Raw genomic sequence first — 60,677 nt, 5'->3', positions numbered from 1 at the left:
AAAAGCCAATAAGTATTAAGTTCTATAGTCATGTATATTACGTAGTTGTATAGTAGCATTGGAACTACCGATTTGTCATTGGCTAGCCTAACAAAGGGAAGAAGGGAAAAATGGTAATTGTAGCATTTTTGTTATACTGTATGTTGCTTATTTGCAAAGTGAGACTTTATATTGGCGGTAAAGTTTGTAAAGTACACCATGAGGAACAAACAGACTCTCCTTAAGATTTTATGTAAAAAAACAAACAAAAAAAGAAAGATTTGTTTAGTCCACGCTTACACAACATTAATGATTAATGTCCTTAATTAGTGTGCAGATTTTCTAAGGGAGCAGCATTTTGGCAAGGCAGTGTTGAAAGTCGGGAGATATCTTAGAACAGAATGGTACAATAAATGTAAAGCAAGCAAACTTTAAATATCTGGATAGAGTCATTGAAACATTTTTTCTTTGCACTGGTTTATACTGTATGTGGAGACACACTACAGTAAACCCGATAATTTCATAAACAAAAGTTGTGCGTTGTACTCTGATTTTACTTGTAGTTGTAGTTGAGCATGTTTTCTTTTTTTCCTATATGTTTGCTTAACCCAATTTAAATACTTTCTGGTTAACAACTGATACAGGACAGGAAGATACAAGTTACAGGAAGTGTCTAATTGACGTAATTGCAACAGAAGGAGGTATGTGAAAGAATATGAACAAATTTGTGGTTGCACAGTTTTCTGAATTCAAGTGTTTGTGTACCTATTGACAAAGATATTTACTGTTGGATCATTTTATTGATTAAATAATGCAAATATACCTTATGTCTTTGCGTTGTACTACAGTATGTATGTTTAATCAAGTTATCTTCATCTTTTATTAACACTTCTATGAATAATTACCTTTACAGTCTAAAACAGACGAGCACACTGAACAACATTGTGGATTCACAAACTTTTTCCCAGCACTCCAGAATGACAGGCCTGGCCTCTAATCAGACACACAGATACTGTAAATGGAAAGAAAGTGTTCAACAACAGTGCACTTTGTGTCCCTTCTACAAGCCATGGCTGATGGAAGAAGGCAAAGTGAAATTAATGGTGTTGAAGGCTTTTTGAATCTCGGGGTTTCGTTCAATTTCAAACCAAAAAAGGAAGATCCTAGAAGCTATTCTTTAGGCTACCTCTCCCTAGACTATGAGCAGGTTGCTGACAGTGATACCCTGTGATGGGACTTGCTTTCTTGGTTGCCAAGTCAGTGGGTTCAGCAGAGCGATGCTGTGGGCTGCAGGGCGATGTCAACCAGCTGCTGGATCATAGTGGAGTGCGCATCATGGAAACGCAGGCCGTCCACCTCCAGCCCCAAATTCCCAGCAGCTCCACTGCGAACATCATATTGCTCCAGTATCTCCAGGAGCTTCTCTTCCTGCACAAGTGAGGCACAACCTTTTGTAGGTTATCAGTGTGAAATAGAGGCTGACCGTTCCTACCGAGTCACTAGGACACTAGGACACCACATCATTAGAACATCACATTACAGTGCTCCTGGTACTCAATTCTTCTGGTCTCCTAGGAGGGTTCTGTTTGCAGGTTTACAATTTTTCCCTTCTTGGTTCAAGATGATTTGAGCTGACATTTACAGTTTGTGTAATTTTACCACCTTAATCAAATTTTCAGATTTAAATCCTTTAACAATAAACGAGGTTTACATTCTGATTGCAGATCAAAGTTTTACAAGACAGATTCTCCAGAAAACACCATGTAAATATCATCATATTATTAACTATGACTACAGTAGTTAACTGATAGATATCACTTCAAACACTGTTCTTAACATATTCTAATTTAGTTTGTTTTTAAAAGTGAAAGTCATGTACGGTCTATAAAACGGGGAATTAAAAGGTTGAACCTATGTCTTTAAAATCTGGCAATTGCCACTTTGCCACTAAAATGCATATCCAAAAGAAGGAATGAAGTGGAGGAATAGAAATAGATGCTAATCTAGTAATCAATGGAACATGAAAGACTCCCATTGGATAGCTGTTTGCTCCATATCAAACCACAAAAGCAGATAAATGTAATGAATAAAACCAGACACAGTGCTGTAATTCAATGTCCCTGGGCAAAGCCAGCTTGAACTCTGTTTGCTGATTAATTACAATTAGGGGATGGAGGCTGCTTTGTTTCTGTACTGTAAGTCGCTGTGAAGTTGTACTGGTCTCTCTTACCTAAAATCAGACTACCATTAACGTACTGCCATATTTCTTTTGGCTTTACACTATCTAGAAGCCTGTGCTACCTTATGTAAAACCCTGTACGGTAGTGAATTAAACTGCTATGTCATGTGGTTCTTAACCATGTTTCCCAGTTCACATGTTTAGAAATCTTCCTTTGTCTGCAAGTTACCTTCCTGACAGAGGGCAGCGCAGAGGCCCATGAGCTGTGCTGGGTGTGTTGGGGGAACCCCACAGCCTTCCTGCGGTAGCGATCATGCACAGGACAGCAGCTAAGGATGTACAGAGCACAGGCCACTGCATAGCCACCCCAGTTAGACACTCCTGGAAAAAGGGGAAAACAAGAACTTTCGTCTTCGAAAGTACACAAAGCACCTGTGAATTTCCTGTTTTGTGGAACCTAATTTCCTAATGTTCAAGCTCATGAGTCTGAGAATGAAGCTATTGCATTTTATTGGGCAAGCTGATGTGTAAAGAAGAAACTAAATTTCAGTTCCTGTAAATTTTCTGGTGGTAAAATGATACAAACATGAGAAACTAGCCCCTCACTTTTTTTCTATCTTGTCTACAGGTGATAATTTAAGTTGTTTCACGGAGTGAAACTAATTCTCATCCATCCATTATCAATAACAACATAATCTCATACAGGCTTGAAGTGAGCTAGAAACTAACCCAGCAGACAATGGGCACAAGGCCAAACACTCCTTGCCTGGAACACCAGTCGATTGCTAAGCCCACAGACTAGGTGAGGGGGAGGGGAATTTGGAAACAATAACTCACCTAGACAGCATGTCTCTGGACTGTGTGAGGAAACTGGAGCACCTAGTTAAATTTGACATGAACATGCCAACTCTTCACAGAATTGAACCCGGGGCTCCAAAAATTGGGTAGGAACAGCACTTACCACCTCACCACTATGCTTCCAAACAGGCATCTCATTTCTCTAAAGTCATTTTTGAATGAGAGACTATGCATGTGTAGAAAACAACAATTACTATGTATTTCTGGAGTTAGAAAAAAGTAGGACATATTTTGCACTGGGGCAAAATGTTTAGAGAATTATCTGTTATCTTCAGATTCTGGTTTTATCTGCTGGTTTTGTAGCTTGATGTTAAATAGTCCAGTAAAGGCAGTTTTACAAATGAGAGGTAGCCCTTCAGCCTCCAGACTTCTCAGGAACCTTATTTTATTCTTATGTCTTTGTAATGGGATCTATTCCAGGCTTTGCAACAGTAAATAGAGGTAGTGGTTACCCTCAAATCAGCATAATTTTGTCTTTGCAGTCATTTTAATTGTGGGTATGGAGATCACTGTTTACATCTCCGTGACTGAGACCTCTAATTCAAATTTACTGCAAGCCAAATTTTTTTTACAAATACTGAAAGTCTCAAACAGGAAGCTGTCTTAGTCTTGGAAAATGACTGCAAACAAGCTCTAACAGACCAGCTGGAGTAGGACCCCTGTAAAGAGTGGTGGCTCTGTGGCTAAGGATCTGTGTCTGATGCTGGTTCAAATCCTGTGGCTGATTGAGAAATCCTACTCCATTGGGTCCTGATTTTTTTACAAAGCTGCCTCAAAGCATTGAGCAACACAAAATGCATTTCTCAACATTGTTTCCCACCATGTTTCCACTCATTCAGTATTTTTAGCAACTACTTGTGCTGCAACAGCGGAGCTGATGGCAAGATGGCAACAAATACTACTTACTTGTTAACTCGGTAGACAGATCACGTTGGCATGTTTCTGCAGTGAGATGTCTGCTGCACAACCTGTACTTATTTGCTTGAACATCACATTCCATTAGTCATTACAGTAACGAGCGAGCAGGAAGGGCAGCTTTTCGTCACAATTTGTGGGAACTCGAATGCGAATTTGTGACAACGGGGTGACTTACAGGACTTTCACAAAGTTGCGCTTAATTTGAAATTTGTATTTTTTTTTCTAGAATGTCAATTCATTTATTTTGAAACTGAGATTTAATAACCGGTCTGAGAAATTGGGACCGCAATTCCCCTTCAAGTAATGTCTGTTTGGAGCCACACTGTGGCATTTCGAAGCCATGACCATGTGTAGTGTACTGGAACACCTGTCCTACTTTACACAGGTGAGTTGAAATTCAGTAAATTAATTTGAAGGAGCACAGATGTCCACCAAAGGTGATTTTGAGACAATTCCTCAATTCAGTTTTAAGACATTTCCATGGAACAGTCTCACAGTCAGATTTCAGTTATACTATGAATAATCAAAAAGCATTTCAGTCTTGCTTCTGTCCTAAGGCCTCTGTACTCTGTTAGCACTGGACATAGAATCCTATTAGTACTTGTCTCACTGTCACTGACTGAATGTAACAACCTGCAGTGACTAACAATGTACTGTTCATGTAATGTGTAATGTGCAGAAGATCTTTTGACCTGTTTCAGATCCCTCAGGCTGCACTGAGTGTGGGCTGGGAAAGTGTCACCTGTATGGTACCACTGATGAATGTTATTCTGGTTTAAGCAAGTTTTCATGAGCTTCATTTCCTCCAGTTGTAGATGGAGGAACACAGCACACACAGGAACTCACAACTTCATCACAATTATTCTGATGGGTAAACGATGGGTCCTTTAACAAGATATCCATCCATCCATTTTCAAACCACATCTTCTCATTCAGGGTTGCAGGGGAGCAGCAGCCTACTCTGGCAGGCAATAGGGCACAAGGCAGGGTACACTATATCCTGGACCCGATGCCAGTCTATTGTAGAACACACGCAGACACAGTAATTGCGCACACTCACAGCTAGGGTCAATTTCCCAGGAGTCAATTAACCTCCAGGTATGTTTTCAAAATGCGGGAAGAAACCGGAGTTCCTGAAGGTAACCCATGCGAACATGGAGAGAGCATACAAACTCCACACAGACAGCATCTCAGGTCTGGAATTAAACCCAGGGCTCCAGCACTGCAAGGTAGCACTGCTGCCCACTGTACCAAGATGCCTCCTTACCTGAGAGGCCCATAGTTGCTGATTACATTTTTAAAGTTTAATTCTTTTAAAAATGATCTTATTGATTAATAGGAGACATTTGTCAAGGGAAATTAAAGACTGCTTAAAATAATTATGCTGCTTCTCTTCCCATACCTGTGGTGGTGATTCCTGGGATGGACCTGGCAGTTGTGAACAGAGTGTCAATGGGATCCACCAGGTGTTGAATATTCACTTTCCTGGCGTTGTTGTAGTTCCCATCTGCAGCCATGCTGGCACGCTCTATTGCCACCAAGTGGTCATACCTGAGGAGGGCAATGAAATACCTTTCCATTCTAGTCAGGACAGGTTTAATCCCATTCAGCCGTATTGCAACAGCTTTCTGGCAGGCAGTTTTAATTGATTTATAAATACGCCTGTCAGTTCTGAGGCAAAACCAATTTTTTTCTTACTGAAAAGACCAAATGCATCCTTTGACATGATCCTGCGACCTCTAGTGAAGCTACAAGCAATGAAATTACACATATAGAAAAACACACTTGTTCAATGACAACCAAAGAAGACAGCACCACAAAGACCTTTTTCCTTTCTCTGAAATATGCTCAACTGCACAATGACCAATACAATTGGATTTATTTTATTATCTTACCTGTGAAATGATAGAGCCCTTTATTTTGTTGTGTGCACAATGGCACAATAAAGCTGTAAGGACGGGGAAGGGTTACTTAGATATTGTACATGTCATAACAGTAATCACCTGTGTGTAAAGGCGTCTGATCTTTTTTTCTCAGACTCGCCAGTTAAGCAATCTACACACAAGGCACTGCAGTCCTGGCAGCTGTTGTCATCAAAGTTTACAAAAAACAGTGGTGAATTTTCAGTTCAGGTTGCTTCGGTTTAGCCCGTTTCAAGTTCTTACTTCAGCTGGCTAATTTTCTATCAGGGACCTTCTTATCTAGACCTTAGGCAATAGATGCAATGATTCTTGTAGGCCCCCTGAAGACTTCAAATGAAAAGTTCTGTATAACTGCAAAGTTTAGTTAACTCTCATATTTATTTGTTGTACTGATAGTTAAATACAGAAGAGGAGTTTTTAACTCTCGCTTACATACTGTATGTGTCTCTACCCAGACCTTCAATTTGCGTAGTTCTTTTGCATCCCTCCTTCACCCCATCTTAGCCCTTGTAGCAACTCCCCAGCTCACTGTGCGTAATACTAAAAGGGAGAGGGGGAGAGGTTGGGCAGCATATCCTCTCAGATAGGCAGCCAATCCCTCAGCATGCTCAGATTTCAGACATATTTGTCTCTCTGTTGCATTCCTTAGGATCTAACAGAACTACTGAAACCACCTGAAGCTCATATGGTAATTGTTTGTAAACCATCTAGAATTTGAATGATTTTTTGTCAACTAAAAAAGTACAAAATCTTGTCTGCTACCTAGGAGCCGAAGTCTCCCCTTCCTGACAAAGGAAGCCGAAGACGGATGTGGGGCTGGTGGCCTGGAGGCTGCGGACTGGCACTTCACTGTTCAAAACACCTGGGAGGAAGAACAGGGCAGAGCTGCAAGCTCACATCCTGGGGCCACTGATATGAATCGAAACACCAAGGATGTAAGCAGAGAAGCCCAAGACTTGTTGTGGCTATCTTCTGTTTAGTACCATTTCCTGTTTTCAAAGATACTCACTGTCTGACACATGCCTATCTCTTGAGGCCTCTTTGAGATTAAAAATGACAAACTGTGTAGTTGTTGTGCTCCTACACATTTCTATGACATAAATACATAAAAAAGAATGAATAGAAATTCAGAAAGTCCTGGATTTATTGTACAGTATTTAAGGCTAATTAAGTACAGACGGTGACATTTCAGCCCCAGAGTTCTTACCAGAATTCTCAATCTGATGTAGACATTTACCAGAAAACAAGGTTTTGGACTAATTTAGAGAGTCTTACTGTTAGCCACAAATTATTTAGATCTGATGAAAGATCTTTTCGAATCAATCTGGGAGCACATGAGACCATGCATTAAGATAGTACAGCAATCTGTTCTCTATTAGTATCATTTTTCATGCTCTTAACCACATCATGTACGGGGCTGCATGTTATGTTTCCTAAGTAAAATTAGTGCTGTCTCAAGTGGTCTCCTATTAAAACATGTAAAAATGTGTGTCCTGTTTAAATTCTTCCTTCCTATAGTTAACAGCAGTATAAATTCTAAGTTCCCAATCCTTTCAATTAGCCTTTGGGATATACCCAGTGCTTTCCTCTTATGTACGAGCCGAACAGCTCTGTTTTTCATTCTGCGTATTTGAAAAGCCTGCATTTTTTCACTGTGTCTGGGGATGTGTGATCGATACTGGTGTCTGGTAGGTGATAAGGTAATTTTAGATCACAGCTGTGTGTCAGATTCGAGAGAGCGGCTGACAATACCTTGATCAACAGCGTCATGTATAATTCTTTTGCTGAAGTCAAAGGCCCGGTTGTCAGTTACTATGACGACCTGCTTGTTTAAAACCTGCAGCATGGTTGCCATGGCAAGAGCCCCAGGAAGCCCGTCGGTCTCCTCAGGGGGATTCCGGTTGTAGAGGGTTGGAAAGCCAGTGGTAATGAGGACTGAGTTTGCGTGAGACAGGGATAGGCAGGCCTTGAGGAGCTCATTTGGAAGGAACAAAGCTCTATTTCCTCTCTGACCTGGAAAATAACAAGCAAGGAGATGGAGATTGTTTGAGATAGCCCCCTTCATGCTGTCCTGAATAGGTAAGGGGTGTCATCTTATCTAGTATTTTTTGAACTGTTGGAGGAAACCCATGTGGGCCCCAGCTCTGCAAGGCAGCAATGCTAACCAGCATGCCACCTGGCTTTCATCTTAACCTCTACTTTTTCCTTTGAAGCTTGCATGCTGCTGCTGCTCCCCTCTCAAAAAGTTAAATGTTATAACACCTGTAGCCCCTTCTCTTCTGAGTGATCGTAGACAGAACAAGCTGTTGGGTATATACTGTAAGTGCTATGGGCATATGGAAACAAGTTTCAATCCATTCCTGTTGAACTTTTCTAAGTGCAGAGCCAATCTATATGTATGTACAGTGTATGTCCACCCACACGAGGTGCGATTGTCCATCTGTCTATAGCACTAGTATCTGGGACATACATATAGGCTCTTTGCATGACTGTCTCGAACCTTGCATGAGGCTGATCAGCTTGGATGAAGCAATGTTTCTATATAGGTTCATGCTTTCTTGTAGGTCGAGCTCAACGCATAATATCTCTCTGTCAAGGCTACTGCCATGGGGAAAAGCTCTGTGTGTTCTCTGGCCAATAGCCGATCTGTTTTCCTTACGAACAGGGGGACTGCCTTCGCACCTGGTTCAGTCCTGATAAGTGTCTCCAGGGCTCTGATCCGCTGGACTGCTGAGGCTGAGACCAGGCTGTAGTGCAGGGGCTCCCGGGCAACGCGGAAGGCAAGAGGGGTGTCAGCAGCACTGGGCCTGGGAGCAGAGGCCCTCTCTTCACAGTCACTGAGGAACATGCAGCCGGGGGAGTGAGTGAAGGCCAAGGGGGACTCTGCCTCAGGAGAAAGACATAACCGAGGACAAATAACTCACATTTTCCAAAGGGACTAAACACACATTTCATAGTTCTGATATATAAGATTTTATTACAAGAATTTCTTAGAAATATATTAAGGATTCATTGCTTCATGACACCTGGACATGTTACTATTCTGCTTGTTCAAGGCAGTGTAAAAGTTTTGGGTAAGTGCTCTAAATAAAAAAAGGTTTTCAGCTGTCTTTGATATTTGAAATATGTATTACACTTTCCTTTCGAGTAACAACATCTAAAAACTGTAGACTTTATAAATGATTCTCTGAGTCAGCAGCTATATCACTTTGTAACTCACAACTGGCAACTCCCTGGAGCTCAGCAGGTGTGAGCCTGGTCAGTACCTGGATGGGAGACCTCCTGGGAAAAATCAAGGTTGCTGCTGGAAGAGGTGTTAGTGGGGCCAGTAAGGGGTGCTCACCCTGTGGTCCATGAGGATCCTAATACCCCAGTATAGTGACAGGGACACTATACTATAAAAAGGCAACATCCTTTGGATGAGATCCAACTGAGGTCCTGACTCTGTGTGGTCATTAAAAATCCCAGGGTGTTTCTATAAAAGAGTAGGGGTGTAACCCTGGTGTCCTGGCCAAATTTCCCATTGGCCTTTACCAGTCATGGCCTCCTAATAATCCCCATCTTCAAACTGGCTTCATCACTCTGTTCTCCTCCCCACCAATAGCTGGTGTGTGCTGAGCATGCTGGCACACTATGGGTGCCGTCGCATCATCCAGGTGGGGCCTGCACATTGGTGGTGGTGGAGGGGAGTACCCATTACCTGTAAAAGCACTTTGAGTGTCCAGAAAGGTGCTATATAAGTGTAAGCAATTATTTTTATGAACAATTCATAACCATTTTATTAATCATATTACAATGCTGAGGGTTTTGCAGAAACAGCAAAAGGGTTACAACTTTGTTTTTTTCAATTATGAAATTTATAAATGATGCCTCATTCCTGACCAGTTCTAGTGCAAGTGTTCACATTACTCCTGTCCTGGAGTCCTTGCACTGGCTTCCGGTCAAATTCTGTGTAGACTTTAAAATCCTCATGCTCACCTATAAGGCTCTACATGGCTTGGCACCTCAGTGCCTGTCTGAACTTTTATCGCCCTACTCCCCACCTCGCAGCCTCCGCTCTTCAAATTCTGCCCTCCTTACTGTCCCCCAAGCCCGTCTACATTGTATGGGTGACAGGGCCTTTTCCTTTATGCCCCCAAGCTCTGGAACTCTTTGCCCAAGGATGTCAGAGAGTCACCTTCTCTAAACTCCTTCAAATCCAGACTCAAAACCCTCTTCTTCAGAAAAGCCTTTACTTAACTGGTTCCATTCTTCACCCCTCTGCTCTTCTTAGTACCACCATCCATGGTCTCCTCTATATATTGTAATTGTGTCTTATCTTGTGTATTCTCCTTGTTTATTGTTGTATTCTTCTTATTTATTGTTGTCATCCTGTAAAGCGCTTTGAGAAGCCACCTTTAAAGGCACTATATAAAATAAAGTTTATTATTATTATTATGGTTTCAAAAGAGAATCTGGTTGCTGACAGGGGAGTATCTAAATATCATATGCATTGGTGTTATGTAATCACTTACAATGTGCTCCTAAAGGCGCTCAATATGCAAGTGGAGGATAATGCCACACTAAAATAAAAGTGAAACACACAGCCCCCCTTCAGCTCCCTTCCAGCCATTTGCAGTTGAGGAATTCAATCTTTCTGTTCTTTTTAGCATGGGGTCTCAGCCTGTTCTTTTTTGCAGCCAAGGTGCTACGTCAGATCCTCACTAATGCCTTCAATATATATGATGAAGTATATCTTGGGCCTTCTTCTGGTCTTTGAGGTGTGAGGTGCATAATACAGTACTTTCCCACTCTAACAGGTAAAAAAGTATGCACTCCAATGAACATTCCTTAGAACTGTTCTATGGGATTCCTGAGGCTTAAAACACGGCGAAAGCATGTTTTAATCTGAGGAAACCAAACCAAAAGGCAAGGACAAACAACACAAACGTGAAAAGTCTCCACATATTTGCCTCTGTAAGTTTTCAGGGAAGAATTTAGAAGAATTTTGTACTGGGAGTGTAAGAATGAAGACCCCCGTACTCACTACAGCTCCGCACAGCCTCTACTCCTGTCACCCCACAGGCCCAGAACACGGGCACGTCCCCGGGCTGCAGCTCCACTGCGTCCCCATAGTCTGGCCGGCTCAAGTCCTCGACCCCAATCAGGCCTGGGGAAAGGGAAGAGAAAAAGAGAGCAGCTCCCGAAACAGAGCAGTATACAAGCAGCATCCTCTCTTTCAATGAAATTTTACATAGGCGTCCCCTACACAAGAAGCTTAGAAGATTCCCTGAGATGCTCTGGGAAATGGGTGAATAAGATCCTCATGTGACTACACTACTAACATTCAAACAAGGAAGATGGGTTGCCTGACTTTCTCTCGTTTATAACCCTTCATTGTTGTGTGCCCAGGCATGCCAGAATGGAAGAGGAAGTTTTTGGTGACCTGGGTATCCGATGTGAACTGGAGCTCCATGGACGTCACTGGCGGGGTGTGTAGCCTGAGTTGCCGCGTCCAGCATTCCCTCTGGCACCGGCCTCATGGTCACCACCAGGGGGCACTGGAATCTGCCCACCCCACAGCAAGGCACTGAGGTCTGCACAGACACATTTTCACATTCATAGACTGCATCTCTTCCTTGCTTTGGTTTAGTTTCAATATAATGAAGCTGAAATTATTGTTGATTTGGAAATCAGAATATCACAAGGAGGGAAAAAAACAAATGATGCCACCTCAGATCAGCTCAGAAATTGACCAAAGGAAGCTACAGATACTGGAACTTTAAGGACCAAGTCTATTTATATCTACAATTCAAAAGGCTCCACTCAAATTTTTGCTTCACTGAGTGATAGAAAGCACAGAAATGTGCATCAGATATGTAAGGATGTGTAAAATAAATTTCTGTGCACACAAATCACTTAAAATTACTTCTAATATGACATAGTCTCATTGTGAACACAGATGATGTCAGTCAAAAAGAGAGAATTGTCTCCAACTGCCTGTAAATTGTTAAACAAATGCTTATTACATTTTGTCCAGGTTTCTGCAGAGTACAGTAGGACCTCTGGTGTTCAGGTGTATTAGTGAGAATACAGTATATGATCAGTAACATCACATACACATTCAGTACCTATTAATCTAATTCAGTCACAGTGCCCTGGAGTATGTCCTATTTCATTGGACAGAAGGCAGGATACGCCCTGGATGGGATACCAGTCCATTGCAGGGAGCAAACTGACACAAACACAATGAAGGGAAATTGTATATTGATTCTATGTATGTATATATGTTTTTAATGCAAACACATCAGAGTTGTTTTTTTTACAGAAGCCACTTAACCTACTAGCATGTCTTTGGACTGTTTGAACTCCACACAGATACTGAAGCAACCAGAAATCAAACCACTGTACCATCTTGCCACCCATCATCAGTAACAACTGTTTCATAATAATTGAATGTTTTTTTTTTATTTAGACTTAAATAAGACTGGCTGGAATTGATGGAATTGTGTTCTCCTGCATGAGAGAAAAACTGATTCAGTATTATTTTTGCAGCTGTTCTTCAATTTGAAGCCTCAGCTCATCAAGTTGAAACAAAAAACAAAAGGAAAAAAAGTGAAGAATGTTCTGATTTTGTGCAGATTTACAACTGGCAGTTCTGGTGCTCAGAAGACGTCCCTTTTAGCTTGCCTTGTACATGCTGACGTTACGGTCCTGTTCCACATTCCGGACTGGGATTCCTGCCTGCCGCAAGGTTTGCTCAAAGCTGAAGCTGCAGCCCAAGTAGAAAGTCACCATATCCTCAAACTCTTCTGAGTGTGACATCAGACTCGGAATACTGCCAGCAAAGTTCCCATTTTCAAACATGCAATACTCAGGGCAGTCTGTTCTGGAAAAGTAAAGGTTTTCTTTCATGGGACAGATTGGGCTGGAACCCAGTTCATATGTAATCAACGACTGATTATTAAGACATTTTTGCATATGCTTTTTATAAGTAAAAAAATACTTTTGTTTACTCATTTCTAGAATTTTATTGTCTGATTTTGTTCTCAAAATTCATAAAGTTTATCTTACAGATGATGTTGGGTAAAACATAATAGGGTTGATTCTGACTTTGAGGCGTTCAGGCATAGTCCAAAAAATGGTAGCTTTACACCATAGGCTCCTCACAGACACTAAATGTTCACACCAACAGCTCTTCTCGTACTGAACAGGATTACTACTGCTGCATCACATCATCAGTAGGGTATGAGTGTCGTGTCTAGGTTACCCTACCTAGTCCTTCCCACCATGAATGAGGGGCATTCTGATAATGCCTGGACAGTCCGTGTACTTACAGGAATTTCAAAGTTAAAAATATCATTAGTAATACTGTTCAGAAACTGCTTTGTCTTTTACTGAAATTTATAAATGACACTGTTACAGATATAAAGCCAAAGGTATCCTCTCCCCCGTTAATGTTAAACATTTTCTGCCTTTTACAGAAGGAAAACAACCTTAAACCTTGTCAAACTTTAACCCACGTAGTTTAGTTATAACCTTAGGAAATTTAAATTCCTTCCTAGAGTGAAATTTAAACTAGAGATTCCAGTTTTTAGCAAAGTATTGTAACTCAGCATTTGCCTATGATTTTATTCTGGGGTGTACTTACTGTATATATAACAAAATAGCAAGGTTGCGCATTATTTTAAAAACAATAAAAATAAGGAATCTGTGGTATCTTCATGTGCTTAATGATTTCCATGCTGAAATTACTGTGCTGTTGCTGCCTTTTCTGCACCTTGGGCAGTGTACCTGTAAAACACATACCTAATATCAGAATCTTCTGCCAGTTTCGGGCAGGTCCACTCTCCTGGCGGGCTCCGGTACAGTAGAGGCAAGGGGCCGTTGTTGGCATGGCTGAAAGCTTCAAAATCATCGGCCAACGTCTTGTGCAGAATCACAATATTGGCTTGCTTGTATCCTTCAATGACAAGTTTCAATCGGAGTCCTGCTTTTACAACAAACGACCTCTGAAAATATGTCATAACCAATCTGACCAAAGAAGGAGCGTTTGAATATAAAGCGATAAAACAAGGGGAGGGAGTAAAAAAATGTTACCAGCAGAAATCTCCCCCAAAATAAAGAAGGCGGCTCCGCGTTACCTGCAGCTATCCCAGAAGTGTTCTTGATTCCATGGTTTTTGCTTCGGATGAGTGCACGGATAGCTGCCGGGTGGGAATGTTGCAGGGATTTGGCGCACAACATTGTTGCAGTCTTCGTGGAAGAAAGAAAAGGTAAGTTTGCAATGGGGTCAAAAAACCCCAAACGCGATAACCTTTTCTCCTGCCTGCTGAAAAACATGCTTAGATTGGGAAATCACAGCAAGCTCACTTGAAATTCAAAATGTTCTGTAGTCCCTTACCGTACTCTGGAACCAGGACAGCAGCGATCTTAGTTCTCTTAGCAATATCGAATACCTTTCTTGATTGACAACGGCAGGACAATGCGCGATCCAGGTAAAGTGCAGTGGTTTCTAAAGAGGATTTGTGTATTAAAAGTCTCAGAAGTTAAAGGCACACTTTATTGAAGCTGTGGGAGTAATGTATTAACTTATCTGTTTCGGAATGACTGGTTCAGGAGTTACTCTATTGCCCTGAGAATATGCTGCATCTACAGTACCTATAGATGACTGTAATGCAATCCGTGTGTTTTTGTGCAGTCATTTGCCTTTCAGTGTTGTTTTATGCATGCTGCAGTAAGGTCAATGGTAGTGTCACTGGTATATTATTCCTTGGTAATGGAGGTGTACAGATGACTTGTCTGGAGCTGCCACCTGGCTCCCTGATCACCCTGACACCTTCAGACAGGGCAGATTTTTCTCCTGAATGAAAATCCAAGTCGAACAATAATTGTTTCCTAAATAGTAGAAGGAAGAAGTAGAAAGCAGAAAGAAGAAATGTAACGTTTTCTTCATGTACATTGTGTCAAGAGTTTCTCTATGGCTGAAACATTGTTTTCCTCCTTTCTTTTTCTTTTTTCAGTAGGGAAGCTATCTTCACTTGTTCCTTTGCAGGCAACATATACTGATGCAGCACCCCACTAGAATCTATATGCACATATACTTTTATTATATGTATTTATAAATACGTATACTGTAGTTATAAGGGAACAAGTAATTGGTTTATTCCATGCTGAAAAGAGAAGAGAGAAAACACATAGTTTCTGCTGTGAATCCCTCTTCAGGTGTGAGAAAGAGGGCAGGCAGCAAAGATTAAATAGCATAGAAGAACAAAAGCTGGGAGAGGGGAGGAGGCAGGAGGGGCAGAGAGGCAGAGAGGCCACTCAGAAAGTGCAAAGTGGAGAGGGGTGAAGAAAGGTGTGAAGTCAAAAACCTGCATGAGAATAGAGAAGATTACACAAAAATAAATCAGTAATTAAGAGAAGGAGGAAGGTGTGAACCGAGTTTCAGGGTGAGTTTAGTTTCTGTAGTCTTTCTGCTATGGGAGTTGAGAAACCCTTCTTTGAAAACAGAGACAGGGAGATCAGTGTGATCATGGCCGTAAGAGGTGAAATGAGAAACTATGGGCTTGGAGAAATCTTTAATCTTCACAGCCCTAACAATGTTCTCTGAAGCGGTCTCCTAGTCTCCTCCGGTTTCCCCAATGTACATACAGTAGCTGGGCATTTTTTGCAGGAGATACAGTAAATGAGGTTGCTGGAGGTACATGATGCTGGATGATCCAGAAATGACCTGAGGGGTCCTGAATGAGAGTGTTGTTAGATATGTATTTGCAGGTGATGAGGAAAGTTCTGTTGCAGGGGAAGGTTCCTGGTGGGGCTGATGGCCGAGTACGGTCAAGGGAGCTGTGAACCAGAAGTTTATGTAGATTGGATGGTCGGCGGTAAGAGATGATTGGGTGGTCAGAAAAAAGGGTACAGATGGAGGGATTGTCCTGTAAAATGGAGTAGTTGTTAATAATGGTCCTGGGGATAGAAAGTGTGTTAGAGTGGTAGGGAAGCACCAAAGGAATGCGGTTGTGAGACCGGGACTTCTCTGTTGAGTTGATGAGCTGAGGGCTGTTTTTGGCCCACGTGAGGGCCCTATCTATAACATTGGTGGGGTATCCTCTGTTGATGAAAAATGAATGCATTTTGAGTGCTTGGTTCTGGAAATCGATGTCGTCACTGCAGAGTCAACGTAACCTGAGGAACTGTGAAAAAGGGAGAGTGTTTTTTGTGTGAGTGCGGTGAAAAGAGCTGTACAGGAGATAGCTGTGTGAAAATGTGGGTTTGTAATAGACCGAGGTAGAGAGTCGTGGATGGTTAATAGATAAATTTACGTCTAGAAACGGATGGTGGAAGATGTTAACTGAATATTTAAGGGACGGGTGAGAGTTAATAAAATTGATGCAGGAAGTTCTTTAGCTGGTCATTAGAGCATGTAGCAGCACCGATGCAGTCATTGATGTATCGCTTGTAGAGTTCATTGACAAAGCCAGTATAGGAAGCAAAGAAGTGTTCTTCTACCCAGACGACAAATAGGTAGGTCCCATCCTGGTGCCCATGGGGACTCCACTAACCTGCTGATAAAAAAGGTTATTGAAAGAGAACACATTGAGTGTGAAAACAAATTCCGCAAGATGCACTAGAGTGTGGGTGGGTGGATTGAGCTCTGCGCGTTTGTCTAACATGTGCTTGAGGGCTGTAAGACCATCATTGTGGGGAATGACGGTGTAGAGAGACGTGATATCCATGGTAAAAGTGTAGCATTCTGGACCCTGAAATTGGAAATCATTGAAAATTTGGAGGGCATGGTTGGTGTCCTTTATATATAAGGGAAGCATTTCAACCAGCGGTCTCATAAGGCTGTTGAGAAAAGAAGAGATGAGTGTGGTCGGACAATTGCATGATGAGACAATGGGGCGTCCAGGGGTGTCGGGTTTGTGGGTTTTGGGAAGGAGATAGAATTGGGATACCTGGGGATGTTCGATGATGAGACAGTTCACCTGCTGGGGGAGCTCCTGGTTGCTAATAAAAGACTTCTGGTAGTCAGTGGTAGGATCCTGTTGGACAGGACAATAGGCAGAAGTATGAGTTAATTTTTTGGAGGCTTCCTTAATGTAAAGGTCTTTTTGCCACAAACCGCTGGTTTGATAACAATATCATCCCTATTGCAGAGAGGAGCGCCAGAATTTCTGATGTTAGACCTGTGTTTCCTAGGTGTGGGAAGGGTCTTGAGAACTTGAATGCTGCATTGGTTAATAATCAACAGGTGTAAAACGGCCTGAAGGGGGATTCCAAGAGTTCCGTTTAGGATTAATATTGTGAATGGCATCAGTGACTGGGTTGTTGTCCGCGACTGGTGAGGAGCAGTTGTCAGCAAAATGAGCTTTGAGCTGAATCTTGCGGTAGAAAGGGTTGAGGTCGACTTGGGTTTGAGGGATGTCCAGCTTCTTGGGACTTTATAATATATTTATAATACATGTATTTATTATAATATATTTATTTTAACAACATTTTTCATGTAAAATACACATTTTCTTAAAAACTGTTTATGTTGTGCCAGCAGACAAAATAAATTGTGCTGGCTAGATACAGAAAAGTTTATAGCACTACTCAACTGAAAGAATCCCAAAACTCTACTGAAATGCGCACCCTTACTACACAGTAGATGAGGTAGAGGTAAGCAGGCCCTAAGAGAGCCATGTGGCCCAGGCCTCACCTCAGCCAAGGGTGCGTGGTCCTCCACTTTAACCATTTGGCTGTGTTTCTCGACTTAAGTCCAATTTGGAACTTTTACCACATACTGTGATTCTGGACTAAAGTCCTCAGCTGTGAAAAAACACCCCCCCTTTCAGTGCTGAATCTACCTTTCTTTAGAAGTTTCAAAATGCCCACCTTAATCTTCCCATCGTGCCATTCTGTATATTAAAATATTTTTTACCCTTCTTCCCAAACAATGAGGGGACCTCACAATGTGAAATGGCCCAGGCCTCATCTGAGCTCATGGAGGGCCTGGAGGTAAGAAATTACTTCAATGATGGAATTAAGGGCACAACAGACTGAGCAAACCCAAAGTGGAATTCAGTCGTGATGCCAGGGTTAATATCCCTACTCTTATGAACAGTGTCAGGGGATCTTTAATGACTAAGTAGGAAGGACATAAACTTTTTGTATGCACAGCATAATAAAACAAAACTAGTAAAATCTACGTGTTTCCTTGGAAATTTTGCAAGAATAGTACAGTAATTATTTTCCCACCAGGTCTTAGGGACGGGTGAGGCAGCTTTTCCCCGTAGACCAGAAGATGGCACTGTGGGAGCCCAGTTTCGACTTGAGAGTCCACAACCCCTGGGTCGACCCTGAATGCGGTTTTGCCACATAGCGTCAGTTTGTGTGTGAAAAAAACGATAGGGTTAAAATATAATCAGTATTGCCTCTTTCTAAGAAAAATTAAAAACAAACAAAATAAAATAAAATAAACAAGTATTGCCTCTTTCTGTGCTGCTGCTGTAGTGCTTCCTGCGCCACCTGGGATTCACAGGTCATAGGAGAGGTGCGTTTACTAAATACTTAAGTTAATTGTTTTTATTATGTATTTAAAATGTTATTTACAGTACAGTATTTTAGTGATGGTTTGTAACTGTTTAAAGTGAAAACAGTTGTCACCCCTCCCACTTTGCGACTCAAATAAGAACGGAAGTTCTACTACTATAATTTGCATTGATAAAACGTGTGTAAGCTATAAAATCAATAAGAAATTAACGAAATAAATAAGAAATGAATCATGACCAAAATGTCAAAAAATACGGTGCAGTTATTGATGCTATAAATAAATAATGTCTCCACCGATCCTTAAACGTGGATTGACATTTGTTTAATTGAAGTGGCACTTATACAGTATATAACTGCATTTGTCGTGTGTGAATGGTGAATAAGTATGACTAATAAAAGGATACACAAGATGTATAACATCTTACAGAAATGGTTCAGGTGGGTAGCTGCGTCAGGTTAGCCAGTTTACGTTCCATAGTCCAGATAAAACTGGACTACACGAACAGATTAATACCAGCATCTCCCGAGTGATTGGGTATAAATAACCAATTATCACTTGGGCCGGAAGGGTCTAAAATACTGGGACTACCTGGGTTCCCCTATCCTTGCAGGGTTGTTGCTGAGAGATGCGTGGCTCATTGAGCTGAGACTTGTGCAAGGAGCAGTGTGGCCTGTCGCATGCAAGATGATAGTTCAAGTAAGTATCTGCATCAGCATGCGTAGGCTGCAAAGGAACAAGTAAAGGTATATTCCATGCTGAAAAGAAACACAACATTTTGTCTGTGGAGCCTTCTTTGGGCATGAAAGATGATGACTGGTTCAGTGATGACTGGGTGTGCTGAAGAGAGCTTACATGGACCACATGCCCCCCTTGCTGGTGAAGGGGTGTTGATTGAGATGGTTAACAAATTAACGATACAATAAATGCATATTGCCTGACTCCGGTGATTATGCAAATAAAGAATGCAATGTTAAAATGTTGTTTGATAGCTTTAAATGTTTTCAGCAACAAAGCCCACACTCTGACCATTAAAAATAAAAAAAATGTATCTTTTTAACAGGAGAATGCACAATGCCCAATATCATATAATTTTATTTCAAGCTGGTTGATATTGTGGGTGGCACGGATTCATTTCTGTTTAAAAAGCATGTTTGAAGTTACTATTTCTAAGTTTGTTGAAATGTAACATTTCTAAATGTTCTCTGTCAAAAAGTATGTTCATAACCTTTTACTGAGCCATCCAGCTAAAGGAAAATAAGACTTTGAAACAAAAAAAGTATATACATTGTTTTTCTTTTTTTCAAAATTTATTGAATGATCTTGTTCAAATACATTGATTGCATCAGCCAAAGCTACAGTAGATACAAAGTATTGGTGCCACCAGTAAAGAAATTGCAATGGGCTAAGTAAAATATAGTAGCAAATACAATATATTTACACCACATATTTTCACACTTTACAATTTTCTATCCTTCTTTTTACTTCTATTTCCCCAAGTGGAACAAACCTCATATAGCTTTTCTGAATTCAGCTCAACGTTATGCTTAATTGTTTTGTTGTTATTCTAAATCCTCTAAGTATGAGCCATACACCAAGTGGAATCTACTAGAAAATGATTAATAGTTACTTCTTCTATAATATTTCATATTGCATAATGTGCATATCACCATTAAAAAGTGAGTCTTTAAAGCTAAAATACAGGAAAAGAAAAACTGTTAGCTTAATATGTCTTTCCAGTTCTTTTTTAGGAAGACAAATACCTGTCAGTATGTTTAACTTTTGAAGTTCATATCTGCTGAATTCTGTTCTGTGTATTTATGATGACTGTGTTCCTTCGGCAGTAGACCTGGAATAATGGTATGACGTTTTGCAAATCAGGTGTACTGTTAGATATGATGTTTGCTAAACACATTAATACATACTGTAGTAAATGAATCTTTGTGAGCAAATAAAACATGAGTATATAAGCATCTGTTTATATACGCTAGAAATGTCCTTACATAAATACACAAGTTTCCAGTAAACAGGTACAAGACAATGCAAAAGGAAGTGTAAATGTCCAACATTATTTACTTTCAGCGGAAGCATTCTTGTTTAATTCACCTTCCTCTGACGTGTGACTGCTTACAGAAGTTGTGGGCTTTTCTGCGCCTTCAAAAAACTTCATCTTTTCTGAGTGCATTGTGTCTCTTAGCTTTTTGATTGCAGACGCTGTCCCTTCAGTTATCAGTTCAGTGGACCCCTCAGCAGTTTGATGTTGCTCAGTTCTCTGGGTTATAACAACTGTCTCCTTCTCGTTACCAGATTTTTCCTTTACTATATGCTTCTCCACAGACATGTGTGTTTTAGGGGGTTCTGTAATACTTTTGGCTGATTGATTGGTTGTCCAAGGTGCCGAACCTGCTTTTACAGTCACTTTTTGTATGGGCAGAGTCTGCACTGTGCTTGTTTCAGTGGTACTTATTTCTTGTTTTCTTGAAGTGATATCTTCTGCAGTTTTAGACAATGGGTTAAGCCATGCGGGCACTTTTGATGTGTCTTGTAATGATGAAATGACAGTGGCAGAGGGAGGAGAAGTGGCAGTGTCCATTTTCTCTGGTAAATGTGGTTCCAAAAGGATCAATTCAGTTCTTGCTGTGGAAGTAATAATATGGCTTGGGGATTTCAACACACTGCCAGCAGTCATAACAGTAGGCTCTGAATATTTCACCCTGCATTTTGTAGGAGAGGCACCGGAGGGGGCTATTTGTTCATTAGTCATTTCAGAGCTAACATCAGCATAAGCATCAGATGATTTCAAAGAAGAAGTCAAACTTGTATCTCCCTCAGTATCACCTGTATCCCCACAGGGCTGGATGACCTGGTCGTCAGGATCTTTGGCAGTTTTTGAGGGTGACGAAATCCCAAGTTTTGGAAACTTAAACCAACTACCTTTATCAGTCTTTGCTGAAGTTTCTATTCCTATGGTTTCTGCTTTTTCTGGAGTTACAAGTGGCTTTTCTGTTGCTCCGCTGATAAGGGAAGTGTTTTCTGTCTTACTGTCTTCGTGTGAGGAATCACCAAAACCCAGCTTGGGAAACCTAAACCTAGATTTCCCAAACCTCTCCTTTTTATGTGGAATGTCTGTTTCCTTGGTTTCAGAGGTGGCTTCAATGCATTCTTTAGCACCAAGGTCACCAGTTTGTAGGTTTGGGAGAATGACATCAGCAGAAATCTGTTCTTTTTGATCGACTGTAAGAACACTACTGCCCTCATTGTCGCCCTTATTCACCCTCGAGTGAAAAATATCTGCTTGAGGAGATACCAATTGATCTTCAGCGTCCAATGAAGGGACATGGAATTCTAGATCGAATCCCTTAAGTAAATCTCCAAATGTAGGCAGATGAATTCTAGATGTTTTTGGTGTTGATGGAGATTTAAGATCTACTTCAGGCCCTTTAACATCAAGATCTGGCTTTGAAATGGAAACATCAGCTTGTGCTTTTGGTTGTTGAATGTCTATCTCTGGGCCTTTGACTCTGGGAAGAGATATATCCATGTCTGACATTTTGACTTTGGGCATTTGAAATTTGCTGTCTGGCTTCTCAACGTCTACACGTGGTGCTTCAATGTCCACACCTACTTTTCCTGATGGAGCATCTATGTCAGGTATCGAAATGTCGGTACTGACTTCTGGTGCTTCTGCTTTAACTTTTGGAGTTGAAAATCCAAATTTTGGCATTTTAAAAGACGGCATTTTAAATTTCCCATGAGAGCCCTCAATGTCAATGTCTTTATCTTTTACTTCTGCTTCAATCTTTGGACCTTTGATATCCACCTCTGGCCCTTTGATTTCTACTGCTCCTTCGGGAAGAGAAATATCTCCTTTTGGGAGGTTGACATCAATCTCAGCCTCTGGGACTTTCATATCTGCCTTTGAAATTCCAAACTTGGGCAATGATTTTTTTGGCTTCTTTAGTTTCACGTCAAGACCCTTTCCATCGATTTCTGGAATTTCTATTTTGCCTTCCACTGAGGGTGCCTCAATGTCTACTTCAGGAACCTTTGCTTGTATTTTAGCCTCTGGAAGCCTAATATCAACATCTGGCTTGGGTGCGTTAATATCCAGTCCTGTTCCTTTAACCTTTGGAAGTGAAATTCCAAACTTTGGCAGTTTGAATTTGCTTCCTTCACCTTCTATTTCAGGTACTTTCCCTTTCAGGTCCACATCTAGATCTGGACCTTCAATGTCCATACTGGGGCCCTTGAGATCAACAGCAGGTTTTTCTCCTGACACTGTTAGCTGGGGTTTGGGAATCTTGACGTCAGCTGTAGTGCTGATTTCAGGGCTTTTAACATCCAGGTCTGCTTTTGGAAGAGAAATGTCCACTGTGGGTAAGGTTATGTCTCCTTGTATTTTAGGGGCTTTGATGTCCGGTGTGGAAATCCCAAAAGATGGCCATTTCATGTGAGGAAGCTGGAATTTTCCTCTCCCACCTTTGGCTTCAATTTCAGGAACATCAACCTTCCCTTCCAAAGCTGGAGCTTTAAATTCTACTTCAGGCCCCTTGACGTCAAGATCTGGCTTTGACACAGAAACACCAGCCTGTGCTTTTGGTAGTTGAATGTCTATCTCTGGGCCTTTGACTCTGGGGAGAGATATATCCATGTCTGGCATTTTGACTTTGGGCATTTGAAATTTGCTGTCTGGCTTCTCAACGTCTACACGTGGTGCTTCAATGTCCACACCTACTTTTCCTGATGGAACATCTATGTCAGGTATCGAGATGTCGGCACTGACTTCTGGTGCGTCTGCTTTAACTTTTGGAGATGAAAATCCAAATTTGGGCATTTTAAAGGACGGCATTTTAAATTTCCCATGAGAGCCTTCAATATCAATGTCCTGGTCTTTCACTTCTGCTTCAATCTTTGGACCTTTGATATCCACCTTTGTCCCTTTGATTTCTACTGCTCCTTCGGACAGAGTAATGTCTCCCTTTGGGAGACTAACATCAGTCTCAGCCTCTGGGGCTTTCATATCTGCCTTTGAAATTCCAAACTTGGGCAGAGATATTTTCGGCTTTGTTAATTTCACATCAAGACCCTTTCCATCGATTTCTGGCATTTCTATTTTGCCTTCCACTGAGGGTGCCACCACGTCTACTTCAGGAACCTTTGCTTGTATTTTAGCCTCTGGAAGCGTAATATCAACATCTGGCTTGGGTGCGTTAATATCCAGTCCTGTTCCTTTGACCTTTGGAAGGGAAATCCCAAACTTTGGCAGTTTGAATTTGCTTCCTTCACCTTCTATTTCAAGTCCTTTCCCTTTCAGGTCCACATCTAGATCTGGACCTTCAATGTCCACACTGGGGCCCTTGAGATAAACAGCAGGTTTTTCTCCTGACACTGTTAGCTGGGGTTTGGGAATCTTGACATCAGCTGTAGTGCTGATTTCAGGGCTTTTAACATCCAGGTCTGCTTTTGGAAGAGAAATGTCCACTGTGGGTAAGGTTATGTCTCCTTGTATTTTAGGGGCTTTGATGTCCGGTTTGGAAATCCCAAAAGATGGTAATTTCATGTGAGGAAGCTGGAATTTTCCTCTCCCACCTTTGGCTTCAATTTCAGGAACATCAACCTTCCCTTCCAAAGCTGGAGCTTTAAATTCTACTTCAGGCCCCTTGACGTCAAGATCTGGCTTTGACACAGAAACACCAGCCTGTGCTTCTGGTAGTTGAATGTCTATCTCTGGGCCTTTGACTCTGGGGAGAGATATATCCATGTCTGGCATTTTGACTTTGGGCATTTGAAATTTGCTGTCTGGCTTCTCAACGTCTACACGTGGTGCTTCAATGTCCACACCTACTTTTCCTGATGGAACATCTATGTCAGGCATCGAGATGTCGGTAGTGACTTCTGGTGCTTCTGCTTTAACTTTTGGAGATGAAAATCCAAATTTGGGCATTTTAAAGGACGGCATTTTAAATTTCCCATGAGAGCCTTCAATGTCAATGTCCTTGTCTTTCACTTCTGCCTCAATCTTTGGACCTTTGATATCCACCTTTGGCCCTTTGATTTCTATTGCTCCTTCAGGCAGAGTAATGTCTCCCTTTGGGAGACTGACATCAATCTCAGCCTCTGGGGCTTTCATATCTGCCTTTGAAATTCCAAACTTGGGCAGAGATATTTTCGGCTTTGTTAATTTCACATCAAGACCCTTTCCATCGATTTCTGGCACTTCTATTTTGCCTTCCACTGAGGGTGCCTCCAGGTCTACTTCAGGAACATTTGCTTGTATTTTAGCCTCTGGAAGCGTAATATCAACATCTGGCTTGGGTGCACCAATATCCAGTCCAGTTCCTTTGACCTTTGGAAGGGAAATCCCAAACTTTGGTAGTTTGAATTTGCTTCCTTCACCTTCTATTTCAAGTCCTTTCCCTTTCAGGTCCACATCTAGATCTGGACCTTCAATGTCCATACTGGGGCCCTTGAGATCAACAGCAGGTTTTTCTCCTGACACTGTTAGCTGGGTTTTGGGAATCTTCACGTCAGCTGTAGTGCTGATTTCAGGGCTTTTAACATCCAGGTCTGCTTTTGGAAGAGAAATGTCCACTGTGGGTAAAGTTATGTCTCCTTGTATTTTAGGGGCTTTGATGTCCGGTGTGGAAATCCCAAAAGATGGTAATTTCATGTGAGGAAGCTGGAATTTTCCTCTCCCACCTTTGGCTTCAATTTCTGGAATATCAACCTTCCCTTCCAAAGCTGGAGCTTTTAATTCTACTTCAGGCCCCTTGACGTCAAGATCTGGCTTTGACACAGAAACACCAGTCTGTGCTTTAGGTAGTTGAATGTCTATCTCTGGGCCTTTGACTCTGGGGAGAGATATATCCATGTCTGGCATTTTGACTTTGGGCATTTGAAATTTGCTGTCTGGTTTCTCAACGTCTACACGTGGTGCTTCAATGTCCACACCTACTTTTCCTGATGGAACATCTATGTCAGGCATCGAGATGTCGGTAGTGACTTCTGGTGCTTCTGCTTTAACTTTTGGAGATGAAAATCCAAATTTGGGCATTTTAAAGGACGGCATTTTAAATTTCCCATGAGAGCCTTCAATGTCAATATCCTTATCTTTCACTTCTGCCTTAATCTTTGGACCTTTGATCTCCACCTTTGTCCCTTTGATTTCTACTGCTCCTTCGGGCAGAGTAATGTCTCCCTTTGGGAGACTGACATCAGTCTCAGCCTCTGGGGCTTTCATATCTGCCTTTGAAATTCCAAACTTGGGCAAAGATATTTTCGGCTTTGTTAATTTCACATCAAGACCCTTTCCATCGATTTCTGGCATTTCTATTTTGCCTTCCACTGAGGGTGCCACCACGTCTACTTCAGGAACCTCTGCTTGTATTTTAGCCTCTGGAAGCGTAATATCAACATCTGGCTTGGGTGCGTTAATATCCAGTCCTGTTCCTTTGACCTTTGGAAGGGAAATCCCAAACTTTGGTAGTTTGAATTTGCTTCCTTCACCTTCTATTTCAAGTCCTTTCCCTTTCAGGTCCACATCTAGATCTGGACCTTCAATGTCCATACTGGGGCCCTTGAGATCAACAGCAGGTTTTTCTCCTGACACTGTTAGCTGGGTTTTGGGAATCTTCACGTCAGCTGTAGTGCTGATTTCAGGGCTTTTAACATCCAGGTCTGCTTTTGGAAGAGAAATGTCCACTGTGGGTAAGGTTATGTCTCCTTGTATTTTAGGGGCTTTGATGTCCGGTGTGGAAATCCCAAAAGATGGTAATTTCATGTGAGGAAGCTGGAATTTTCCTCTCCCACCTTTGGCTTCAATTTCTGGAATATCAACCTTCCCTTCCAAAGCTGGAGCTTTAAATTCTACTTCAGGCCCCTTGACGTCAAGATCTGGCTTTGACACAGAAACACCAGTCTGTGCTTTAGGTAGTTGAATGTCTATCTCTGGGCCTTTGACTCTGGGGAGAGATATATCCATGTCTGGCATTTTGACTTTGGGCATTTGAAATTTGCTGTCTGGTTTCTCAACGTCTACACGTGGTGCTTCAATGTCCACACCTACTTTTCCTGATGGAACATCTATGTCAGGCATCGAGATGTCGGTAGTGACTTCTGGTGCTTCTGCTTTAACTTTTGGAGATGAAAATCCAAATTTGGGCATTTTAAAGGACGGCATTTTAAATTTCCCATGAGAGCCTTCAATATCAATCTCCTTATCTTTCACTTCTGCCTTAATCTTTGGACCTTTGATATCCACCTTTGGCCCTTTGATTTCTATTGCTCCTTCAGGCAGAGTAATGTCTCCCTTTGGGAGACTGACATCAATCTCAGCCTCTGGGGCTTTCATATCTGCCTTTGAGATTCCAAACTTGGGCAGATATATTTTTGGCTTTGTTAATTTCACATCAAGACCCTTTCCATCGATTTCTGGCATTTCTATTTTGCCTTCCACTGAGGGTGCCTCCACATCTACTTCAGGAACCTTTGCTTGTATTTTAGCCTCTGGAAGTGTAATATCAACATCTGGCTTGGGTACACTAATATCCAATCCTGTACCTTTGACCTTTGGAAGGGAAATCCCGAACTTTGGCATTTTGAATTTGCTTCCTTCACCTTCTGTTTCAGATCCTTTCCCTTTCAGGTCCACATCTAGATCTGGACCTTCAATGTCCACACTGGGGCCCTTGAGATCAACAGCAGGTTTTTCTCCTGACACTGTTAGCTGGGGTTTGGGAATCTTGACGTCAGCTGTAGTGCTGATTTCAGGGCTTTTAACATCCAGGTCTGCTTTTGGAAGAGAAATGTCCACTGTGGGTAAGGTTATGTCTCCTTGTATTTTAGGGGCTTTGATGTCCGGTTTGGAAATCCCAAAAGATGGTAATTTCATGTGAGGAAGCTGGAATTTTCCTCTCCCACCTTTGGCTTCAATTTCAGGAACATCAACCTTCCCTTCCAAAGCTGGAGCTTTAAATTCTACTTCAGGCCCCTTGACGTCAAGATCTGGCTTTGACACAGAAACACCAGCCTGTGCTTTTGGTAGTTGAATGTCTATCTCTGGGCCTTTGACTCTGGGGAGAGATATATCCATGTCTGGCATTTTGACTTTGGGCATTTGAAATTTGCTGTCTGGCTTCTCAACGTCTACACGTGGTGCTTCAATGTTCACACCTACTTTTCCTGATGGAACATCTATGTCAGGCATCGAGATGTCGGTAGTGACTTCTGGTGCTTCTGCTTTAACTTTTGGAGATGAAAATCCAAATTTGGGCATTTTAAAGGACGGCATTTTAAATTTCCCATGAGAGCCTTCAATGTCAATGTCCTGGTCTTTCACTTCTGCCTCAATCTTTGGACCTTTGATATCCACCTTTGGCCCTTTGATTTCTACTGCTCCTTCAGGCAGAGTAATGTCTCCCTTTGGGAGACTGACATCAATCTCAGCCTCTGGGGCTTTCATATCTGCCTTTGAAATTCCAAACTTGGGCAGAGATATTTTCGACTTTGTTAATTTCACATCAAGACCCTTTCCATCGATTTCTGGCACTTCTATTTTGCCTTCCACTGAGGGTGCCTCCACGTCTACTTCAGGAACCTTTGCTTGTATTTTAGCCTCTGGAAGCGTAATATCAACATCTGGCTTGGGTGCACCAATATCCAGTTCAGTTCCTTTGACCTTTGGAAGGGAAATCCCAAACTTTGGTAGTTTGAATTTGCTTCCTTCACCTTCTATTTCAAGTCCTTTCCCTTTCAGGTCCACATCTAGATCTGGACCTTCAATGTCCACACTGGGGCCCTTGAGATCAACAGCAGGTTTTTCTCCTGACACTGTTAGCTGGGGTTTGGGAATCTTGACGTCAGCTGTAGTGCTAATTTCAGGGCTTTTAACATCCAGGTCTGCTTTTGGAAGAGAAATGTCCACTGTGGGTAAGGTTATGTCTCCTTGTATTTTAGGGGCTTTGATGTCCGGTGTGGAAATCCCAAAAGATGGCAATTTCATGTGAGGAAGCTGAAATTTTCCTCTCCCACCTTTGGCTTCAATTTCTGGAACATCAACCTTCCCTTCCAAAGCTGGAGCTTTAAATTCTACTTCAGGCCCCTTGACGTCAAGATCTGGCTTTGACATAGAAACACCAGCCTGTGCTTTTGGTAGTTGAATGTCTATCTCTGGGCCTTTGACTCTGGGGAGAGATATATCCATGTCTGGCATTTTGACTTTGGGCATTTGAAATTTGCTGTCTGGCTTCTCAACGTCTACACGTGGTGCTTCAATGTCCACACCTACTTTTCCTGATGGAACATCTATGTCAGGCATCGAGATGTCGGTAGTGACTTCTGGTGCTTCTGCTTTAACTTTTGGAGATGAAAATCCAAATTTGGGCATTTTAAAGGACGGCATTTTAAATTTCCCATGAGAGCCTTCAATGTCAATGTCCTGGTCTTTCACTTCTGCCTCAATCTTTGGACCTTTGATATCCACCTTTGGCCCTTTGATTTCTACTGCTCCTTCAGGCAGAGTAATGTCTCCTTTTGGGAGACTGACATCAATCTCAGCCTCTGGGGCTTTCATATCTGCCTTTGAAATTCCAAACTTGGGCAGAGATATTTTCGGCTTTGTTAATTTCACATCAAGACCCTTTCCATCGATTTCTGGCACTTCTATTTTGCCTTCCACTGAGGGTGCCTCCAGGTCTACTTCAGGAACCTTTGCTTGTATTTTAGCCTCTGGAAGCGTAATATCAACATCTGGCTTGGGTGCACCAATATCCAGTCCTGTTCCTTTGACCTTTGGAAGGGAAATCCCAAACTTTGGTAGTTTGAATTTGCTTCTTTCACCTTCTATTTCAAGTCCTTTCCCTTTCAGGTCCACATCTAGATCTGGACCTTCAATGTCCATACTGGGGCCCTTGAGATCAACAGCAGGTTTTTCTCCTGACACTGTTAGCTGGGGTTTGGGAATCTTGACGTCAGCTGTAGTGCTGATTTCAGGGCTTTTAACATCCAGGTCTGCTTTTGGAAGAGAAATGTCCACTGTGGGTAAGGTTATGTCTCCTTGTATTTTAGGGGCTTTGATGTCCGGTGTGGAAATCCCAAAAGATGGCAATTTCATGTGAGGAAACTGAAATTTTCCTCTCCCACCTTTGGCTTCAATTTCTGGAACATCAACCTTCCCTTCCAAAGCTGGAGCTTTAAATTCTACTTCAGGCCCCTTGACGTCAAGATCTGGCTTTGACATAGAAACACCAGCCTGTGCTTTTGGTAGTTGAATGTCTATCTCTGGGCCTTTGACTCTGGGGAGAGATATATCCATGTCTGGCATTTTGACTTTGGGCATTTGAAATTTGCTGTCTGGCTTCTCAACGTCTACACGTGGTGCTTCAATGTCCACACCTACTTTTCCTGATGGAACATCTATGTCAGGCATCGAGATGTCGGTAGTGACTTCTGGTTTTTCTGCTTTAACTTTTGGAGATGAAAATCCAAATTTGGGCATTTTAAAGGACGGCATTTTAAATTTCCCATGAGAGCCTTCAATGTCAATGTCCTGGTCTTTCACTTCTGCCTCAATCTTTGGACCTTTGATATCCACCTTTGGCCCTTTGATTTCTACTGCTCCTTCGGGCAGAGTAATGTCTCCTTTTGGTAGACTGACATCAATCTCAGCCTCTGGGGCTTTCATATCTGCCTTTGAGATTCCAAACTTGGGCAGAGATATTTTTGGCTTTGTTAATTTCACATCAAGACCCTTTCCATCGATTTCTGGCACTTCTATTTTGCCTTCCACTGAGGGTGCCTCCAGATCTACTTCAGGAACATTTGCTTGTATTTTAGCCTCTGGAAGCGTAATATCAACATCTGGCTTGGGTACACTAATATCCAATCCTGTACCTTTGACCTTTGGAAGGGAAATCCCGAACTTTGGCATTTTGAATTTGCTTCCTTCACCTTCTGTTTCAGATCCTTTCCCTTTCAGGTCCACATCTAGATCTGGACCTTCAATGTCCACACTGGGGCCCTTGAGATGAGCAGCAGGTTTTTCTCCTGACACTGTTAGCTGGGGTTTGGGAATCTTGACGTCAGCTGTAGTGCTGATTTCAGGGCTTTTAACATCCAGGTCTGCTTTTGGAAGAGAAATGTCCACTGTGGGTAAGGTTATGTCTCCTTGTATTTTAGGGGCTTTGATGTCCGGTGTGGAAATCCCAAAAGATGGTAATTTCATGTGAGGAAGCTGGAATTTTCCTCTCCCACCTTTGGCTTCAATTTCTGGAACATCAACCTTCCCTTCCAAAGCTGGAGCTTTAAATTCTACTTCAGGCCCCTTGACGTCAAGATCTGGCTTTGACACAGAAACACCAGCCTGTGCTTTTGGTAGTTGAATGTCTATCTCTGGGCCTTTGACTCTGGGGAGAGATATATCCATGTCTGGCATTTTGACTTTGGGCATTTGAAATTTGCTGTCTGGCTTCTCAACGTCTACACGTGGTGCTTCAATGTCCACACCTACTTTTCCTGATGGAACATCTATGTCAGGCATCGAGATGTCGGTAGTGACTTCTGGTGCTTCTGCTTTAACTTTTGGAGATGAAAATCCAAATTTGGGCATTTTAAAGGACGGCATTTTAAATTTCCCATGAGAGCCTTCAATGTCAATGTCCTGGTCTTTCACTTCTGCCTCAATCTTTGGACCTTTGATATCCACCTTTGGCCCTTTGATTTCTACTGCTCCTTCAGGCAGAGTAATGTCTCCTTTTGGGAGACTGACATCAATCTCAGCCTCTGGGGCTTTCATATCTGCCTTTGAAATTCCAAACTTGGGCAGAGATATTTTCGGCTTTGTTAATTTCACATCAAGACCCTTTCCATCGATTTCTGGCACTTCTATTTTGCCTTCCACTGAGGGTGCCTCCAGGTCTACTTCAGGAACCTTTGCTTGTATTTTAGCCTCTGGAAGCGTAATATCAACATCTGGCTTGGGTGCACCAATATCCAGTCCTGTTCCTTTGACCTTTGGAAGGGAAATCCCAAACTTTGGTAGTTTGAATTTGCTTCTTTCACCTTCTATTTCAAGTCCTTTCCCTTTCAGGTCCACATCTAGATCTGGACCTTCAATGTCCATACTGGGGCCCTTGAGATCAACAGCAGGTTTTTCTCCTGACACTGTTAGCTGGGGTTTGGGAATCTTGACGTCAGCTGTAGTGCTGATTTCAGGGCTTTTAACATCCAGGTCTGCTTTTGGAAGAGAAATGTCCACTGTGGGTAAGGTTATGTCTCCTTGTATTTTAGGGGCTTTGATGTCCGGTGTGGAAATCCCAAAAGATGGCAATTTCATGTGAGGAAACTGAAATTTTCCTCTCCCACCTTTGGCTTCAATTTCTGGAACATCAACCTTCCCTTCCAAAGCTGGAGCTTTAAATTCTACTTCAGGCCCCTTGACGTCAAGATCTGGCTTTGACATAGAAACACCAGCCTGTGCTTTTGGTAGTTGAATGTCTATCTCTGGGCCTTTGACTCTGGGGAGAGATATATCCATGTCTGGCATTTTGACTTTGGGCATTTGAAATTTGCTGTCTGGCTTCTCAACGTCTACACGTGGTGCTTCAATGTCCACACCTACTTTTCCTGATGGAACATCTATGTCAGGCATCGAGATGTCGGTAGTGACTTCTGGTTTTTCTGCTTTAACTTTTGGAGATGAAAATCCAAATTTGGGCATTTTAAAGGACGGCATTTTAAATTTCCCATGAGAGCCTTCAATGTCAATGTCCTGGTCTTTCACTTCTGCCTCAATCTTTGGACCTTTGATATCCACCTTTGGCCCTTTGATTTCTACTGCTCCTTCGGGCAGAGTAATGTCTCCTTTTGGTAGACTGACATCAATCTCAGCCTCTGGGGCTTTCATATCTGCCTTTGAGATTCCAAACTTGGGCAGAGATATTTTTGGCTTTGTTAATTTCACATCAAGACCCTTTCCATCGATTTCTGGCACTTCTATTTTGCCTTCCACTGAGGGTGCCTCCAGGTCTACTTCAGGAACATTTGCTTGTATTTTAGCCTCTGGAAGCGTAACATCAACATCTGGCTTGGGTACACTAATATCCAATCCTGTACCTTTGACCTTTGGAAGGGAAATCCCGAACTTTGGCATTTTGAATTTGCTTCCTTCACCTTCTGTTTCAGATCCTTTCCCTTTCAGGTCCACATCTAGATCTGGACCTTCAATGTCCACACTGGGGCCCTTGAGATGAGCAGCAGGTTTTTCTCCTGACACTGTTAGCTGGGGTTTGGGAATCTTGACGTCAGCTGTAGTGCTGATTTCAGGGCTTTTAACATCCAGGTCTGCTTTTGGAAGAGAAATGTCCACTGTGGGTAAGGTTATGTCTCCTTGTATTTTAGGGGCTTTGATGTCCGGTGTGGAAATCCCAAAAGATGGTAATTTCATGTGAGGAAGCTGAAATTTTCCTCTCCCACCTTTGGCTTCAATTTCAGGAACATCAACCTTCCCTTCCAAAGCTGGAGCTTTAAATTCTACTTCAGGCCCCTTGACGTCAAGATCTGGCTTTGACACAGAAACACCAGCCTGTGCTTTTGGTAGTTGAATGTCTATCTCTGGGCCTTTGACTCTGGGGAGAGATATATCCATGTCTGGCATTTTGACTTTGGGCATTTGAAATTTGCTGTCTGGCTTCTCAACGTCTACACGTGGTGCTTCAATGTCCACACCTACTTTTCCTGATGGAACATCTATGTCAGGCATCGAGATGTCGGTAGTGACTTCTGGTGCTTCTGCTTTAACTTTTGGAGATGAAAATCCAAATTTGGGCATTTTAAAGGACGGCATTTTAAATTTCCCATGAGAGCCTTCAATGTCAATGTCCTGGTCTTTCACTTCTGCCTCAATCTTTGGACCTTTGATATCCACCTTTGGCCCTTTGATTTCTACTGCTCCTTCAGGCAGAGTAATGTCTCCTTTTGGGAGACTGACATCAATCTCAGCCTCTGGGGCTTTCATATCTGCCTTTGAAATTCCAAACTTGGGCAGAGATATTTTCGGCTTTGTTAATTTCACATCAAGACCCTTTCCATCGATTTCTGGCACTTCTATTTTGCCTTCCACTGAGGGTGCCTCCAGGTCTACTTCAGGAACATTTGCTTGTATTTTAGCCTCTGGAAGCGTAATATCAACATCTGGCTTGGGTACACTAATATCCAATCCTGTACCTTTGACCTTTGGAAGGGAAATCCCGAACTTTGGCATTTTGAATTTGCTTCCTTCACCTTCTGTTTCAGATCCTTTCCCTTTCAGGTCCACATCTAGATCTGGACCTTCAATGTCCACACTGGGGCCCTTGAGATCAGCAGCAGGTTTTTCTCCTGACACTGTTAGCTGGGGTTTGGGAATCTTGACGTCAGCTGTAGTGCTGATTTCAGGGCTTTTAACATCCAGGTCTGCTTTTGGAAGAGAAATGTCCACTGTGGGTAAGGTTATGTCTCCTTGTATTTTAGGGGCTTTGATGTCCGGTGTGGAAATCCCAAAAGATGGTAATTTCATGTGAGGAAGCTGGAATTTTCCTCTCCCACCTTTGGCTTCAATTTCTGGAACATCAACCTTCCCTTCCAAAGCTGGAGCTTTAAATTCTACTTCAGGCCCCTTGATGTCAAGATCTGGCTTTGACACAGAAACACCAGCCTGTGCTTTTGGTAGTTGAATGTCTATCTCTGGGCCTTTGACTCTGGGGAGAGATATATCCATGTCTGGCATTTTGACTTTGGGCATTTGAAATTTGCTGTCTGGCTTCTCAACGTCTACACGTGGTGCTTCAATGTCCACACCTACTTTTCCTGATGGAACATCTATGTCAGGCATCGAGATGTCGGTAGTGACTTCTGGTGCTTCTGCTTTAACTTTTGGAGATGAAAATCCAAATTTGGGCATTTTAAAGGACGGCATTTTAAATTTCCCATGAGAGCCTTCAATGTCAATGTCCTGGTCTTTCACTTCTGCCTCAATCTTTGGACCTTTGATATCCACCTTTGGCCCTTTGATTTCTACTGCTCCTTCAGGCAGAGTAGTGTCTCCCTTTGGGAGACTGACATCAATCTCAGCCTCTGGGGCTTTCATATCTGCCTTTGAAATTCCAAACTTGGGCAGAGATATTTTCGGCTTTGTTAATTTCACATCAAGACCCTTTCCATCGATTTCTGGCACTTCTATTTTGCCTTCCACTGAGGGTGCCTCCAGGTCTACTTCAGGAACATTTGCTTGTATTTTAGCCTCTGGAAGCGTAATATCAACATCTGGCTTGGGTACACTAATATCCAATCCTGTACCTTTGACCTTTGGAAGGGAAATCCCGAACTTTGGCATTTTGAATTTGCTTCCTTCACCTTCTGTTTCAGATCCTTTCCCTTTCAGGTCCACATCTAGATCTGGACCTTCAATGTCCACACTGGGGCCCTTGAGATCAACAGCAGGTTTTTCTCCTGACACTGTTAGCTGGGGTTTGGGAATCTTGACGTCAGCTGTAGTGCTGATTTCAGGGCTTTTAACATCCAGGTCTGCTTTTGGAAGAGAAATGTCCACTGTGGGTAAGGTTATGTCTCCTTGTATTTTAGGGGCTTTGATGTCCGGTGTGGAAATCCCAAGAGATGGTAATTTCATGTGAGGAAGCTGGAATTTTCCTCTCCCACCTTTGGCTTCAATTTCTGGAACATCAACCTTCCCTTCCAAAGCTGGAGCTTTAAATTCTACTTCAGGCCCCTTGACGTCAAGATCTGGCTTTGACACAGAAACACCAGCCTGTGCTTTTGGTAGTTGAATGTCTATCTCTGGGCCTTTGACTCTGGGGAGAGATATATCCATGTCTGGCATTTTGACTTTGGGCATTTGAAATTTGCTGTCTGGCTTCTCAACGTCTACACGTGGTGCTTCAATGTCCACACCTACTTTTCCTGATGGAACATCTATGTCAGGCATCGAGATGTCGGTAGTGACTTCTGGTGCTTCTGCTTTAACTTTTGGAGATGAAAATCCAAATTTGGGCATTTTAAAGGACGGCATTTTAAATTTCCCATGAGAGCCTTCAATGTCAATGTCCTGGTCTTTCACTTCTGCCTCAATCTTTGGACCTTTGATATCCACCTTTGGCCCTTTGATTTCTACTGCTCCTTCAGGCAGAGTAATGTCTCCCTTTGGGAGACTGACATCAATCTCAGCCTCTGGGGCTTTCATATCTGCCTTTGAAATTCCAAACTTGGGCAGAGATATTTTCGGCTTTGTTAATTTCACATCAAGACCCTTTCCATCGATTTCTGGCACTTCTATTTTGCCTTCCACTGAGGGTGCCTCCAGGTCTACTTCAGGAACATTTGCTTGTATTTTAGCCTCTGGAAGCGTAATATCAACATCTGGCTTGGGTACACTAATATCCAATTCTGTACCTTTGAACTTTGAAAGGGAAATCCCGAAATTTGGCATTTTGAATTTGCTTCCTTCACCTTCTGTTTCAGATCCTTTCCCTTTCAGGTCCACATCTAGATCTGGACCTTCAATGTCCACACTGGGGCCCTTGAGATCAGCAGCAGGTTTTTCTCCTGACACTGTTAGCTGGGGTTTGGGAATTTTGACGTCAGCTGTAGTGCTGATTTCAGGGCTTTTAACATCCAGGTCTGCTTTTGGAAGAGAAATGTCCACTGTGGGTAAGGTTATGTCTCCTTGTATTTTAGGGGCTTTGATGTCCGGTGTGGAAATCCCAAAAGATGGCAATTTCATGTGAGGAAGCTGGAATTTTCCTCTCCCACCTTTGGTTTCAATTTCAGGAACATCAACCTTCCCTTCCAAAGCTGGAGCTTTAAGTTCTACTTCAGGCCCCTTGACGTCAAGATCTGGCTTTGACACAGAATCACCAGCCTGTGCTTTTGGTAGTTGAATGTCTATCTCTGGGCCTTTGACTCTGGGGAGAGATATATCCATGTCTGGCATTTTGACTTTGGGCATTTGAAATTTCCTGTCTGGCTTCTCAACATCTACACGTGGTGCTTCAATGTCCACACCTACTTTTCCTGTTGGAACATCTACGTCAGGTATTGAGATGTCAGCACTGACTTCTGGTGCTTCTGCTTGAGCTTTTGGAGTTGAAAATCCAAATGTGGGCATTTTAAAGGACGGCATTTTAAATTTCCCATGAGAGCCTTCAATGTCAATGTCCTGGTCTTTCACTTCTGCTACAATCCGTGGACCTTTGATCTCTACCTCTGGCCTTTTAATTTCTACTGCTCTTTTGGGAAGAGAAACGTCTCCCTTTGGAAGGTTGGCATCAATCTCAGCCTCTGGGGCTTTCATATCTGCCTTTGAAATTCCAGACTTGGGCAAAGATATTTTCGGCTTTGTTAATTTTATATCAAGACCCTTTCCATCGATTTCTGGCACTTCTATTTTGCCTTCCACTGAGGGTGGCTCCACGTCTACTTCAGGAACCTTTGCTTGTATTTTAGCCTCTGGAAGTGTAATATCAACTTCTGGCTTAGGTGAACTAATATCCAGTCCTGTTCCTTTGACCTTTGGAAGGGAAATCCCAAACTTTGGCAGTTTGAATTTGCTTCCTTCACCTTCTGTTTCAGTTCCTTTCCCTTCAATGTCCATACTGGGGCCCATGAGATCAACAGCAGGTTTTTCTCCTGACACTGTTAGCTGGGGTTTGGGAATCTTGACGTCAGCTGTAGTTCTGATTTCAGGGCTTTTAACATCCAGGTCTGCTTTTGGAAGAGGAATGTCCACTGTGGGTAAGGTTGTGTCTCCTTTTATTTTAGGGACTTTGATGTCCGGTGTGGAAATCCCAAAAGATGGTAATTTCATGTGAGGAAGCTGGAATTTTCCTCTCCCACCTTTGGCTTCAATTTCAGGAACATCAACCTTCCCTTCCAAAGCTGGAGCTTTAAATTCTACTTCAGGCCCCTTGACCTCAAGATCTGGCTTTGACACAGAAACACCAGCGTGTGCTTTGGGTAGTTGAATGTCTATCTCTGTGCCTTTGACTTTGGGAAGAGATATATCCAAGTCTGGCATTTTGGACAGTTGAGATTGGCTGTCTGGCTTCTCAATGTCTGCATTTGGTGCTTTTATGTCATCTATGGGTGCGTCAATGTCCACACCTACTTTTCCTGATGGAGCATCTATGTCGGGTATTGCGATGTCAGTACTGATTTCTGGTGCTTCTGCTTGAACTTTTGTAGTTGAAAATCCAAATTTGGGCATTTTAAAGGAAGGCATTTTAAATTTACCATGAGATCCTTCAATGTCAACGTCCTTGTCTTGCCCTTCTGCTTCCAACTGGGGTTTAGGCATCTTGATGTTAGCTGTAGTGCTGATTTCAGGGCTTTTAACATCCAGGTCTGCTTTTGGAAGAGAAATCTCCATTGTGGGTAAGGTTATGTCTCCTTCTATTTTTGGAGCTTCTGCTTTTGTTATGTCTGTTGTAGTTGAAAAAATAGTTTTCGGTTTTTCAATTGAAGGTATTTGAAATGTGTCTGCTGCTCTTCTAATTTCGGTATCCCTATATTTCTCTTTGTCTCTTAACATTGGTTCTTTGATTTCTGTCTTTGCACTTTTAATTGTTTTTTGTGGCACATCATCAAAAAAGAGTTCTGTCTTTGTGATTTGGTGATGCGTATCAAATCCAGAGATTTCCATTTTTGGAAGCTTGAACTTTGTAATATTCAAATTGCTTCTTGTTTGTATATCTTCACCTTCTACATGTGTATTTGAAGGATGTAATTTTATCCTTTTTATTTCATTTCCGATCTCTCCTGGCAGAGAGAGATGTTCTTCTGTAAAATGGACATCCACTTGTACTGGAGTGGCTTCTGTGCCTTTTTCTATACATGGAATCTTGAATTTTCCCTTCGGTGCTGTGCCCTGTATAGGTTGTATCTCAGTATCCTCTCTGAGCTGAATGTGAAGTGGTGTTTCTTCTTTATGCATCTCACCTTTTGAATGTGAAATTTCTGCTGTAGTAATGCTTTTTCCTTTGCTTTCTTTCACATCTGTCATTGTGATTTTTTCATGGACATCAAGATCAGAGAGGTTGATTTTAGGCAACTTGAACTCATGTAGTTTTGATTTGCTCATTGCTCCTATCACATTATCTACATCCAGTTCTGGATGAATTCTTGTAGCTTTAATTTCCATCTGTGGAGTATCAGTCTTCCTTATGGATTGTGAAAGATCTAGTTCACTTTTTGTTTCTGTAATTTTAATTCCAGTTACTGGTTGTAATATAGAGGCTTCAGCTTCAGTCGTAGTTTTATCAGATTTGTTTAGATCGTCTTCTCTCTCTGTTGTTTTCACATTGGGGAGAGAGATAACTGATTTTGGAATTTTAGGTTTATATAGTTCAGTTTTCTTTCCTTGTGTTGGCTGTTCTAATTCGGTGTCTTTTGTTTCTGTCTGTGGCTTACTCATGTGTACATCCCCTTTAAGGAAAGGAGAATCTTTGTCTGAAGCATAGACATCACCGCTGTCAAACTTTGGAGTTTGCATTTCTGTTTCTGAACTTCTTGGTTGTATCCCTTTTTTGCTCATTTCCACCTGTTGACGTCTGGTGATAATGCTGTGTGTTTCCTGCTCTGGAACATGCTTACTTTTGCCTTTAATTATCTTTTCAGCTTCTATCTTTGATGCCTTCTGTTCACCCACGGCTTCTTTTCTTGCTGGAACATCTACTGGTGCCATGCCAAGTTCAGGATCCCCTTTCTTTGACATCTTGATTTTGCTCTTTTCAGCATGAGCCAAAACAGCTGGCGGTTCCATTTTAGCTTCGTAAGGTTTTAGAACAGATTTAATTGTTGGTGAAAGAAGGCTCTTTTCTCTGCTTTCTGTTTCCATCTCTAGGGTTGGTGCCTGCATGTGTAGGGATGCAGTAGGTTGTACATTTTCAGACGTCCCTTCAGGTCCTGCTTTTTGATCATCCTCAGATTTCAGCTGCTGTGCTTTATCTGTTATTCTCTCTTTTGGCTTCTTAACTTCAACTTTAACACTGGATCTATTAGAATCTATTTTTTGAGTGCTTATATCAATGGAAAGTTGACGTCCTTTCAGCTCAGCATGTGATATTACATTAGGACTAACTGGGGCATCTCTTAATTCCAGATCTTCAGGAGTTCTAACTCCAGCTTCACTAGTGTGGAGCTCAAATTGAAACTCAGGTCCTAGACCATGTGGTGATGCTTTTAGAATTAATGTCTGAGGTGCCATTGCTTGTGGTTCAGGACTTATGTCTCCTTTCTCTTTTCCGCTTATATTCACTTTTAGTTCTGATCTAAGTTTCTTCTTCCTTCTTTTTCCTTCTGGAGTTCTTTTGTTTTTAATTTGTTCTTCACCAGGTTCAACAAGAATATCACCAGATTTTGGTCCACAAATGGAAATGTCAGCCGTTTTGAGTGTTTTGTCCAGGGCGATGAGTTCTGCTTTATATTGGCTGATTTCAACTTCAGGGCCTGTCACATTTGGAAATGAACTCTTATCATTTACCTTTGAGGTGTCTTTAATTCCATTTGCATCTAATGCACAGATTTCTGGTATTTCCTTTTCTGTAAGATATTTCTCAGTCACTTCCAAATGTTCTGACGTTTCTGCTACAGTATCGTTATCGTGTTGATCCATTGATTTGCCCTTAAGGCTCCTCATTCCTAGGCTTGGCAGCTTTATCTTTGACCTCTTTGTTTTGGTTTTCAGAGGCTCCTGAGACTTGTTTGGAGATTCTGTGTCACTTGTTGTCGGACTCATATCCAAGGTTTTTTGCTCCTCTGCTTCTGATGTGCTGTGAGATCTTTTGAAGTACATCTTTCTCTCCCTTGTAAACGATGGGAACTTAGGCCAGGAAATTCTGGCCTCTTGTCGTCTGGGAGTTTTGGTTCGTCCTCTTTCCACAGTTGTTCCTGTTTCTCCCTGAGGGTATTATAGAAAACAATCAGTGCTTATAAGAGGTATAAATTTAAATACTTTAACCTGTTGTAAATGTAAGCACTGTACATTATGTACCAATAAGTAGTCTTTTCCCTAAATTATCAATAAACGTGCCTTTAAGAACTTTAAAAAAGGTTTAAAACTCTTGTTCTCATTTTGGAATATTTGGATGCACACTGTATTGGACTACATTTCACTGAAATATTTAGACATAAAAAAAGAATCATGTGATGTTTAGTCAGCAATATCTTCTGACTGTGGAGCCGAACTTCATAATATCGTAATAGAATTAATCTCCTGCTATACTAATTTTCCTTTTTGCCAGTTCACTATTTTTTTCATGTTGAAACATTGTGTTGAATGAAGGTTGCAAATTTAACCCTTATACAATATCTGGTCAAAGAAGTGAGTGGGCATAAGGCCAGTCAACCAAAAACCCTGACAGCATCCTAAAACTTTGTGTTTTCTTGCACTTGTGAAGAATTCTTTCTAATGTTTGATGCGAGGACTCAAACAGCAGTGTTAGAGAAAAAGCTGGAGAATGTGTGTCACCATGTCACCATCAGGACAATAGCTTACATGTCCTACCAGAAGTACACATAACAATATGCACACAGACATGGAAACTGAGACGGAAATAATGATATTGACATATTTTATGTGGCCATTAGACCTTGAAAGGCTCTTGCACTTACAGGAGTGATGTTGAGCGGTTCTGCTGCAGATACTTCAATGGCAGACGTTGCAGGAGACTTGCGTTTCAGGCAGAACTGCACTTTATAAGGCTTGGCGTGCTCCAGAATCTGAAGTGCATCTTCATATCGGATATCATCAAAAAAGACTGTCGCACTGAGGATTTGATCTCCTAGGGGAAGTCAAAGAAGTAGACTGTTACACACCAGAATGATTCAGGAGGGAACTCATTGCAAAATGTTTAATTCTATTGCAGGAATAATTTTAAGACCAATGAAAATATGCTGTTGAAGTACAATCTTTCTGAACTGTTAGAAAAGCTGTTCATGGCTGTATTGTACTACACTGTACTGTTCTTCGTTATTGAACTGCTTTAAAAAATCAAATGTTTCCCTTATTGAACCACTTTTCTTAGGGATACTACAGGGCTTTAGAAGATATACTGACTGAAGTCAATAGCTTCATAAAAAATTACCTTCTCTCATGCATGGAATCGTTGATGCTGGTGACTCGTGCAGTACGTCCTTCACAAATATGCCTTCTTTTCCTCCACCACTTACAATCAGCCCTTTGGCACATGCTTCTGTCTGTGTTTTCACAATTAACTCTGATTCATCAGCTGTCTGCAATTCCTAAAAGGAAAGAAGAAAGCATCGTTGGAACCTTTCTCATGATAAGACATAAAAATGTAGCTTATAGCAGGCCACATATTTTATAACACCGGAAATTAATAGCCAGAATTAATCTGCAAAATCAGATACAGTTTGTGGTTCTGTTTACCTTGTTGCTTGAAAAGTGTATACAGGTTATTCTTATGCTTCAGTAAACTTTTCATGGGGGTGATGGCAGTATCCCCTCAGTCAGGGCGCTGAGTGAGGCATGATGGAACCACCAGTGAGTGTCAATGTGTACACTTGTGTGATTGCTAGGGGTTTTTACATTTTTTCATGTTGTTGTCGGCTTGTTCACATTTTACCTCCTGCACATGCGAACAAGTCTTTTGCTATTTCTGATAAGCCTTCAGGACAACATCACCTCTAACCTGCCTGTGGCATAGCCCCTGTCTTTACATGACTGGGATGTCAGCAATATATTCTAACTGCAAGTGGAAATGCTTCTCATTTTTACAGAATTCAAAATTGCGATGCATGTAAATGAAGCCTGCGTTTCTGCACACTGCTTTCTAATTTCACATTGATTGAAACTAGCACATATTGTACTGAACATTTTGTTTGCCCTAGAACATTTATCTCTTGGAAACATCTATACATATGATACAATACATTTTTCAGTGTCAGTTGTTTATGAAGAGTCCAGATTAAAAGGGGACATGCATTTATAAGATTTAAGAAACATTTTTTCGCTTCACTTTGCCTGTCAAACAGCCTTGCATGAACCTCATTTGACTGAAAAGCTGACGGTCTCTGGTCATTAGTGGGCTGTAATTCTCTCCAATTAAAGAAGTCATGTATACCATTTTATTTCCTGTTGCCATCATTCTCTCATTGAGTATCAAATGATAAATTTGCCATTCAGAAAAATAACATAAAAGGACGACAAATGAGAGAAGGCCCTTCAGCCCATTGTACGTGTTTGGTTGCAAGAAATTTATTGATCATGGATTATGTCCAGCCATTTCTTCCAGGTCCTTATGAAATTGGCCAAACCTGCTAATTCCTTGTCTTGCTCACCTCTGTTTGACTCATTTTTGCAGAGAAGTGCTTGTCAAAGAACGCCCCAAATCCACCTCTTTTTACTTTCTTGTAGTCAGTATGTTTCTGATATGGGTCGTATATTTCCTCTTCACCCTAGAAACATGAAAAAAGACAGTATGATGCAAACATGTTAGGTTGGAGGTTTGTTCATTAAAATGGGCACTGTGATAATAGTTGCATGATGTAAGAGCAGTTGATGGAGAGTCTAATGTTGTGAATGATGGCGTGCAGATGAATAATCAATTCAACAGTAAGATTATTGAAACATTCTTAATGAGTCTTAATGTTCCTATGTAGACATTTCCAAGAAGCAAGTATCATTACTACTATATACTGTAAACTCCATAAGATTTAAAATTACTTCTGTGTGTTCTTTTCCTTTTTACCAAGAGCCTGATTATGTCACTGCTTTAAAGTCTTTTTAACTCGGGTTGTCATTTGGCCTTTCTAACATGAAAGCCTTCACATCCAGTTTGTCCTGCTCTGAAAGATCTATTTCCTATTTATAAATCATGCAAAACCTAATTTCAAAGTCTAAACTCCTCAAGACAAACCAAGAAAGCTGATTTCTAGTGATATCTGAAGTTTCCGAGCAAGTCTCACGGCTGTAACTGGAAACAACAGGACATGTTTACTGTGGTTTCAGATAACATTTAAAAGTTAAAGACCAAACTGTCATTCTCTGTATATCCAGTGATGACAGTTCAAATCCAGCTTTTCCACAGGAAGGAAAATAATAGCATGTAAATGTGTTTTTTATATTGTAAATACAGTATATGAAAAAAATCCCTTTTTCCTTCTCCCACATTTTAACTATACCAAGCACACACACCATGGAGGTGTCAAATATTAACAACCCAGGTGGTTCACCTGCTTGTTTATGTCTGTGTATTTCTCAGTGCTGGGACACTCGTACACTGGAGAGGAGCCTTGAGGTCGAGGTCGTTCCTCTTCTAGGAATTCCAGGGTCTCGTCAACCTGGGAAACACACAGCATGATACACTGTCGTTGAAGGGCACAGCGTCTGTTTCCTGGGGTCCAGTTCAAGGTGATCTCACCACCGTCCACACAAGGCACACTTATAAATCTTGCTTACAGGGTGGCAGTGACGGCTTCAGATGAACAGGCAATATCCTTTTGTTAAAGTGAAATTACAATCTTTTACCTGCAATTTTCGCTTCATGTAAAAGTGCCTAGAGAAGCAGCTGTGGACTACCAAAATAAGCAAAATCTGGAATGATCAGCCTTCTGAAAATGCAAAAAAGCATAGTTGTTCCCATTTCTATCACATTGACTGCAAAAATATATAACCACTAGGTGGCGACCATGGGCCATAATATAGACAATTCATCAAGTCCGGAGTGAAGCAGCATATTTTAATATCATGTGACTGTGTAGCTGATATTAAAATAGTAAATCAAATTAAAAACCACTAAGTACTGTACATTTTCAACCTAAATTAGAAGTTGTTATTAATTATTATTATTGTTATTAATAATTATTTGATTATTAAATTTAATCAAAATACTGTTTTTCTATTATGCTTGAACAGTGAAATTAAGAAACGTAAAACTTCACAATGTCAGGCTAGGGTTCATTGTAATTAACTATGGAGGGCTGTAGAGGTGGGTTTAAAATCTTCTAAATAAAATGTCAAAGTTTCACTGGAATGTTCATAAAAAAATAACAAATACAACTTACAGAATCATATTCATTGTCCGGTTCTGGTCCCTTCAGCTGCCTTCCAGACCCTGTTGAAGGATGAGATATAGCTCATAAAAACCGAAGCACAGACATACTGGATTTCTGTCTTTACAGATGTCACATTGCTTTAGACTGCTGTTACTCATATGACTGCATGGCAACTGTGTATAGATTTACTGTAGCTACAGCATTAAGATTATCAGAAAGTTACTCTTGTCTATGCTATTGCACTTCCGAGATATAGGCCCAGTGTCATTTTACCTCTTTATAGCCAGTCACCAGACAAAACAAACCCTATTGGAGATACATTTATTATTGTTTTACTTAATGGCATTCATATCAAGACACCTCAAAGCACTTTACAATTAAAAAAGGAAAGCAACACTATTACTTGGATAATATGTTGTATCGTGAGCTAGATAAACATACAGTAAAAAGTTCCAATAACACTGAGGAAATTCAAGTTTAACGATATATGATTCTGACCTCACATGAAAGGACTCCCTACTACAGATTATGTGTCAGGACATACTGACACTGACTACAGATTATACTGCAGTCCTTCAGAGCAAGACAACTAGTTTTGCCAAAACACAAATGCGTAAGCACATCACTTATGTTCTCAAGAATAACCGACTCAAACTCAAACATGCATACAGTATGTCCATATGTGTTCAAAATGTCAATATGCCTATGACAACAAGAATGTGTCTCACATAATATGATAATATTCTAGTTCAGGTGGGTAGCTGCGTCAGCATGCATAGTCTGTAAAGGAACAATAGGTTTATTCCATGCTGAAAAGAGAAGAGAGAAAGCACAACGTTTCAGCTGTGAAGCCTTCTTCAGGTGTGATAATATTCTACATGGAATTGTTCTTTAACTGTAGCGTTTCAGAAGTGAAAGTTACATTCTCTTTTGGTAAAAATTAAATTATAGAAAGAAGATGAGTGACTCACAAAGTAGTGTCAGGGGACATAAAACCTGTGATATCAAAATGTGTTTTGCAAATGTGCTGAGGTTTCTTTAGCGCATTCACATTGAGACCTCTCACATGTGCTGTTTACTGCAGGCAGAAGAGTCATGGGGTGTAGGAGAAGCATAACAAGACTGCTGTGCTTTACTCCCCAGCTTGTGATTATCCTATGATTCTCCTACAGTTTATACAAGAGTAGTTCAGCCAATGCATGGCCAATATTCCGTATTGTTAAATTGCTTTATGCCTGAAAATGTTGTGTCTTTCTGAGTTTTTGATGATTTGGCCCTTGCAAATATTATTTGCTGTAGAGAAACTGTAACCCTGGAACCAACTCCCTAGCCATTTTTCAAGCAGATTCTCTGTGATTGCTCGATAAACAGCTGGCTGAGACTCTTGGATTAATAGACTACTAGTAACTGCACAAGCTGAATCGGCCAAAAGTCTTCTTTTTAGTTATAGTCCTTATCTTCTTAGTTTGATTCTAATTTTTGATGAATTATTGGTGATTATTATTTGAATTACTGACTGTTCAATAAAAACTGTAAAAGCTTTTTACAATTATGCTTTATAACTTTCCAAAAAAAAAAGAGTTAGATTGCACAATCTTTCACTCCTACTAATCACGCCTCATAGCTCAGAGCATGCTTCCAAGAAGTGAAAATATTTTGGGTTTCCAAGTTTAGCAAAGCTATTAAAGTATTCTTCTGCCGCACCAGAAGCAAGATTTAGTGTAATCACTGCAGTCATGTTAAAACACATACCGCAGCTGCATAATAGATTAATGCAGCATTTTCAGTAAAGAAATCCCAAGAGACAAAGCAGTCTACTGGTGCCTGCAGTTCTTGTTATCTGATCCATAATATTGATCATGAGGATAGACTTACAGTCATTTGGCCTGGTCAGGAAAATTGTGAGGAAGAGGAATTGTAAAAAATCAATTTGCAGATGCTAACCATCATAAATGTTATTTCAGAATTTTTATCACGTTTTATCAGTCACTGTTCTCATTTTAATTTATAAAAATGTGCCCTTTATGTAAACGTGTAGTCACAAGTTTTGTGTTCTTGCACATTAAAAACACAGGCAAGTTAATGTCAGCATATCCCCTGTACACCAAAAGGAACAAGCAGGGGTGAATTCTACACTGAAAAGCGAAGAAAACAGTGTGAAATACATTCCATGTTTTGACTGCGGAACCTTTTTTCGGGTTTATACTGACAAGAACAGTAAGTGCAAGGAAAAAGTTGGGCAGGAAAAGGGGGAGAGTGAACTGGAAATTCTTTTGTAGGTGTCTTTAAGTTGACATGGAAGGACACCAGCAGACAGAGAGGTCAGAAATGTCCTGATTGTGGGAGGTAAACTTGGAGGTCTGTTACCTTGACTGCTCTAACACGATCTGTCAGCTTGTTTCTCCAGCATAAATGACAAGACACTTTCTTCAAGAAGTGCAATAAATGACAATCATAATACCCTCTGCTTGATCCTGGAATGACCAGAAGGGCTTTTGGATATTCCCATACTGTAATATCGCAAAAGAATTCAAGGGTTTGCTGCAAACACTTAGATTACTGCCTTTAAATATTATGGAACATAATACACAAGTCTTGGAGGAAATTATAAACAGCATCTGAAGTTATATGACTTTGCTCAGGCACTCGGTTCAGGCTCCAGAGCTTTTAGTCTGTGATATTATTTACGATGTGATGACATGCAGGCCTTTCAGAACTGATCACTGTCCAGAATTAACTCTGCTAAACAAGTACGGGACGCGCAACAGAACACACCCACACTCACTCTGGATGATAAACAGATCCCTCACATCCCTCATTGCTGTTTACTTGTGACTACAGGTTTTAGTTGCATTAAATGGGATTCCTTCTATATTTTACAGAAAGTGAAGCACACCCACTCCTAGAGACAAACATTTAACATTCACTTATAAAGCCAAGAGACTAACAGTAATCTACTTTATAAAGGAGTTTGGAGTTTTTTTTCTTGCATTTAAGTATATGTCGTTTGTTTTTCCACATGCTCCATGTGTAAAAAAGGGTTTATTTTCAGTTGTCTAAATTTGTTTCTAAGCCATCAAGAATCCCAAAAGACTTCTTTACTAAAGGTTACTTTTTAGCTCCTTTTTTATGTCATTACAGTGAAGCTTCACTGCTGATTAAGAGCAGTTATCTTCATAACCATTACTGCACTTGCATTTCAGTGATTTTCTGTCAGTGGCCCTGACAATGGAAAGTATTCAGTGCTGGATCTGCAGAGAACCTGTCTGATTGCAGTCTGCAATAATGTGCTATGCTTGCTTAAAGGAATGTAGTGGAAATGTATTTTGATAAATATGGACTGGCTGTCATTGACCTATTGCAAGCTTATCATCACAGAACTGCAAACAATTAATTAATAAATTAAGCTCACTATAATTTAACTATATTGTTTACACTATATTTTTAGTAGACCTGTTATTGTTTTTCTGTGCTTGTTTGTTTTGACATAACACATGAAAAGGGCAAATGTTTTTAGTAGAATGATGTAAATGCTATACCTTGTATACTGCAATATATATTTACAATATGAAAAACCGCAATAGCGTGGTCAGGATGTTGTTTCATTACTGCACTAATGAATCCTAAATAGGGTATAACTGGTCTGTAAGTGCTAAAGGTTTCAATTGCTTATTTATTAGGCTGCTGAAAAGGATAATGGAATCACTTTTGTGAGTTCAGTTTTCTTTCATTTATCTGTATGTCATAAACTATTACACTCCTACTCTGGTATTTTATATGAATGTGTACATATGCAGTGTGTATTGGATATACTGTATAGTATACTTCAACAAAGTATGTTATAGGCTTCTTCAAGTTATATACTACATAAAATACAAACAAGACCAAAGAGGAAGCAACAATCAGACAAATCTGTTTTAAGATTTAAAGGTACCTGTGTTCTCAAAGTGGCACTGAGAAGATGGAATCAAATTTAAATCCACAAGGATGTAATGTAACAACATGTTAATCTGACAAGGTATAATAAATTGCATACAAAATCATACAGGAATCCTGAGGTTTTTTTTACATGTATTTGTACTTAACAGACTTGAGCTTCCAATGTATTAAGTTTGGTAATTTCCCATTTTAAAACTGCAAGATGATTAATACATTCTAAAATGTTGTGAATTTAGAAATTATATACTTATGGACGGTACATTAAAGAAACTATGTAATGCACCATTATATAGTGAAATAATTTTGGTTTGAACACCAGTAGAATTTTAAATATCAGCATTTTACTAGAACTGCAAACATTGCAAAACCTACACCGGTGAGGCATTTAAATCGCGAAAACAGGAGCTGCATTAATCAATGTATTGACACTAGTCAGTCTTTAGAATCTGCAGAGTCATTGCATCAATGACATCAGTCTCATTAGAATGTTTTTTTTCCAAGCTGAAATACTTTGGAGAAGTAATTGTTTTATGTAACTGTATCTATTAAATGACAGGAACAAAAAGACAGGTCAAGGTGATAGCTACACAATGACATATTATCAACCAATTTTCCTAGCCATTGGTTGTCTAACACACTTGGACTGAATATAGGATAAATATCAGAGGATTTATTTCCAAGGAAGGCAGTACTTTGAATGTAATATCTAATACTTGGGCCAGTGGCTCTGATGGTGTCACACATCCAGGTAGCTGTTCCTTTGCATGACAAATGATTAGAAATCAGTTGAGAAAATCACCTTATTGGTGATCTGATCTTCTTAAGCATTGATTTTTAAACTTTAGTTGATTGAAGTAGGCCAGTTCAGCAAACATTTGGCATGTGCTGGTGAGCAAATCTTGCAAGGCACTGTAATTCTGGACTGGCAGACTGAGACCCAACATTCTCGTCTAAATATACTTTTAGGAGATCAGAGAAGTTGCCTGGCATCATCCCAAGAACCTGAAACAGAATCCTGTAATGTTGTTACACTCCAAGTGATAGTTAAGAGAACCCTGCTGTAGTACTTCATGTTAGCACACAGCTGAGGAGAAACTTAACAAATTCTTATCTTGTTTTGATAAATACAAAATCCTTATTTTCTTGACCTGATGTATTTTTTAAATTTTTGTCACATTACCAGTTAAGAATATTAAATAAAAACTGGAAGTGAACTTCATGGTTTTAATTTTCCTACCAATGAAATAATTATATTCAAGTGAGACCTTCAAAGGGCTGCTCTAGAAGTGTGTAAACTAACGAATACCGTGTGTAAACTAACGTGGTTTCATTAACATGATTAGGTCATAATGAGCTCATCAAATGGGGAATGTAGACCAATTTGTAAAGTCTTACTGACATGTAAGTTTAGATTTATTTTGTATGGATGATTTCCTAGAAAAACAGTTGACTCAAATTGGTTAAATACGTTTTTTTTTTAAGTCTGGATGTTATGCACTGACATCTTCAGGCTTTCATTGTAATTACATCAGAGCAAAAACAACGAGTGATTAAATTGTTTTTCCTGTTTTGGTGCATACACGCGCCCAACTTGCCTACGTTTTTAAGAAAAAACGCTTGTCCTGCACACAACGGTCAGAAACAAAAACTGGAATCTGCCAGAATTGCCTCTTTGAAAAGATTGCTTTATTCCATGAAAAATGTCCAGCCGTCCTCTCACAAATATGTAAGATATGTTAATGTAGGCGAGTCCAAAGAGACTGTAACATCCAATGAAAATTTGTGTTGAAGTCTGCATTTCAGCAGAACAGCCTTAGAATCTCAAAGCAGAATATAATTAAATAGTAATAGTAAATTAGTTTAATTTGATACTTTTAGCTAGCAAGGATCTATTGTGCTTTAGCTTTATCAATCATATTGTTAAATGTTGCTCTTGTTTATGGAAACACTGTGTGGTAAACATTAAATAAATGTATATCTTAAATAGGAAAGCTGCCTTTTAATAATAAATTCTATCCGCAGTTGTGTGACCAGCCACGCAAAACATCCTCCAGAAACAATGAATGTTTCTGGGTCTTCAGTCATTAATTTTTGAACCTTCCAATTAGGCTTGTGTTACCAGCAAAAGGAGAAGCAACAGTATCAAAGAGGCTGCATTTTAAAATGCAGTTATTCCAAACACTTTCTTTTGTTGACCAGCACCTTTTGTCTTAATCTGTTTTTAATAATATACACAATTTGTCCAAATGATTTTTATGACATTTTTAGTAAGAAAAATCACCCTGCTCCTTTCTAAACTATCCATTCATTATCAGAAAGCCAGCTCTAGGTAAACACTGCAGCAGCTCAGAGCCCATTGTGGAGATACAGGATAGAAGGCAGGGCTACACCCTGAACAAGCTGTCAGCGCATTGCAGGGCACATACACTGTCAACAGAGACACACCAATTAATCTAGCCAGCAGGTAGGAGGAAACCAGAGCCCCTGGAGAAAACACACACAGACACGGGATGACCTCCACACAGAAAGCACCCCAGGCCAGAATCCTCAAGCTGCAAGGCAGAATTAACCTCTTTGTGAAAAATTACAATAAATTGAAACACCACCCAAAGATTCTGAAACAATTTACATGTGTCAGAACTTGGAGCAATGTCAATGATGAGGTAAGGCACCAAAACAAACAGAGCCAGCAGCAGACAGTATTAACTGTTATAATTCTTTTCTGGAGATGGAACACTGCATTGTAATTGGTCTGATATTAAAATTCCTTCTACATTCCAGAATTGCTCTATTATATAATTAAATATGTATTTTCCACTTGCACTCAAGGAGACTAATGTGCGTGATTCATGTATAGCATTTTTGTTTCCCAAAATGCGCAGTGCATACATGCCTTATGGAATTAAACTACTTTAGCAGCACATTTAGTCTCATGAGACTGTGCAAGGAAAATAAAAGGGGGACCAGTGAAAGCAGTCATAAAATATTAGGAGCATGTTTGTCTGCATCCACAAGCTAAATGGCCTGGTATTCTGGGCTGTGCTGGGTTTTATATTACAGATTAGAATCATACTCGTACAATTTATTGTATTGTTTTCAACTATTAGCACAAATATTGCATATTCTGTTGCGTGTGTCTCACAAGCAAAGTGGAATTGCTGTCTCCATTGACTGGGGTCAATACCTAGAGAAAAGGACAGTCTAGAATAGCTGGTCAAACTTGATCAGAATGGCTTTTCAGAGGTTGGAGTGCTTGTCGGGAACACGGACAACTGCCAGAGCCCACACCAACTCAAGACAAGTGGTTTCCATGTATTTTAATTCACATGCTTTTGCAAACCAAAATTTCATTCACATGCTTTTTTGTATTTGTGTGTGTTTCTCCCACACTGCGCAGTCCATTTCCTGATTTTTATTTGAGCTTACCAATACAGAAGCTTTGCCTTTGGTGAATGTGTGCTCTGCACAGAGCTTACTATTTGTGATAACATTCCACTACAACACAACAACATATAAGCAAACAATCGGGAAGGTACTCAGCCAGTAAAACCCAGTTCTTTGTTTTACCAGAAAGAGTTATTCATAGGTAAACAAATCAGTGTGGAGAATCTGTAAGAACAGAATACAGTATCTAGGCCACACTGTTCCTAAATAAACACCTCGTAGTTCCATTAAACATTACATGTGCTCAGGGTGTGTCTCAGAATAAGAATAGGCTTGTTTTATGTGCAAGGTGTTAAGTGTAGCACAATTGTATTGCCACACATGCTTTGAAAGTACTGTGTTGAATTACTTATTGTTAAAAACAAGTTAATATTAAAGTTTCACAAGAAATATTGGCCCAGAGCTTTTGATACAGCCAGTTCCACACCTTCCCTGTGGGAAAGGAGCTCTTCTGAGGATTTCGGGCACACACCTTTGTGAATGTGAGGTCCAAATAACAGGCAACCAGGTGCATTTTACACAACGTTTTCCACCTCTAGATTGTACCCTAATTTTTTACCCTGACCCTAAAACAAATCATTCTAAATGTGTGAATTGGTACATGATAATAAATCCTGTCTTTTTAGTACACCACATGGTCAGACTGTTTTGTCATTCCCCTTCACCAAGTTAATCTAGTTTATGGAAATGGAAGTGGAGATAAAACCAGTTAGACGTAGACTTCACATGCTACTCCACGATGCAGAAATATCCGCATCATCTGCTGTTACAGAAGAGCACAGTTTTTCTGGAATCAAAATGTAAATGCTTGTAGAAAATTACTCACTGATGATGGGAATTTGGGCTTGTATGCTGAACAAATTTGGCTGCAGTTTTAAAACGTGATTAGATCACCTAAAGTTAGTTTTGATCACTTATTGTGATCTCACACTTTCATACTTAAAACAAATATCACATAAAGAAAAACACATTTACTTGCTGTGCAAACAGTATAGGCACCAGTGGACAACAAAGAATTCTGTGAATCAAGCCACTTCAGACCTATCACCTCACAATGTAATACAAATAAAAAGTAATCAGATCATGAAAATATTCATGTTTTGAATAGGATAACAGGTGATAAAAGTTTGCTGTTGCTTGTCACAAAAATGTGTTAACCAAGTCTCTTATACTGAAATATTTTATGAATATGAATATTTCCAAGCTGTTTTAAAAGCCAAAAATATGGCGCAGAACAGGGCGTGGGGTGTGTATGACTCAGAGGATCACAATAACGCTTTTAATTCATTAATCTGGGAAGGCAAAAATAACTATGTACAGTATGTAACTATGCCTTCCCTTATTATATAAGATGGGTCTTTTAAAGAACCTCCACCTTAACGATGTTGAAATTAAACTTCTATAAAGGTTACTCATTGTTTCATATAAAAGATCACCACACATCACCAAGCTACTTCACCAGAGTATCCTTCACTCTCAAGTTCAGAGCTCTCAGGGTAGGGAGCCACAACTTTGTGAAAACAAGCTGCAACCTCTGGTTTTAGAATCTTTAGGTAATTGAAGAAGGGACTTGAGTCAGAAATTTGTTGCAAAGGCTTTCTACCTGTTCAACAAGGAAAGGCATTGCTTGGAGTGCAGGATGAGCTCTATGCTTGAGACCATAGACCACTAGCTCGAGTGGGAGCTGTGTCACTTATGGATTGTCACTGTCTACACTGGCACTGCAAGGCAACTGCAAGAATGCTGTGAGTTCAGCAACCTTCAGCATTACCAGCAATGCACTGCTCCTCCAGCTGGTGTTAGCTCTCCTGTCAGGAGACACCTAATGATGAATGACTGGGTGGGTGTGTCAGAAGAGGTGTGTCTAGCTGTCCCATTCTGTCCTGAGAGGGTGTGGGTGCAGGAGAGACGAGTCTTTAAAAAAAAAAAGGCGTTTGAAATAGATATCAAGAAATTCCAATGGCCAGAAGTTCAGAAGTAGTGACACAACCTGGCTACAATTGCGAGCCATCTTCATTTTACTTCTGGTGAAAAACACTTTTTCAGATTTATGTACATTATTGTCAGAAACTGAGCTTTAAAATGAGTTTTAAAAAACAGAAAAGAAACAGGATCTCACTGAAGAAGCTGATAAATCAGCATCGGTATTTATCAGTTTACGGAATCGTGTCTATAAGTCTTTGACCTGTAAAACGCCATGTCAGAATGTTATATATTCTTCTTCCTGTCTTGCCCTGTCTGCCATACTAGAGCAAACCTTACTCAATATGAATACCACTTTCCACGGTGAAAATGGAAAATTTTCCGGCGTTCAGTGCCACTCTGATCAAGTGATGCACATTCACTGGAACAGAAACAACACCCTGATTGCCATAACATGTTTCACTTTGGAAAAACCTTGTAAAGGAAAGTATATGACAGAAACAAAAAGCAATAATATTTGTTTTGTCAAAATGAATATTAAAATGTATTTACTAGTAAGTTAAAGATATATTTTTCTTTCATAATAAAGATGCTGGAGTTTTTACAGTTTTCTAAGGTTTATCATGCAAACTCCTGATTGAACTATGCAAGAAACTGATGCAATAGTAAATGGGTACCTTTAACTCTCATTATATGTGTGGACAAAGGAAATTAAACCTATTCACCTATTAAACCTAAATTGCAAATCACAAAGTTCTTTGTAGCTACCATTGTCTTGTTTAGCCAAGCAACAAAAATGCCCTTATATTTCTACTGCTGCTGAGTACTAAATACAGACAACATTACATCTATTGTAGGACCACATGCATACTATATGTTATATAGGAACATCAGAACATTTCTTGAAAAGGCAAATATTGCTAATAATTAACCAGCAAGGGTCAGGATGACCATCACTCAGCACTATAGTAAGGAACTTTGTCTTTAAAGTGCTTGACTGTTACCTGCCACCGATCTCAGGCACCGACCGCAACTATAAACTTCCTGGCGCAGAAATAACATGACAACAAGTGATATTGATTTACCTCTTAAACATCTTACAGCATGTCGCCTCATGTACGCTAGTTAAAAATACATGCAAAGCACTTGCACACAAAAATCAACAAGAAAAATACTTGTGTTACCTCTGAAGATGGAGAACAAGGAAAAGAAGACAACAGTGTTGGTTGTACATGTCACTGTGATTATTATGCAGTTAGCTTATTTTGATGCATGTGCACATTACCACGTAATGGGAATTATCCCATTTTTGCTTCTTTAGACATTTTGACATTTCCTTAAAATACATCTGATCAATATTGTAAATACTGACAGCTGTCACGGCACATTTTTGCACAATAAATACAGTACCTCCTCTGTTCTTTAAAAAAGAAACAAGAGTACAATGTATTCTCATAAGCATTGGTAAGGGTATTATTTTCCTGTTGCTCAAAAGGGCATATGAAGACCACAGCTATAACCATATTAATTAAGTAGAAACAGAAAAGCATTCTGTCAAGTGAAACATATGTATGATATGTATCTACAACAATTTCTCTTGGCAACTCCTTAGCTCCTTGAATGACAAATCTGCAGTACACTATTTACCTTTTTGTTAATTTTTTGTTATTGTTATAATAGCTATTGCATTGTGTATGCACACTTCCTTAGGAAAAGGTGTGTCCTGTTATTTGAAGTCCAAGCTCCACAATGAAGCTGCCAGAAAATGTTTTCAGGAAAATTACAATGTCAAGTGCGTTAAAAAAAAAGTATTTTGAAACAAGAAGGGTATTGAGTGATGACCATTCAATGCCATGTACTTTCAAATAATTCCATAAACAGAAACAAAGTTCAAACCCCTTCTACAAACAAACATCTGTGATTCTTCTGACTTACACAACCTGATAGATCCTGCTACAGTCTCACATTTTGGGGATCTGTACAGTATGTACTCAAAAAGAATTGTAAGAAAAGAAAACTTACCAAATTTAAAGGAGTAACTCAATAAGAGATATGGAACATTGCATGTCTGTTTTAAAAATATACACAATATTTGATAACAGGTGCAATCATTCCATACCTGTTGCATACTCTGTTGCAAACACATTGGAATACAGTTCCTTCCAGCAAGAGAATAAAGTAAAGATTTTACACGCAAAACAACAAGCCTGTCTCTTAAAAAAGGAAGGGGAAGGCTTACCTGTAGTAACAATAAAACACCCTGAATTTGTAGCAACTGGCCCTGAAGTTGAAGTGAGCCCTTAGTTCCTCAGTCCTGAGTCTTGCTTTACCAGACTCCCAGAGGCAACTGAGCCAGAGCTGGCCAAAATAGTTGCTCTTGTTGGTAAGGGTGAGTGAGGGACGTCCTCCTCAGCACAAATATGGGTTGTTTAAGCCCCTGTCTTGGCTGCTTTCCTGCTGTTAGACTTGTATAGCACCCGAGAGCTGAGAAAGTCCCTGGAGCTGATTGAGCTGTAGACAAACGCAGCACAGCTGCAAGTGTAGCAGAAGCAGCGAAGGCTCCTCTCTTCCTCTGAGCTCCGGGGCAGTGAGTCAGAGCAGTGTGAGCAGTTACACCATTCCCTTTCCCTCAGAGCGGGATCTGGAGCCAGGTGCTATCAGGGCATTGTCAACGTGTTTTCTCACCCATTTAAAGGCATGTCTGCAGGGTGGAGATTGAGTTTTAAAAAGCTCTAAGGTGAGATAGCATATCTCCGAACCGTGTAAACAACCCTCCTGCCTTTGTATCTTTCACAACTAATATTGCCACCCTATCCCTTACACCTTTCTCAAATCTTTGGGTTAAAAATTCCAGGCATGTTACTCGTTTTCTCAATTTGTAGAACAGGAGAAATAGTTGTAAAAAATAAACATTTTATAAAAAAAAAATTAAAACATTTTTTTTAAGTTACAGAGCCATTTTATTGGTCTGTTTAGTACCTACAGTTTCTATTGAGACCCTAGCCCTGTGTGGTGACAGTAGAGAACATGAATGCAGCTGAAAGTGTGAAAGGTTCCCAAGGCTCGAGGAAGGGAAGAGTGTCATTCCGGTTTTAGTCTGAATACAGTAGGTGAGTCGGAGGTGGGGGGTAACTGTTGGCTGTTCTCTGTGGTAGCTGCTGGTTGTTCTCTATGGTAACTGCACTGCACAGTGTCAAATGCACATTCTGGCAGCTGCTTTGCAAATGAAATAGGCCATCATACCAGCACCACACCAGCGGTCTCTGCAGTCTGTGCCAAGCCATTGCTATCCTTTTGTCAAGCTATTGGTGAACACTGACAATTACGAGACTGAAACTAAAAGTGACTTTTATGTACAAATGATTAATATAATATTATACATTATATATTATATATTACATATTATATAATGAATACATAATATAATATATTTTCTTTTGGATTTGCCAACTGCTAATCAATATGGCAGACCTCTATATCCAGAACTGCAGCTGAATGGGGACCTGTGCATACACACATACCTGCTGTCTTAATCATATTTCACCTGACATGTTGCAAGCTTTGTTGTGCATAACAGGAGATCTAGAACTGATTGGAAACATGGTGTATCTCTCAGTGATCCTGTAGGATAATTCTTAACAGATGTCTAGCGAATCATAGCCCTTGTTGCTGCATGGTGAGCCAAGGATATGTCTGCAAACTCATGCCCAACACGCCAACGTCATGTGCATCACAGCCTGGGGAATCCTTCTCACAATTCAATAATGCCAAAGCCCAGACTCAACTTGGCCTTTATTGTGTCTACACTGCAGACAGACCACTTCAGTTAATGGTCCTGGGTGTCTTTTTATGCAGACTATACTCAATTAAACTACTTCTCTGCGTTTCTTCGAAAGATTAGGGGTGTAACCCCAGCGTCCTGGCCAAATTTCCCATCGGCCCTTACCAATCATGGCCTCCTAATAATCCCCATCAATTAATTGGCTTCATTACTCTGCTTTCCTCCCCACTGATGGCTGATGTGTGGTAAGCATTCTGGCGCACTATGGCTGCCGTTGCATCATCCAGGTGGGGGCTGCACACTGGTGGTGGTGGAGGGGAGTCCCCATTACCTGTAAAGTGCTTTGAGTGGAGTGTCCAGAAAAGCGCTATATAAGTGTAAGTAATTATTATAATTATTATTATTATTATCAGTAAAAAATTGAATTTTTAAATGAAAGTTCAGGATGGGTGACAGCAACCGAAGCCTCCTTCACCTTGGTTGCTCTAACTCATAATCATCCATGATGCTGTTTCCTGAACTGCTATAAATACCATAGTGAGCCCCTCTCTTGCCTGCCTGCATCTTTTCTCCAGTGCATCTCCACCCGTGCAGCCACACCTTGCTTCACCCCTTGAATAGGGATCTTTATGTTTTTGCCCCAAAGCTGGGTGGTTGACACTCAGTCAAGTGTGTTAAGCCAAAGCTTCTTAGCCTGACTCCGCAAAACCCTCCTAAACAATTCTCCGAACTGGGGGTAGTTATTACTTGAGAATGCAAATATCATTTTTAAAGTGTAGCATCCAAACTATAATCCCTTATGAGTGCAAGCACAACTATTGACATCCTGTATCTCGGATTAGGTCATTCTTTATGATATGTAAACTGTGTCTCACTTGGATGATAGTTTTTATGGCTTAAAGAGATATCACTTACTAGTGTATTCAAGCAGTCTTTATTGCACTAACAATTAGTGCACAGCCAAGTTTCAGACACAGGGTTCAGTGCCATTGCTTGAAACTGTATGTGTTCAATATAAATTACTAGTACAGCAGATTGACTGTAACAGATCTGCCTTGAGCACATGTATCTATCTTCTGAGCTCTTTACTCCGTCATTACTATTACAAAGTGATCAGAAGTGCAGACACTGCTCTAATAACACTTACAAGCCATTTAATTAAGAAAAGCAACATCCTGTAAAGCAATATTGATAAGCGGAAGGGTAGAATCTGATTACTGACAATGAGGCACTTAACTGAGAAAATGCAGATTTAAATAAGGATAGTTTATGAGACCACTTTTTATATGCCTCCTTTGTGTGTCAAAACACAGATGCCTGAAGCATTTATTACACTTTCCAACCAATCAAATGATGCAAGATTCCAAAGCTTGAATGAAGGATCCTAAAGGCATGTTTACTACCAGATGTATTTGCTTAAGTAACTTTCAGATTCTGTTATTTGGTGTTTATTTAATGCATACATTCTCCATCCCAAATGTAACAATTTGTGAACAGCATTTCTCTGAGTATAGTAACCTTTCTGCCCTCTTTCCCATCAAAGTTATTATGACCTAACTATTTCTGTTAGGGTTTTAAAGCTTTGAGCAAAGCCAAGCCATTATGAAACCCATCTTGTTATTGTTGGATAGTTTAAGAGAGTGTCACTTAGTTTTAATTAAAAGCAGCTGGAAGATTATAGACACATCAGCACCTAATTGTGCAATTTAAAGCATGTCTTTCTGCAGCAGGGCTAGCTGCTGCCCTTCACTGAGTGCCTTAGGTATTTACTTTGGCTGTAAAGTAGAAAACGGAGGGACTGGACTGAATGAATGAGCAGGCCTGAGAATGTGGCTTTGCATGGGCAATTATTCAGTCATCTAACAGGGTGGTGACCCCAGCTGGTAAAAAAAGCTGAACTTTTAGCTGAACATTAAGTTGAACATTAAGTTAGGTCAGTCCTTCTTTGGTGATTGGCTCCACTTGGCCCTGTAACCTTTGACCTTCTTGTACTGCAGCAGGACTTCTCAGCTCTGGGCCAGGGGGACCAGAATCCAACAGGTTTTTAAAGAGCCAGTACTCCTTTCTCTTTTTTATTATTCCCCAAATGCAAGCCATTCGGTTCACACCAAGTTGAGCCTCTGGTTTCATCTTATGTCTCCCCTGACTCTCCTTGAATTAAAATATATTATTAAAGAAAAATAAATTTTAAAGTATCTGGAAACATCTATACTCGCCTAGAAGTATTTACTAGAAGTTGTAGTAAAATGAATTGTAAGTGATTCCAATTGAATAGTGAATCTCTGGACTTGTGACCAGTGCTTTGTGGGTTTGAATCATTGCAGTAGACACTGCTTTTATGACCTGATTGAGGTATTCTACCCCAGTTGCTCAAGTTCACCCAACTGTATAAATGAGAACCAGCACTGGTGATAGGTCCTGTGATGGACTGGCACCCGCAGTGGTGAGTCATGTGCTCTCTGATTGCTTCATGCCTAAAAACAAGGATAATCTCTTGCCCAATGAACCATTATGTGTTGCTTGAATAGAATTACCTCCATACATTGCTACTGTGTAATTCATTTCTTACAGGTTTTCTATGGGTGTGAGGTAGCTGGGAAACGTCATTGCTATATTCAGTGCAGATGTAAATAGCATCGTGTAGAGAGGCTTTAGGTAATTATTGTGTCACAATATTGAATACTGTGTCTCTACACATCAGATCTCAGAACAACATTATCATGTAAAATAGACATTTACTGGGATCTTAGCTGGATAAAGCGTAGATGGCTAGAAAAAGTGAAACCTTTTCAGTGATTGTATCCAGGTTCTTGACTTATATTTTATCATCCCATACTTTTCAAGATTTATATCTCAAGGGTATTTTTTCCTCTCACGATATTGACTGAGGTCAGTACCAACATTTAGACTGCTTAATGGTCACAAAATTACAGTCTTTATGGTTTTCAGTATCCACACAAAATAAGTTGAAGTAACATTCTCCAATGCGGGAGGACATTTCTAGCTTGTTCAGTCCAAAACGAGCACAGAAAGGTATGCATCTCTATGTTCGGATCTTTTTCAATAGCAGCTGCTATAGGAGGTTGTTGGTTCAAGTCCTGGGTGAGACACTGCTGTGATATGCTTGAACATGGTACTTCACTCATATTATTCTAGTGA

General features: G+C 40.6%; 2 protein-coding genes across 5 annotated transcripts; both read right to left on the bottom strand.

Annotated features, from left to right (window-relative positions):
• Positions 1-212: 212 nt before the first annotated feature.
• Positions 213-14,392, bottom strand: LOC102682775 (D-glutamate cyclase). 4 transcript variants are annotated; one of them, XM_069193355.1, is made up of 12 exons: positions 14,240-14,391; positions 13,980-14,091; positions 13,645-13,798; positions 12,526-12,724; positions 11,282-11,432; positions 10,883-11,005; positions 8,539-8,739; positions 7,609-7,869; positions 6,619-6,718; positions 5,337-5,485; positions 2,388-2,539; positions 213-1,427 (listed from the first exon to the last, which is right to left on the bottom strand). In XM_069193355.1, the coding sequence occupies exons 2-12, from the start codon at positions 14,080-14,082 to the stop codon at positions 1,296-1,298; spliced, it is 1,725 nt and encodes a 574-aa protein (XP_069049456.1). In that variant the 5' UTR covers positions 14,083-14,091; positions 14,240-14,391; the 3' UTR covers positions 213-1,295. The 4 variants fall into 4 exon arrangements, with proteins under 4 accessions (XP_069049456.1, XP_006632642.1, XP_069049455.1 ...); XM_006632579.3 differs by having other exon boundaries at positions 213-1,407; XM_069193354.1 differs by having other exon boundaries at positions 213-1,407; positions 14,295-14,383.
• A 5,262-nt stretch (positions 14,393-19,654) lies between these two features.
• Positions 19,655-57,288, bottom strand: LOC102682573 (neuroblast differentiation-associated protein AHNAK-like). The gene is made up of 8 exons (XM_069192958.1): positions 57,282-57,288; positions 55,977-56,036; positions 44,441-44,490; positions 43,610-43,717; positions 42,716-42,832; positions 41,500-41,656; positions 41,027-41,196; positions 19,655-40,313 (listed from the first exon to the last, which is right to left on the bottom strand). Exons 1-8 carry the CDS (start codon positions 57,286-57,288, stop codon positions 20,439-20,441), a joined length of 20,544 nt encoding a protein of 6,847 aa, XP_069049059.1. The 3' UTR covers positions 19,655-20,438.
• Between the last annotated feature and the right edge of the window lie 3,389 nt (positions 57,289-60,677).

The sequence above is a fragment of the Lepisosteus oculatus genome, chromosome 8 (assembly GCF_040954835.1).
Source record: "Lepisosteus oculatus isolate fLepOcu1 chromosome 8, fLepOcu1.hap2, whole genome shotgun sequence".
NCBI classification, from domain to species: domain Eukaryota; kingdom Metazoa; phylum Chordata; class Actinopteri; order Semionotiformes; family Lepisosteidae; genus Lepisosteus; species Lepisosteus oculatus.
Note: the sequence above shows the minus strand (reverse complement) of the source record. Positions and strands in the feature narration are given on the sequence as shown.

What these genes read in the sequence shown, in the direction of transcription:
- LOC102682775 (XM_006632579.3), bottom strand. Translation starts at nt 14,082, where the DNA reads ATGTTGTGCGCCAAATCCCTGCAACATTCCCACCCGGCAGCTATCCGT. An exon ending in AGTTCACATCGGATACCCAG is followed by an intron (nt 11,006 to 11,281) that starts GTCACCAAAAAC and finishes CCCTTTCCCCAG; the next exon opens with GCCTGATTGGGGTCGAGGAC. An exon ending in CCCAGGAATCACCACCACAG is followed by an intron (nt 2,540 to 5,336) that starts GTATGGGAAGAG and finishes CCCTTTTTCCAG; the next exon opens with GAGTGTCTAACTGGGGTGGC.
- LOC102682573 (XM_069192958.1), bottom strand. An exon ending in CAAAAATGAGTCAAACAGAG is followed by an intron (nt 41,657 to 42,715) that starts GTGAGCAAGACA and finishes CTTTCCTTTTAG; the next exon opens with GAATTGCAGACAGCTGATGA. An exon ending in AACCGCTCAACATCACTCCT is followed by an intron (nt 40,314 to 41,026) that starts GTAAGTGCAAGA and finishes TAATACCCTCAG; the next exon opens with GGAGAAACAGGAACAACTGT.